The 72,089-nt window shown below is 40.4% G+C and overlaps 4 protein-coding genes across 4 annotated transcripts; 2 read left to right on the top strand and 2 right to left on the bottom strand.

Moving 5' to 3' along the window:
- Nucleotides 1–17,342: 17,342 nt before the first annotated feature.
- Nucleotides 17,343–32,578, top strand: LOC131932497 (acid-sensing ion channel 5-like). The gene is made up of 7 exons (XM_059289413.1): nt 17,343–17,634; nt 22,855–22,866; nt 23,615–23,697; nt 28,387–28,485; nt 30,127–30,312; nt 31,753–31,965; nt 32,365–32,578. Exons 1-7 carry the CDS (start codon nt 17,446–17,448, stop codon nt 32,576–32,578), a joined length of 996 nt encoding a protein of 331 aa, XP_059145396.1. The 5' UTR covers nt 17,343–17,445.
- A 57-nt stretch (nt 32,579–32,635) lies between these two features.
- On the bottom strand, nt 32,636–32,974 carry LOC131932496 (ring-infected erythrocyte surface antigen-like). Its single transcript, XM_059289412.1, has one exon. It carries the CDS (start codon nt 32,972–32,974, stop codon nt 32,636–32,638), a length of 339 nt encoding a protein of 112 aa, XP_059145395.1.
- A 40-nt stretch (nt 32,975–33,014) lies between these two features.
- Nucleotides 33,015–38,975, top strand: LOC131932495 (acid-sensing ion channel 1-like). Its single transcript, XM_059289410.1, has 7 exons — nt 33,015–33,020; nt 33,095–33,193; nt 34,902–35,085; nt 35,287–35,343; nt 35,716–35,851; nt 38,091–38,194; nt 38,802–38,975. The coding sequence occupies exons 1-7, from the start codon at nt 33,015–33,017 to the stop codon at nt 38,972–38,974; spliced, it is 759 nt and encodes a 252-aa protein (XP_059145393.1). The 3' UTR covers nt 38,975.
- Nucleotides 38,976–42,820: 3,845 nt separating this feature from the next.
- Nucleotides 42,821–63,029, bottom strand: LOC131932494 (segmentation protein even-skipped). Its single transcript, XM_059289409.1, has 3 exons — nt 62,513–63,029; nt 43,821–43,981; nt 42,821–43,501 (listed from the first exon to the last, which is right to left on the bottom strand). The coding sequence occupies exons 1-3, from the start codon at nt 63,027–63,029 to the stop codon at nt 42,821–42,823; spliced, it is 1,359 nt and encodes a 452-aa protein (XP_059145392.1).
- Nucleotides 63,030–72,089: the final 9,060 nt, after the last annotated feature.

Below are 72,089 nucleotides of genomic sequence, written 5' to 3'. Positions count from 1 at the left end.
CTGACTGGATTGGTTGAAGAAGAGACATAGACTTCAAAATGTTGTAATGATAAAACCAAAGCTAAAGCTTCTTTTTCAATAGTAGAATAATTCTTTTGGTTCTCATTTAACTTCCTGGAAAAAAAGGCAATGGGATGGTCAATTCCCATGTCTTCTTGAAATAGGACTGAGCCAATGGCTAAGTTGCTAGCATCAATGGCAAGTTTAAAGGGCTTGCTAAAATTTGGTGCAGCCATAACAGGAGCATTTGATAAAAATGACTTAATGGTTAAAAAAGCTTCTTGACATTTATCTGACCATTCAAATTCAACACCCTTTTTCAATAATGCAGTAAGAGGTTCAGCAATAGCTGAAAAGTTTTGACAGAACCTCCTATAGTAACCAGCCATCCCAAGGAACTTTTTGATCTCTTTACAATTTTTGGGAGGTGGCAACTTTACAATAGCATCTACTTTAGCTTCAATGGGCCGAACTTGGTTCGTTCCCACTTGATAACCCAAATAGGTAATTGAAGCTTTACAGAAATTACTTTTATGTAAGTTTACAGTAAAATTAACTTCAGACAATTTTCTAAAAAGGTTAGTCAATTGAACAATATGTTCTTCAAAAGTATTAGAAAATACAACTATATCATCTATGTAGGCCTCACATTGATCTACGTCAGCAATGACAGAGTTAATGACCCTCTGGAAAGTTTGACCAGCATTTCGCATACCAAAGGGCATGCGTTTGTATCTATAAAAACCATTAGGGGTTACAAAAGCAGATATTTCTTTTGCACGGTCAGATAAGGGGATTTGCCAGTATCCTGAAAGTAAATCAATTTTGGAAATTATCTTAGCCTGACCAACTTTATCAATAACGTCTTCTATCCGAGGTAAGGGATAGGAATCAGCTTTGGTGAGCGCATTCACCTTCCTAAAGTCGGTCACAAACCTGAAAGATCCACCGTCTTTCGGTACTAGGAGACACGGGGAACTCCAGTTGCTGAAACTGGGCTCAATGATATCATTCTTAAGCATATAATCAATTTCATCTTTTATCAAAGCAGCTTTTTCCGGGTTAACTCTATAGGGGTGTTGTTTAATGGGTTTTGCGTCACCAACGTCTACATCATGAGGTGGAACCTTCGCTTCTTTGGGGACATCCCCAAAAATAGAGGGAAATGTCTCAAATAACTGAGACAATCTCTGGCTTTCCTCTGTGGACAAATGCATAAGGTGGACATTCAAATTATCTAAAAAGGAAGAATTTACCAATTTTGGGGGTTTCAATTTATCATGTATCACATCATCAGAAACATTAGAACATACAGGTAAATTAATTTTAGCTGTGGATTGAAAATTGTTACAATTATCATAATATTTTTTCAGTGAGTTGACATGATACACTGTCTGTTTCTTTCTTCTGTCGGGCGTATTGACAACATAGTTCAAATCACTTAATTTTGAATGCACAGTAAAGGGTCCACAATATCTCAAGGATAACGCATTGTTCAGATTCGGCACTAACACAAGAACTTTGTCGCCTGGATTGAATGTTCGTTTACAAGAACTCTTATCATACAGTCCTTTCATTCTCACTTGGGCCTTTCTTAAGTTCTTGTGAGCCATTTCGCACACGGCTTTCAGTCGAACGTGAAAATCGTCGAAGTTTTCCACTGGATGATCACTGGTACCTGTCCAACGTTCGTGTATCAGCTTCAGGGGGCCACGGACAGAATGTCCAAACACAAGTTGAAAAGGCGAGTAGCCTAAAGAGTCCTGGACACAGTCCCTCGCGGCGAAAATAATCCAAGGAACAGACTCATCCCATTGGGTGTTACTGTTAGCGAATGTCCTTAGCATGGTTTTGAGGGTTTGGTGGAACCTCTCAAGTACGCCTTGAGTCTGAGGGTGGTAGGCTGAGCTGGTGATGTGGGTAACGCCTAGCTTGGCTAGTGCTTCCTGAAAATGGTGACTGGTGAAGTTGCTGCCTTGATCTGTTTGCACGATTCTAGGTAATCCAAAGGTAGTGAAGAACCGGGTCATGGCTCTGACTACAGTCTTCGCCTTAATGTTCCGTAAGGGAATCGCCTCGGGAAAACGGGTACTTGAACACATAAAGGTAAGTAGGTACTCGTTGCCCGCCTTGGTTTTAGGCAAGGGACCTACACAGTCCATGACGATTTTAGAAAAAGGTTCTTCTAATACAGGAATCGGACTCAAAGGGGCCTTAGGAATTGTCTGGTTTGGCTTTCCGGCCAACTGACAGTTCGTGCAACTTCTACAGTAACGCGACACATCTTTTCTCATTTTGGGCCAAAAGAACAGTTCTTTGATCTTCGCCGTCGTTTTAGTGACACCTGGGTGCGCTGACATTGGATGGTCATGTGCCAGCTTAAGTATTTCATGCCGATAAGGTGGAGGGACCCACAGCTGGATTTTACCCAACCATGGTTCGGCTGGTGAGGCATTCACTGGTATAGCGCGACGAAAGAAGAGGCCGTTCTCGGCGAAATATTCTCCATCGTCAGATGATAGAGATTTTTCGACCGTTGCTTTGAGTTCCGCGTCGACTTGTTGAGCTTTAATGATGTCCTCCTGAGATATCCTCAGGGGTAAGCCCAGACTTGTGTTTTCTGGAAGCATAGACTCCAGTTTGGGAGTCGAATTTCTTGACGATGATGGTAGATGTGGTTCAGACGTTGTGTCAGCCAATTGTTTGGTCTGGCTTCTTGTCACCGCACATGCAGGATACAGTTCATTATCATTATCTGGAACTGTTGACAAAGGGTCTGAAACCGTACAGGGGTATACTTTGCTTCCCGCAAGGTCATTCCCTAGAAGTAGGTGTACTCCTGGGACTGGAATACTATCTATCACACCTAAAATGACTTCACCTTCGACGAGATGATGTTTCAGGGCAAACTTGTGTAGAGGGACGACAGTTGATTTTGTCCCCACTCCCTGGATAATGGAAATCCTTCCGGTGTTCGTCTCTGGTGTAATGTCCATTGAACTTTTCAAAAGGAGTGATTGTGACGCTCCTGTGTCTCTTAGGACGGTGATATTCTTCTGAGACAACGGGTCACCTGGTTTGCTAATGATGGCTTCGGCAATAAAAGATGAAAAGTCAACTTTTCTCGATCCCTCGAGATCGGTAGACTCGGAAGAAACTGGATGGTGGCGAGAACAGTCAAAATGTGACTGCACATAATGTGTGGAGACTTGACTACCTTCTTGCGGACACTTAGGGTTAGAGTCCTTTTGAATTCTAGAGTTCATAGTTGAACTGGCTGCTTGAGGGGATAGAGCATAGTGCGCGGAAGTACGCACCACCTCTCTGTTATATTGACGACGTTTGTAACAGTCCTTGACAAGATGCCCAGCCCTTTTGCAGAACTGGCATACTGCTCGACGATTGAGAGTTGATCTTGGTTTCTCTCTGGACTGTGATGCCTTCAAATGTTGGCCAACAGAATGATTGCTGCCAAAAAGGGGAAGCACGGGGTTGAGGCGGTTTCCTGACACTGGTGGTTTCTTATGCACCAACATATATGTGTCAGCCGACTCAGCAGCCTTCTGGATATCAGTTATCTTGTTATCCAGTATGTGTAGTCGTATCTCTTCAGGCAGGGACGATAGGAATTCTTCCCTTAGGATAAGTGACCTGAGTTTCTCAAACTCAGAAACTTCCTCAGAGTGTAGCCACCTTGAGAATATTTTCTCCTTTTCAAAGAGAAATTCCACATATGATTGTGTGGGTAACTTGCGGAGTGTTCGGAATTTTGTCCGATAGGCCTCGGGCGTCAGTGCGTAGGCCTTTAAAATGGCAGTCTTGACCAAACTATAGTTATTTTGAACGTCGTGAGAGAGTGCCTGGTATGTTTTTGCAGCTTTCCCAGTAAGGACAGAGCTCAATAAAGCAGTAATGGAAGTTTCGGGCCATTCACATGTCTTCGCTAAACTCTCAAACGAGTTAAAGAAAACGACCAAATCTGTTTCATCAAATTTAGGAACTAATTTCCCAAATTTGGCAATCACTTGCCCTACCGACAACTTTTTTGGATCTACCAGAGAAGTGACATCACTAACTTGACCAAACTCTAATTCCAACCTCCTCCTATCTAAAGCAATTTTAGCCTCTAACTCCTGTCTCTCTAGAGCAACTTTCTCCTTCTCTAAAGCAATTCTAGCTTCTAATTCTACCTTCTCTAGAGTTTTCTCCTCGCGGAGCAACACACCAGCCAACAAACTTTCATCAAATACTCCTTCATTAATGAAATGAACAACAATTTTATCTCTCAACACCTCTGACTTCTGCGTAACAGAATAATCCAATTTCAATTCCTTAACAACACTAACCAAAACTTTTCTACTCAACTTTTCTACATCTTCAACAGTGGGATTAGCCAAAAAAGACTCCATAACACTAACTTGAAAATCACAACAAGCCTAGATCCTTTAAATTAATACACAGCGTTGGGCCGTGTACTTGACCTCTAAATGTAGGACGTGACACGTCTGCTTATTTGACCTAGATACTCTAGCCTGAGCGCGCGTTGTAAGAACACTGCGCTACTGGATATAAAAACAACTAAATCCAACTAACCTTAGTATTCAACTGATATAACCAACAACTGGAACGACAGATTAAATCCCGGACGAGCCCCCACTTTGTGACGTTAACCTATCTATCAGCCAAATAGACGGAGAACGTCCCCGGATTCTTTTTTCGGGGTCATATGCAAATGCCTTACGGCCTAAGTGGATGAACACTTAACACAACGACACACTAGGGCTCGCATTCAATGTCTAGGGAAACTAGTGATACTATTGTAATTAACATTCATCCAATCTACATACGACCTTTTAATCAGCGAACTCAGTTGTGGCAGAACACAAAGATGAACTAGATAAAATATTTAATGTATAAAATATCAAAAACCCAACTTACAAAATGCAGGAAAAAACACTATCACAGATTTCTACACTGTCTAAAGGTAGCCACAGGCCACACAACACGGCTGTAGCTTCAGGAATTACTTAACGACAAGTAATATTAAACTAGAAGACTAAATCAACTTAAGAAAGCAAGGCACACACAGGTCTTAAGTACTCTCACGTTCAAATGGTCAGAGTCTCTAGCCGGACAATATGGACGGCCGCCTGATCAAGGTAAAACTGCCCCGTAGACTGCCAGGTCAAGATAAACTGCCTCGTGTTGCGAGTGTGCAGTGCAATTAAAGACTTCTGTGACAGGGGAGGTTATCCTCAACTCATGTCGCCATTGGTTGGGATAATCATCTGATCAGAATCATTCAATCAGATTTTAAAGGAAAATTTCTATGTCTCAAACACCTTAATAAGTCAGTGGAAAAACCCCAGGTGTTACACCATCATTCCATATAAGGAATTATACAATGTCAAAATAAAAATGACTCGACCTAAGTAGGTCACAATTTTAATTTTAAAAATTTACAATTGAGTTTCATAACTAAAACCATTGCGCACCCAATGTCTATAATGGTGCGGAATAGTTGATTAAAAATTATAATTAGTAAACAGTACATTCAGTGAATAAAAAGAAATAAAAGATAGCCTTTTATCAATCAATGTGCTAATAATAATATTCCAACAATAATGTACTCTTACACGTCAGCATAATTTGCATTCACATTTTGCTAATTATATTATTCCAACAATTATTCCGTCTTGCAGATTTTGCATTCACATTTTTAGCGTGAGTTCAATTTATCTTTGAATTACCTCCATTGGCAAAATTACTAAGCAGTTTAATTAGATTTTTCAACCATACTGTTATTATGTTAATAAAATGTATCCACTTTTTCTGGGAATATTAAAGAAAACTATATTTGACATTGATCCTTTTAATATGTTTTAGCAATGTGCGTGTATTTAATATTCTCTTTACGTTATGCAAAATTGTACAAACAGTGGAAATTATAAAATAGCTCTATGCCGCTATATAAACAAACCCTACTCTAATACTTATAATAAGACACTGCGGTGCACTGAAAAGCACAGCATGGTGCGTAGTTTACTTTTATAGTCCCAAAATCTATAGCGATGACGGACGGAAGGAAGGAAGGACAGACACAGCCCGCTTATATTATAGATATATATCGTTAGTATAAAAATGAAGCACTTTTTTCATTCGCCAATTCGAGTTCTGCTAAAGCAGTTTCCAGAGTAATAAAACCCGTATATTCTCTAACCCCCCTCCCCCCTCCCCACCCTCCCCTCCCCCACTCTCCCACCCTCTGCGTTACCCTGCTACATAGACGGCGTGAGTGAGCAGTATTTGTGTGTTTTAACGTTACTCACGTAGACCGAGATAGACAAGGCGTGTTTAAGCAAGCTTAGAGCTGGGTGGTGGGGCGGGCTAATTGGATTTAATGTCGCCTGTTGATATCACGTTAAGTTGTGTTGTGTTGATGTAAGATTATTGTTAGCAGACGTAAGATTATTGTCAGCAGACGTAAGATTATTGTCGACAGACGTAAGATTATTGTTAGCAGACGTAAGATTATTGTCGTTACACGTAAGATTATTGTCAGCAGACGTAAGATTATTGTCAGCAGACCTAAGATTATTGTCAGCAGACGTAAGATTATTGTTAGCAGACGTAAGATTATTGTCGGCAGACGTAAGATTATTGTCGGCAGACGTAAGATTATTGTCAGCAGACGTAAGATTATTGTCAGCAGACGTAAGATTATTGTTAGCAGACGTAAGATTATTGTCGGCAGACGTAAGATTATTGTCGGCAGACGTAAGATTATTGTTAGCAGACGTAAGATTATTGTCGGCAGACGTAAGATTATTGTCGGCAGACGTAAGATTATTGTCGTTAGACGTAAGATTATTATCAGCAGACGTAAGATTATTGTCGGCAGACGTAAGATTATTGTCAGCAGACGTAAGATTATTGTCAGCAGACGTAAGATTATTGTCAGCAGACGTAAGATTATTGTTAGCAGACGCAGGTGCGACAACTCAGCTTACACTTTATAGCAATAAGTGAGCATTGCATCCCCTTGTCAAAAAAGGGCCTGTACATCTAGGCCGAACGTCCGACTACTATGGCGAACGTCTGTTTACTATAGTGGCGAACGCATGTAGATATTTTACTTTATCAGACGTATCCACGCCCCTTACCCCCCCCCCTTACAAGATTAAGATTTGTCACGTGGGACAGAACATGAGGAGTGAGCACGTTAGTGACGGGAGGGGTGTGGGGGGGGGGGGGGGGTCGGGTCGCGTTAAGGAAGTTATACAGGCAAATGTAGACACATTTTCACATCATTATTTATACGGAAATATGAGCATTAATCTTTAGGGAGCACAGCTATGTACATACGGAAACCAATCATATGCTAACAGACAGGGAACCTCGCTATAACCTAACATAGAACAGCTATAAACTAACAGGGAACACAGCTATAAACTAACAGGGAACACAGCTATCAACTAACAGGGAACAAAGCTATAAACTAACAGGAAACACAACTATAAGATTACAAAGAACAAAGCTATATGATATCAGGGAACACAATTATAAGCTAACAAGAACACAGCTATACGCTAACAAACAAAACAGCTATATAAATTTAAAAAAATAAACTTTTGAAAGACCCCCCCCCCCCCCCATCCCACCTTACAATTACTATTTCTCCACCCCCTTGGGTAGTTCTAGACGTCTGATATAGTTCCTCAGAGTGCTCAGTCTTGCATATTTTCTTGCCACCTGAATTAATTCACCCGTGAATTATCGCATCCAACCCGTGAGTAATCGCAGCCATACGTTCGAGAGCTCACCATTATGTGAGCGTCGGTCGTTAAAAGACAATACAAGCCATCAGCGTATGTAAACACTGCGTTTTATTTCAAAGTGATAGACCATCGTAACACTTGCTTAGTGTGATAACTAACTTCTTAATACTTGTTTAGTGTGATAAATAACGTCTTAATACTTGTTTAGTGTGATAAATAATGTCTAAATTCTTGCTTAGCGTGATAAATAACGTCTTAATACTTGTTTAGTGTGATAAATATCGTTTAAATACTATTCCTTTAAAACTTAAATCTTAATACTTGCTTAGTGTGATAAATAACGTCTAAATACTATTCCTTTAAAACTTGAAAACCAACTCCTAATATATTCACCTAAATATTATTTCATACTGGCTTTAATGTCACTTAAATGGCATCAAAATGCTGATATTTGTTTCAATTTCAATGTTATATGAATGCTCGCTTTATTTCAACTTTATATCGAAATATCATCTAAATACTGCCATTTATTGAGACTTTTCATCATCTAAATATTGCGTTTTGTTGAGACTTTTCATCATCTAAAAACTGCGTTTTAGACTTAAATATCTTCTAAATTCTGAGTTTTATCGAGTTAAATATAATCTAAATACTGCGCTTTGTTTTAACTAGTGGTGTTTGCTGTGGTTGTCCATTTAGCTATAATTAACTTAATGATCGTAATTAGCCCAACGTTTTGTAATTCCGCATTTACTCAGCTGGTTTCATGTTTGGGCGGGTTGTGACAGAGGGTGTTGGGTGTGAGGGAGGGGGGTGTGAGGGAGGGGGGTTATAAGGAGCACACAAACTGGCTACGGATGGAGAACTGAGGGTCGGGGGGGGGGGGGGGGTGTTATAATGTTAAATACGTAATACAGTTATAGAGGCCTGGTGAGGAATACATGACATACTTTATATGGGGTTGTCATTAGGATACCATATGTTCGGCAATGTCTCGTTATAACAATACATGACATTATGTTGTGGATTCCGGATTTTTGGGTATAGTTTCATATGACATATAACGTCATAGTACAGTTACATACAGGTACAGATAGGTATAGACAAGTAAAAACAGGTACAAACAGGTATAGACAGGTACAGGCAGGTACAAACCTACACTTCTCATTTTCTTCTAACTGATACACACACACACGCATACAAAACCCACCCGCATAAACATATCTACCCATACACAAATACTCATACACATACGTACACATATACACACTATTTTACTCATGTACACATTCACAGTTTCATATACATACACACTTATACACATACATATACATATAAGTTATACATATAAACACTCAAATACACATACTCTCATAGACGTACACACACGCATACACTCATGCACACTAAATTATAAACGTACACATAATACACATACACACCCGCTATATTCACATACACGCAGACACCAGCTTGTTGTGGTAATGATTAAAATAATTAAGCTGATAAGTAAATGTTAATTATTCTAAAGCGACTGTGGAGATGCACAGTGAGGGGGTGGGGTGGAGTGGGTGAAATTAGGTGGGCGACAGCTGATCTTTACATAAAAATTAGCAATTAGAAACTACTATTGACGTCATTTGTCTACATCCTCGAAACCTCACACATTTACATTTACAACACTCACACAACATAATCACACAACATAATCACACAAAATAATCACACACTCACATAACATAATCACATACTCAAATAGCATAATCATACACTCACACAACATAATCACACAGTCACACAACATAATCATACACTCACACAACATAATCACATAATAACACAACATAATCATACACTCACACAACATAATCATACACTCACACAACAAAATCATACACTCACATAACATAACCACACACTCAAATAACATAATCAAACATTCACATAACATAATCACATACTCAAATAACATAATCAAACACTCACATAACATAATCACACACTCACTTATCATAATCACACACTTACATAACATAAACACACGCAAATAGCATACACACACAACGTAAACACTCACTGATACAACATACACACAACATACACTCTCACACACTAAAACAACACACGCACACAACATACACACTTGCAAACTCATACTCACACGAAATACACACAGAAAATACACACACTCACACACACAAAATACACACTCACACAACACACTAACACAACACAAACTCATACTCACACAAAATACACACTGCCACAAAATACACACACAACACACTCACGTAACACACACTCACACAAAATACACACTCACACAACATATGCTCTGACAAACTCACACAAAATATTCATGTTCACACTACAAAACACTCGCACAACACACACATTCACACAATATACACACTCAATTTTCTGGGGAGGGGGGACACTTCATTCCAATCCCCCCTCCCTCCCTTTACCCATAGAAGTGATTTAATCCCTGGAACCAACACCAGTTGTTGGAACTGGGTCAGCTGTCGGCTGTGTTGGCTGGAATTGTTTCCTGTGGTTGTGTTCTACAAGAATTACCGTCACCAGTGACCGAATTGTCCAGCGTTTAGCGCCCTAAAACAGCGAGAACTGACCGCGGCTGATGACCGCGGCACGCAACAGCGCCATTACGAGGCTACAAGTTCCCGCACTTTTCGGCACTGTCCGCACCACGCGGCTACGGGGATTTCCTATTGTGTATCACGGGGTAGACAGGGAATTCATTTGATTTATACACCATTGGCCGACATGTAAATAGTAGCCTTGCAAATAGTGCAAACAGGCTTTCATCAACAGTAAAGTGGGTTTCACCTTTTGATTGTAGCTGATCTGGGTATTATGTGACTAATGGATATTGATATGAGTTAGAAGGTGTTGTAGGACAGAGCTGATCATTCCGCTTCTCACTGTTCATGAAGTATATGTCAGCCTAAGATCTCTTAAACCGTCTTCAACAACTTCGTTTGATGATATTTCTAATAATGTATTGAAGATTTCAGCTCCAATAATTTCCGAAGTTTTAACCTATATCTATAACCTCTGTATTGCCAAGCATTATTACCCGACACATTTTAAGCATGCTAAGGTTATACCACTACACAAAAAAGGTAACATCCAAGATGCTAATAACTACAGGCCAATTTCTATACTTTCTTCCCTCTCCAAGCCACTAGAAATACATATAAACAAATGCATTTCAAATTACCTAGAAAAGCTCAAGCTTTTCCATAGTAATCAGTCTGGGTTTAGAAAGTTTCATTCTTGTCACACTGCTCTGATTAAGATGAATGAAAACTGGCTTATAAATATTAACAAAAACCTACTCTGTGGCTCGCTGTTTGTCGATTTCAGAAAAGCCTTTGATTCTATTGATCACACCATACTTCTTAAAAAACTAATTCCATACAAATTCCACGACTTTACAGTTAGGTTACTTCACTCCTTTTTATCTAACCGATCTCAACGCGTGTTTCACCTTAATACCATCTCTTCACAGAAATATGTTAATATAGGGGTTCCACAGGGCTCAATCTTAGGTCCTTTACTTTTTTCTTTATACATTAATGATCTTCCATTACATATTGACGCTGGTCAGTGCGAGATGTTCGCTGATGATACTTCTTTGCATGTCTTTGCAGACAGTGCTGAGTCACTCAGTTACAAACTTCAAACATGTGCCAATCAGCTTGCTACTTGGACAAAATTTAACAAAATGAAACTTCACCCCGATAAAACCAAGTCAATGTTTATTACAACTCATCAGAAACGCCTTCGTCTTCCATCCACCGCATTAAACATTACTATAGACAATTCAAACATTGAACAGGTAGACAGTTACAAATGCCTAGGATTGTTTATAGATCACAACCTCACTTGGTCTGACCATATACATTTTCTAAGAATGTCCTTATTAAAGACAACCTTTCAATTAGCTAGGATAAGGAACTTTCTCAACTATAGGAGCAGGCTGGTTTTTTATGAGGCTTTTATTCAATCCAGGTTGGATTATGCTTCTGTAGTGTGGAGCGGCAGCTTTATATCTAAGCAGCGTCCTCTTCTTTCTTTACAAAAAAGGGCTATAAAACTGGTTACTGTCTTGTCTAGTAGTCTGGATTCTTTTCTTACAACTAAAATACTTCCATTAAATAAAAAGATAATATATACTAAATCAATTTTCTTATATAAAATATTCCACGAAACAGCCCCCTCTTACTTATCAGATCTGTTTTCTTTTAACATAAAATTAAATCGTCGTCTTAATTTACCATTCCCTTATTCAACCTTTTTCCAAAAACATAGCTTCGCCTACTCTGGTTCTAATTTGTGGAACAATCTTCCTAATAAAATAAAGCTATCTAGATCTGAAAATATATTCAAATCTAAACTAAAACTAAAATTATTTAATGACCTAACTGACTCATTGTAACATTTCTCATTCATCTATTATATTCTCTTTTTTATCTCATTATGTATGATAGCTATGTACCATTGTTTCTTTATTCCACATTTTCAGTGCTATGTGTTACTGCTATGTGTTATTGAATTGCTTTATTTGTTTAAACGGCCAATGTGAAAAAAAGGCCTTTGTGCCTACAATTGTAACCGTTGTTTGAATAAATTTGAATAAATAAATTTGTGATCTGTCACCTGATATTGACATAGGAAGGGTGAGTGATGCATTTAGAACATGTTGCTTAAACTATAACAATTTTTTATTCCGTTATCAAATGACGTTACTGTTGAAACAATAACGGCTAATGCCATGTTACTGTAGCTGGTCAATAATACATTAAGATTCACGCCATTTTGTTTAGACCTTGCCCAACCTACATCAGGCAGAGTTGACCAATGTTGACCAAAAGATGGCAACTCACTCGACGTTCAACCGTTTTTAGTTTTATGCTTGTTGGTCTCGTCGGGAGTGAAATAAATGTGTTTTTACAATCATCCAGCACTTGAGTGACTTGTGATGTTTGGTGATGGTTAGTAATCGTTGGTGATGTTTAAATAATGTTTGACATGTTTTGTGATGTTTAGGTAATGTTAGATGATGTTTGGGTGATGTTTGTGTGATGTTTGGGTGATGTTTGGGTGATGTTTGGGTGATGTTTGGGTGGTGTTTGTGTGATGTTTGGGTGATGTTTGGGTGGTGTTTGGGTGATGTTTGGATGATGTTTGGGTGATGTTTGGGTGATGTTTGGGTGATGTTTGGGTGGTGTTTGTGTGATGTTTGGGTGATGTTTGGGTGATGTTTGGGTGATGTTTGTGTGATGTTTGGGTGATGTTTGGGTGATGTTTGGGTGATGTTTGGGTGATGTTTGGGTGATGTTTGGGTGGTGTTTGGGTGATGTTTGGGTGATGTTTGGGTGATGTTTGGGTGGTGTTTGTGTGATGTTTGGGTGATGTTTGGGTGGTGTTTGGATGATGAACTGAGTCTGCCTTAGCGTGATCACCACTCATTTTCCCGTGAATTTTAACGTGTGTAACACTGCTGGGATTTTGTCCTTACTTGCCACAAGTATGAGACCATCACACCTCATTTATTTACTTATAGAATGGCCAACTCGACTTAATTATAGAATGGCTAAGTTAAAAAGATTATTTACTTATAGCATTGCCAACTCAACTTAATTAGTTATAGAATGGCTAAGTCAAAAAGTTAAAAACTTGATTGCAATTGTTGCAACATATTTTGATATTCTAGTTTGAGCCTCAAGAGTTATCTGCCCTTGTTTGTTTAAATCAGTTACGTCCCCTTGTTGAGCCGCTTTAATCCTATTGTTGTAAGATCTCAGTGACGTGCCCACAATCTTCCAGTCTACAGCTTCTCTACGGGCTTAGGTTTCCCCACACCTACAGACTAGAGTGTATAGAACACAGCTATCAGACGATCACAGGTACAGCTACATCTGGGTGGGGGGGGGCACCATACAGTTGATAACGTATGACGTCATAGGAAGTTCATGTTACTTCCGAGAAACTTGGCTTACACAATATAGCCCCCCCCCACCCCCGAATACATTCACCACACAACATAGCACCCCACACCCTCCCCTCTATGGTGTACCCACCCACTCAAATTCTCTCTCTCCCTCACACACATACACACACATACCCACATACGCATATACCCATATCAGACGTAACAAACGACGCTAACGAGGTTCGTGCTTTGAAAACCATCAGACGAGACTACCGGATGCCGCAATGGCAGAAACGTCTAAACAGTCTCCGTCAGAGTTGTGCCGGCTTATCGCCTGATGAGAGCAGCGGGGTTGTGCTGGCATCAAGTGGCGTGACGCCGGCTGCTGTCACAACATCAAGGTGTGGGTTCGGAACCTGTCTATTCCGCTCGGTGATGATGACTTGACCTAATTAGTTCCGCTAATTGAAAAGATCATATGTTAAAGCGTGTATCACCGCAACACGTTCAACACAAAAAATTAGGTCAGCTTTATTCTGCACAGTGCCAGATTTTTTAACACATCAACTGTGTACATAAGTGTGTACACTAGGTTTTGTACATAGCTTTAAAAACAACTCCAGTTTGTGTACACGATTTCTTCAACAACAGCAGCAAAATGTAGCCTTAGGTGGGAGTGGGTGGGGGAGTAAACACATGCCGTCAGAGTTGTATTTACTCACCAACAATCTAACTGTCACAGTTCGTTGGACAAACGCCGCTGGTGTGTTAGAGTGACCGTCATTCTCTGACCGTTCCGCTTGGTCGGTCACACCAGACAGGTGAGTTGCAGGTAACACGGCAACAGTACACGTGCACAGAGGTAGCTCTTGGTACCGTCTTGCTGATGGTGTGAGGGTTAACTGGTGTGTGACAGTTTGACAGTCACTTTGTGACAGTCTAGCTGATGTATGACAGCATGTGAACCCTAACCTCAACAAAAACCCTAACCTCAACACAAACCCTAACCTCAACACAAACCTTAACATCGACACTTGTCAGATTTTCAACACTTATACCAGGCCGAGCAGAGTTTCTTCCAGGCATCTCTTCGGGGGGGGGGGGGGGGGGGAACTTAGCCCCGAAATTTTTTTCCCGCCCCCCCCCCCCCCCCCGAACGAAATGAAATTTATATCATTTATATAGAAAATATATACTTTTAACAGTGTCCGCCCCCCGAAGAAAGTCTACCGCCCCCCCCCCCCCCCCCGAAAATTTCAAGTGCCCCCCCCCCCCCCCCCCGGAGAAAAAAGTCTGGAAGAAACACTGAGGCCGAGTTGTCCAGTGTTAGGCCAGGTGTTAACACAAAAAGATGGCAACTCGTCTAATAGAAGTTTTTAGGTTTCGTTTCTTGTGTTTGGTTCTGAGTTTAATTAATGAGGTTTTTTAAAAATATTTTTTTACTTGAAATATGACGGAACAAAAAGTTGAAATAACAGGAGTATTTTGCATCGATATGAAGGCCGGCTTATTTTTTTTTTTATTGCGTATTGTTGGCCAAAATCAAAAAATACAGACTTGCCATGCTGGCACATTCAGGAAATGTTGGCACCAGTGGCACGCTATGGACATATTTCCCGCGCTTTCGATCTAAGAGCCCATATTTAACGACCCGGTTGTCACGTGGTGTAGTCAGTTGTAGTTTTATGTCAACGTTCCGCGAATTTTTCTAGATCTGTGGTATAAAACTGCTTTCCAGATCGGCGTTGCGAAACTATTTTCTTTCTAGGTCTATGTTGTGAAACTGTTTTCTTTCTAGGTCTATGTTGTGAAACTGTTTTCTTTCTAGACCTATGTTGTAAAACTGTTTTCTATGTTGTCGACGTTGTAGGAAAATAAACCGGGAGTGATCTCCCCTAAACTTTCTCGAATATTCTAATATAACACTACGTGGGATGTCAACTCGGAATATAGACATGCTTTTTGTTTACTTAAACTTTTAAAAATAGAATAAAATCTAGTAGAAAAAAAATTGCGCATCAAGCGAGCACCAAAACCAAATGTGCGTAATAGTGCGCAATATTATTAGTACTTTATAAATTTACTTGCGTTTTTTGAGAAATCCGAAATAGCGTAAATTAGTACTTCCGGTCAACGGAAATTACTCAAAATTTGATAGAAGGTAGAGAATTAGATCTTTTACTTACATGTGAAATTTCATTTATCTATCTGAATTAGTACTCAAGTTATAGGCTTTTGAAAAATTCAAAGTAGAAAAAGTACCACTTCCGGTTGTCGGAAATCGCTCAAAAGTTGATACGGATCTACGATTTTGATATAATACTTATATATGAAATTTCATCAACCTAGCTGTAACGGTACTCACGTTATCGTGTTTACACACGGACAGACAGACACACAGACACACACACACACACAGACATACGGACAAGATTGCAAAATTATGTTTTTCCGTATCAGTGAGGTGTAAAACGTCGAGATTTGTAAAAATCTCGATTTTTTTTTTTGCACGATTACAATACTTTCTCTATACTTCGTATATACGAGAAAGTAAAAAACACTTTTTGTCAGATGTAGATTCCAGATAGGTCAGCACCACTCAACCACTCCGCTAGACGGCGCGGCGAACACGTGGCCTTTTTAGCGCAGACCCTTTTCACAGGGCTGATAAGCAGACGATTGGGAATGCTGTTGAAAAAAGCTATTTATATCCAATTAGCTCCTCTGGAGATTCCCGTTATTTCAGTTTATTTATGGCTGCATCTTCCAGACGACACGTAGATAACAGGCTGTTTACAGACGGCTGTCATTGCTGGTAACTTAGTGACTAACGGCTGTGGGATGTTGGGACCAGTCGAGGGGTCATTAAGGGTGGGACCAGTCGAGGGGTCATTTGGGGTGGGGCCAGTCGAGGGGTCATTGGGGGTGGATCAGTAGAGTGGTCATTTGGGGTGGGGCCAGTCGAGGGGTCATTGGGGGTGGGATCAGTAGAGGGGTCATTGGGGACTAATGTGGGACCATTATTGAGTCACTATTGATCCAGTGGGGGTTGATATACGATTGGGGGTGACGTTCAAATGAAGGTGTAAATAGTTTCAGATTAATAAAGGGTAGATATGGGGTCAGCGGGTATGAATTGAGAACCATCGTTTTGTGTTCTGGTCATTTCATCTAGGGTTTGGTAAGGGTTTGGTAGGGTTTGGTAAGGGTTAGGCAAGGGTTTGGTAAGGGTTTGGTAAGGTTTTGGTAAGGGTTTGGTAAGGGTTTGGTAAGGTGCGTTGGGAGGGGTTATAGTTCAACTTTTAGGAAGTTTCTAGAAAAGCCCTGTGTATGCTGCTGGGAATAGTAAAGTACCCAAGTTAGCACCTATTCAAAGTACCTAAACTATAAGCAATGCTTTCTGACAACATACCATTTCTGGATGATTTATCACTTCTGTAATGCATTGAGTGTACGTTTTTAAGTAGACAGCAGCTGTGATTACAATTACATTTTTTTTTTTGCTTTACGCATGCGCGGGTCAAGATGGAGGCACCTATTGTACAACGTTTGTCATTTTTTTATTTTATTCTAGAAGCTCCTAGACCACATCGGATCAATCCAGTGAAACCAATGTGACGTAATTATGACGTCATGTGAACTGCTGACGTAAGAAGGGTGACGTCAAATTCGCCTAAAACAATTGTCTTTGAACTTCCTACTACCATGACCCGGAAGCAGATTAAACCGGAAAACAACTACCCGCTGAGCACAATGGACGAGCGGGAGGCCCTCAATCCGGACTCCCAGGAAGCCGGAAGTCGACCGGCGTCGGTGGTTGTGGCCAACAACAGTCCGGCTCACGAGAAGAAGAAAATATACGAGGCTGATAACGATGACGAGGAGCCGGTAAAGGTAGGTCATCTGGTCATTTAGGTCAATATGGGGGGGGGGGGGGGGAAGGTAGGTCATCTGGTCATTTAGGTCAATATGGGGGGGGGGGAAGGTAGGTCATCTAGACATTTAGGTCAATATGGGGGTGGGGAAGGTAGGTCATCTAGACATTTAGGTCAATATGGGGGTCAAAGGTAGGTCATCTGGTCATTTAGGTCAATATGGGGGTTAAAGGTAGGTCATCTGGTCATTTAGGTCAATATGGGGGTTAAATGTAGGTCATCTGGTCATTTAGGTCAATATGGGGGTTAAAGGTAGGTCATCTGGTCATTTAGGTCAATATGGGGTGGGGGTAAAGGTAGGTCATCTGGTCATTTAGGTCAATATGGGGGGCGGTGAAGGTAGGTCATCTGGTAATTTAGGTCAATATGGGGTGGGGGGTAAAGGTAGGTCATCTGGTCATTTAGGTCAATATGGGGGGGGGGGGTAGGTGAAGGTAGGTCATCTGGTCATTTAGGTCAATATGGGGTGGGGGTAAAGGTAGGTCATCTAGACATTTAGGTCAATATGGGGGTTAAAGGTAGGTCATCTGGTCATTTAGGTCAATATGGGGGGCGGTGAAGGTAGGTCATCTGGTAATTTAGGTCAATATGGGGTGGGGGGTAAAGGTAGGTCATCTGGTCATTTAGGTCAATATGGGGGGACGGTGAAGGTAGGTCATTTAGGTCAATATGGGGGTTTAAAAGTAGTTAATTTGGACGTTTGGTGTGTGTGAGTGTGTGTGTGTGTGTGTGTGTGTTTCATAAATTCTAGCCGTGTAAAACTGAACTGGTTGGTTTGACGCCGGTGACACACAACACGCTGTGTTTATTTACTTGATGCGTGTCTTGTGTGCTCTTTTGAAGGAGCAGTTGAGTTCACTAGCGTCGGGGGTGGGGGGGGGGGGTTGATCAACGTTAGGTAGAGAACAGACCAAAGTTGGGGGGGGGATGAGGCGTTGACAAAAAAATGGGGTGGCAACGTCATTACAGTTGAGCAAACTTAAAAACTTAAGGGGGTGGGGGTGGGGGGGTCGACCATATGTTATACTGCCTGTTGCGGGGTGGGGGGGGGGAGGGTGGTCGACCATATGTTATACTGCCTGTTGCCCCACTTATCAACTGGTTGGGAAAACGTTATGTTAGCTTCTGTGACATGTACAAAAATGGCGATAATAGACTGCCTCAACCAACCAATCACAGACACGTTTTGTTGATTGCGTCATCATCTACCGACGGGGGGGAGGGGGGTGGGGTAACTGTGAGAAGAGTGAAAAATACAACTTCCGTTTCAATTATTCCTCACTGTGCAGACTATCATAAATTTTAGCTCCTATCTAGAGCTTAGAGACCAAAGTCCAGATTAGCTTGAGCTTAATAAAAAAGACAAACACTTTTACTCTAATGAGGAGTTTAGGGAAAAGACTAGTGCAGCTAAGCTGGAGCTTTGTGAGGAGACCGTCAAAGTTTAGCTCAGTTCCCCGGGGGTCCCAAGCTGCCGCCCCTGCGTGGTTAATCAATCATGGCGGCCCGTCCCTCGGGAGGTTACCCCCCCCCCCCCCCCTCGTCCCAATAGGGCCGGGATGAAAAAACATTTACATTTAGAACTGGTTTTTATTCCCAACTATTAAGGACAAGAGTGGAGAAATGGTAACCACCGCATCACGTGGTACACATACCTCATCACGTGATGGACATAAAAAAAAGCACGTGCTGCACAAAGAGTATCACGTGGTACACAAACAATGCCACGCGGTACACACTAACATCGCCACAATGTACACACATAATCACGTGGCACAAACATCACCACGTGACGAGCATCATCACGTGGTACACACACAGTATCACATGGTACACACAAACAATAAATCACGTTGTAAACAGACCTACATCACCACGTGACAATCAAGAAGTATCACGTGGTACACAGACCCTATCACATGACCGGCACTTCTAACAACAGACCCGCGGGCCACTATGTTCAAGAATCCCAAAGCCTGCCCCCCCCCCTCCCACCCCCACTCCATCCATCTCCATTAGACCACAAGGCCCACGTCAGACGATATATTACCCACGGTGGTCCAGGGCCGGTTACCTCCCTTATGGGAAGTGTACCACAACATTGGAGTTGTTCCCCTTTGATGTATGTCCAAATCTACGGGGTCCATATGAACTAATATGGACTATTGTCATAGAAAGGGAAGATCACGTGGGTCCCTGCTGACCTTGGTTACCGCCAACGACCTTGACTTGACGTGTTGCTGTGTCTGGTTAACTCGATAAAGAAAAGCTGTCCATTTTCATTCATAGCCGCTGATAATTAGATATGGCGGGATCGGTTTTTCTCATATAAATAAACCAAGTTCAAGGACAAATTTTTATAGCCGACCAATCAGACACGCGATATCCCCCAGCAGCCAGTCACGTGATCTCATCATTTACATATTAATGAAATGACTGTTATCCGGGGTCCCACTCTTGTCCCCCCCCCCTCCCCCACCCGGTCAAATTAACACCTAGTTAATTTTAAAAAAAAACGACCAGTAGAAAATGACATCACTCTCTAATTTCGTGACAACAAAGGTCATTCCTGTCACATCCGTGATTAACTGTCACGTAAGATGGGTAGACCTTTGACCTTAGAAAGAGGGTCGGCAACCTTCTATTGGTAGACGGAGAGAAGGGGTCTACAACCTTATGGTAAAGGGGTCGGTAACTTTATGGTAAAGGGGTCGGTAACTTTCCTTTTGGTCGAACAAGAGAAAGGGGTCACCTCTCTTCTACTGGGAGGAGAGAAAGGTAGACGGAGCGACGTACACAAATGTTGCCGATAGTAGTTCACGGCCGATAGTAGTTCACGGCCGATAGTAGTTCACGGCCGATAGTAGTTCACGGCCGATAGTAGTTCACGGCCGATGGTAGTCCACGGCCGATAGTAGTTCACGGCCGATAGTAGTTCACGGCCGATAGTAGTTCACGGCCGATAGTAGTTCACGGCCGATAGTAGTTCACGGCCGATAGTAGTTCACGGCCGATAGTAGTTCACGGCCGATAGTAGTTCACGGCCGATAGTAGTTCACGGCCGATAGGCCTGGCAATCGTTTGGCGTGAGAGGGGGGGGGGGGGGGTTGCCGGAAGTCGTAGGTGCCGCTTGGTGGAGCGGAAGTTGTCGGCGGGTCATAGGGGTCGTGTGGGTCATAGGGGTCGTGTGGGTCATAGGGGTCGTGTGGGTCATAGGGGTCGTGTGGGTCATAGGGGTCGTGTGGGTCATAGGGGTCGTGTGGGTCATAGGGGTCGTGTGGGTCATAGAGGTCGTGTGGGTCATATTACTTTTGATATTCCGAATCTTAAAATAGTACAATTTACATTAAGATATTTTTATTTACATAATTAGTATCTGAAACTTAAGTAATTAACAGCTAGATCAGCTGGTTGTAGACACGGCCTGAGGTATAGACAGCTGACACTCAGTGTTTCTTCCAGACTTTTTTCTCCGGGGGGTGGGGGGGGGGCACTTGAAATTTTCGGGGGGGGGGGGGGACTAAAATTTCCGGGGATGGCGGACGACACTGTTAAAAGTAAATATATTTCCTATATAAATTCCATTTCGTTGGGGGGGGGGGGGGGGGGGTGGGTAGACTTTCTTATAGATTTCAATATGGCTAACTTATATATTTTAATATGTCTAACTTATAGATTTCAACAAGGCTAACTTATAGATTTTAACTTGACTTGGCTAACTTATAGATTTCTACATGGCTAACTTATTTCAATACGGCTAACATAAAGATTTCAATATGGCTAACTTACATACGTTTTTTCTCTTTATGTAATTTCAATATTTCAATGGCTTGTATTTGTATTGATGAAACTTTGCTCAATGATTCAATGTTCAAACACTACTTTCTTTTCTTATTTGGTATTTCATGCATCATCTGTCTGTATGTCAAGGCTTAAAGCAAACAATGGATTAGAAACAGTTAAAGTTTTAAAAAATTGATGAATCATTAACAATCTATTTGATGTATATTTAAACTGACATAGTAGAATATATATATATATATATATATATATATATATATATATATATATATATATATATATATATATATATATATATATATATATATATATATTTATATTTTTATATATATACATATATATAATCGGTGATTAACTAGTGTGGCAGAATCCTTATTTTAAAAAAAATATTTGTTTCGCGATTATGTCTGAGTTGAGTTGAAGTTTTTAAACACGCCATATTCGTTTTCTGCTCCCTCGGGTTTACCCTCAAGGTGGGACACGTTTGACAGTTGTAGCTATTAATAGATTGCATTTTAAAGCTCATTTCTTCGCTTCCATTTTTCTTGTTTTTTGCACGCCATTTTTTTCTTATTTTAATTCAAATGATGGTTTGGAGTTAATTTTATTTTTAGACGCATGAGTTTAATTAATTAAACAATCGGAAAATTCACTAATTGTTTCCACACTTCTCTATTCTGCACATTTTTTGGCAGTATTATAAGTGCTTGAATCACTTTAATCTCCGCAACCCCTAAACGTACGATGTGACTATTCTACAACATTGTACATTAAGCCAAGCAAATTACTTCCCTTTTTTTAAATTATAATTTTTTAAAAGGTAATTTTTAATTAATTATATGCATGATAATTGTAAGCATGGTATGAAAATAGATAGGTAATCAAGGATAGTTACCTCTTCACCTTAAAGAAAAACGACACCCATAAAGAATGTTGCTTTAGGCTGTAGCCCACATATAACTGAATGCGTTTGTTTGATACATTATTTTGCCCTCTGTCCGAGACTAAATATACTGTAGGGCCACATATTGTAGGGCCATATAATGTAGGGCCACATATTGTAGGGTCGCATATTGTAGGGTCGCATATAGCATGGCCACATATTGTATGGCCGCATATGGACACCCAAGCTTTAAGCTATGGCCTTTAACTTTCTCACACAGTCGCATGTTGTGTTTCTTAAGCTCATTCTATACTGCTAGCACTACACGCCAACCAAAGTGTCACATTTATTGCTTTTTTTAAACCTTTTTTTTATGTAATTTAGCCATTTAGTACCTTTTTAGTGATTAATTTGAGAGACAGACAAAAATAAGAATTTTCCAAAAGCTTGAAAAAAAAAAGATTTTATTTTAATTTTATTTTTGACCGTCCACAGTTAACGAACCGAGTAAGAACGCATGCATTTTTCTATTTATTTTTTTCCTACTTCTTATACTTTTTAAATTTAAAAGCATGATCTTAACAGTCGAGGCGCATATATATATATATATATATATATATATATATATATATATATATATATATATATATATATATATATATATATATATAATTTTATATGTATTATATACATATCTTTTTAGAATAGAATACTATAAATATTACATTTTTATAATGTAATAAATTATAAATAAATAATATTAAATTTAAACTTAAAAGTATTAAATAGTTACCTTTTAATGAACATCGCACTTTGAGTCCTTTTCAATAAAGTTTGTAACACAAATGGCAATACAATTTGATCATTTGCAAGGAAAGGGCAAGATATAATTTAAATAAAGTCCATTGTTTTATAACTACATGTCAATTCGCCATCAATTTCTACGGCTCTCACAAACATCTTGTATTGTTAAATTGGTTGCTATTGACATCGTGATGTTCCTGTTGTGTATGTACTGACATCATGATGTTTTACCATGTATGTTCTGACATCACGATGATCCTACCATGTATCTCTTGACATCACGATGTTTTACCATGTATGTTTTGACATCATGATGTTTTACCATGTATGTTCTGACATCACGATGATCCTACCATGTATCTCTTGACATCACGATGTTTTACCATGTATGTTTTGACATCACGATGTTTCACCATGTATGTTCTGACATCATGATGTTCTCTACCCCCAGGATCTGCTAGTCTACTATGCCCAGAACTCAACCATGCATGGCGTCCCGTCCATCGTGGGGTCGGAGCTGTACCGAGGACGACAGTAGGTGTTTAATCAAATAACACAAGTTATTTCCCATCTCACACAGAATATAACGCTAGGGTAGACAATCGACACTTTACTGACCTGTAGAGACTCACTAAACAATCTATACCATTAAATATAGCTGAAATAGACATTTTTGTTCACATTAATATTAAGGTTTCATATCAATTAATTTTTTTATTAAAAAAAAATTCTTGCTGTTTAAAAAAATATCCTTCCTAACATAACTAGCTGTATGACTTACTATATTTGTGTTATTTTCACCATTTATATTTAATGGCGCCCCTTACCACTGTCGTTGTTAGTGGCTACACATAGCACTGTGGTTTTTAGTTGGCGCCCCTTAGCACTGCCATTGTTAGTGGCGCCCTTAGCACTGCCATTGTTAATGGCGCCCCATAGTACTGTGGTATTTAGTGGCGCCCCTTAGCACTGCCATTGTTAGTGGCGCCCCATAGTACTGTGGTATTTAGTGGCGCCCCTTAGCACTGCCATTGTCAGTGGCGCCCCATAGTACTGTGGTATTTAGTGGCGCCCCATAGCACTGTGGTATTTAGTAGCGCCCCATAGCACTGTGGTATTTAGTGGCGCCCCTTAGCATTGCCATTATTAGTGGCGCCCCTTAGCACTGCCATTGTTAGTGGCGCCCCTTAGCACTGCCATTATTAGTGGCGCCCCTTAGCACTGCCATTATTAGTGGCGCCCCTTAGCACTGCCATTATTAGTGGCGCCCCTTAGCACTGCCATTATTAGTGGCGCCCCATAGCACTGCCATTATTAATGTCGCCCCTTAGCACTGCCATTGTTAGTGGCGCCCCTTAGCACTGCCATTGTCAGTGGCGCCCCGTACCACTGTGGTAAATTGTTTCTTCCAGCCCCACCTAAACATTTGTTACCACGCCAAAGTATTCCTCAAGGGGCCGTCACTCACTGTTATGTAGAAGAATAGATGGGGCCGAGATTATCTCCCCTGCGCTAGGACCGACGTTTACACTTAGGTACAGACAACTGCAGGTCACAAAACGGGTTTTGTTACCTCCCCTGGGTAGACAAATCTGATGGGTAGAACAAAGTTGTCTCAAAATCTTGCTAGCCACTTGCTCTGAACATATCACATATTGATTTTTGAGCGGTCAATGTTTTGTGTGGTGTGGTATAATGGGTTACCTTCCATGTCTTTGGGGGTGGGGGTAACACGAACAGCAGCACACAGGTTCCAGAGCTTCATAGACAAGTCTTTAAGACACTCAACACAACTGCCAAACCAAAGTATTTAACTACGTTGGATATGTATGCAGAACGTCTTTAAGACACTTCACACAAGTACATCGACCGAACCAAATTGTAAAACTGCGTGGGATGTACATACACAGACACGTACACTGGAAGTAAGAAATATGAGATGGTAACACGATGGATGGGGCCCAACCCCATAGGGACAATTAAATGACACCACCAGACAGGCGCTGGGACGGGACCCACGGGGGGGGGGGGGAGGAAAGAGGGTGGTGCAAGTCAAATAGAAAATCTTTTTTAATGAAAAAAAAGGTGGAGGGGGCGGTTAGATTCGCATGGCATGTAATAAAAACAAAGTAGTCGAAGATCGTGATCTTTGGTTCCTCCAGGGAGAGAAATGGAATAGGAAGTAGGAATGGTTAATTACATTTAGGAAAGTTTGTTGGTCAGTGTTGGTCAGTTGAGGTCAGTAGACTGTCTGACACTGAATTATGTCCGGTCTATGTTTAACCTTCGTGTTGTTGGTTGTCCTTGTCTCTAAACAAATCTTCTCGTCTTTGAGGCCAGGCTTAGTTGTAGGCTACCAGGTGGTGGCTACCTCTGGCTACATGTCTCTGGCTACATGTCTCCGGCTACATGTCTGTTGCTACATGTCTCTTGCTACCACTGGCTACATGTCTGTGGCTACATGTCTGGCTACATGTCTGTGGCTACATGTCTCTTGCTACCACTGGTTACATGTCTGTGGCTACATGTCTGGCTACATGTCTGTGGCTACATGTCTCTTGCTACCACTGGCTACATGTCTGTGGCTACATGTCTGTGGCTACATGTCTGTGGCTACATGTCTCCGGCTACATGTCTCCGGCTATATGTCTGTTGTTACATGTCTCTTGCTACCACTGGCTACATGTCTGTGGCTACATGTCTCTTGCTACCACTGGCTACATGTCTGTGGCTACATGTCTCTTGCTACCACTGGCTACATGTCTGTGGCTACATGTCTGTGGCTACATGTCTCCGGCTATATGTCTGTTGTTACATGTCTCTTGCTACCACTGGCTACATGTCAATGGCTACATGTCTCTGGCTACATGTCTCTGGCTACATGTCTGTGACTACATGTCTGTGGCTTCATGTCTGTGGCTACATGTCAATGGCTACATGTCAATGGCTACATGTCAATGGCTACATGTCTGTGGCTACATATCAATGGCTACATGTCTGTGGCTACATGTATGTGGCTACATGTCTCTGGCTACATGTCTGTGGCTACAGGTCTGTGGCTACATGTCAATGGCTACATGTCAATGGCTACATGTTTGTGTCTATATGTCTGTTGCTACATGTCTGTGGCTACAGGTCTGTGGCTACATGTCAATGGCTACATGTCAATGGCTACATGTTTGTGTCTATATGTCTGTTGCTACATGTCTGTGGCTACAGGTCTGTGGCTACATGTCAATGGCTACATGTCAATGGCTACATGTTTGTGTCTATATGTCTGTTGCTACATGTCTGTGGCTACATGTCTGTGGCTACATGTATGTGGCTACATGTCTCTGGCTACATGTCTGTGGCTACAGGTCTGTGGCTACATGTCAATGGCTACATGTCAATGGCTACATGTTTGTGTCTATATGTCTGTTGCTACATGTCTGTGGCTACAGGTCTGTGGCTACATGTCAATGGCTACATGTCAATGGCTACATGTTTGTGTCTATATGTCTGTTGCTACATGTCTGTGGCTACAGGTCTGTGGCTACATGTCAATGGCTACATGTCAATGGCTACATGTTTGTGTCTATATGTCTGTTGCTACATGTCTGTGGCTACATGTCTGTGGCTACATGTCTGTGGCTACATGTCTGTGGCTACATGTCTGTGGCTACATGTCTGTGGCTACATGTCTCTTGCTACATGTCTCTTGCTACATGTCTGTGGCTACATGTCTGTGGCTACATGTCTCCGGCTATATGTCTGTGGCTACATGTCTGTGGCTACATGTCTCTTGCTACCACTGGCTACATGTCTGTGGCTACATGTCTCTGGCTACCTCAGCTGGTGTCTGTCTGACGTCTAACTGCTAGTGTGTCCTACTGATATCTGAACCTTACACTGGAGCACCAAACTGCAAGCAACAGCAAGATTCACAGCAGACGACTCATTTGCGTAATACCTAGTCATTACTGGCGGCTGTTCTTGAAATAGGACATCACGTGACAACCTTTTATTCCCCCCCCCCCCCTCCATCTCCCTCCCCCTGCGTCCCAATCGTCAACAGTTTAGTTTAGCTCCAGGTTTTATTCTACAAGAACTAAGTACATGAAACCAAATGTAAATTGAGGGCCCCATTAAATTCTATCTTTAATGAATGAGCTAGGCAACGTTTCAAATCAAAATCGGCAGGAAATAAAAACCGACGCGCGTGACCTGACGTCACATCCGGGAACACAGCGGGAAGCGAGCCGTAATGGATTGTATTTGATTGCGTCGATTAAATTGCTTTTCAGTTTTAGGAGATTAAACTCTTCTCATTCACAGATGGGCTGGGTTTTTTTGGGCGTGGTCAACCAAGCTGGTAGAGTTTAATCTGCAAATGTGGTTTTAATCACGTGATACATGACACACATAAACACACAGACGCACACACAAACACACACACATATAGATATATATGTATGTGTGTGACGTCATCCATAAACAGTGTCACGTTTCTTTAACGTCCCCCCCCTCTTCACCCCCCCCCCCCCCAAAAAAAAATCACACGTCGTTTTGTCAAATATTTACAGAGCCTGGTTAACCTTGGGTAGTCGATCCTTTTTTATTATCATCAATTTTTATTATTGTTAATTTTTATTATCATCAGTTTTTTTTATTATTAACAGTTTTTTTATTATCATCATTTTACCATCATCAATTTTTATCATCATCAAGTTTTTTGTTTCAATTAGTACTATCAATTTTAATTATTATCAATTTTTTTATTACAATTTGTAACCATCATAACCTTTTAACTTTCATCCTCCTCTCAACGTCAACACGCCACCCCCCCCCCCCCCCCACCCCCAACTGTGTATGTTATTTAATCGCGTTACTAGGTGTTCTTTTTTCTATGTTAATGAATTAAAACCAAATTGCCGATCAGAAAAAAGTCTTGACATTTGACCTCATCTGTCAGCATGCAAGAAATTTGATGGTGACAAAATGTTTATTTATTTTAGTCTCTGAGAGCAAACATCTGAGCAAATTTATTTCGTTTTTATATGCTTGTTAGGGCTTCTATATTTGAAGCCCTTTGATTTTTAAAATTATTGCAAGGGAAATAATTGTGTAAAATAAATATTACCATTAAGTTTGTGTCGATTGTGTCCCCTTCCATTTGAGCATCACAGACCATTAATTATTCAAGTGAATTGTTTTCATGAGCTAAGTTGTTTTAACTTTCAGTATATTCTGGATGTTTGTTGTATGTGTGATGGCCTTGTTCCTGGGTACAGTCATCTACTGGCAGATGTCAGACTACTACAACTATCCCACTGTCACCAGGTGCGTTCATTGCACGATGTCATCCGTCATGTCCGCTGTCATGTCGTCCGTCACGTCGTCCGGCATGACGTCCGTCATGTCGTCCGTCACGTCGTCCGTCATGTCGTCCGGCATGTGGTCCGGCATGTCGTCCGGCATGTCGTCCGGCATGTCGTCCGTCATGTTATCCGTCATGCCGTCCGTCATGCCGTCCGTCACGTCGTCTGTCATGTCGTCCGGCATGTCGTCCGTCATGTCGTCCGTCATGTCGTCCGTCATGTCGTCCGTCATGTCGTCCGGCATGTCGTCCGTCATGTTGTCCGGCATGTCATCCGGCATGTCGTCCGTCATGTCGTCCGGCATGTCGTCCGTCACGTCGTCCGGCATGTCGTCCGTCATGTTGTCCGGCATGTCATCCGGCATGTCGTCTGTCATGTCGTCCGGCATGTCGTCCGTCATGTCGTCCGTCATGTCGTCCGGCATGTCGTCCGTCACGTCGTCCGTCATGTCGTCCGGCATGTCGTCCGTCACGTCGTCCGGCATATCGTCCGTCACGTCGTCCGGCATGTCGATACTAACCCACCTTTCACTTCAAATAACTACATTCAAAACATGGTTACTTACTACCTTTTAAAAATGTAGGGATTACGTGCGGTAAAAATAGCCGGACCAGTAGGTCTACACATTTTCTCTATTACGTTTAGATCAAAGCGCCATTTGTAAGCCATTAGACGTATCACTCATACAGCTACATGTTGAAGTAAAACATATTTTCCTAGTTGTTTTGTTAAGATTCAGTGTTTGTTAATTAAATAATCAACCGAATTGTATACCAGAAATAAACTGTATAATGTTTTAGGGAGCGTCGTCGCTTTTTGTAAACAGTTTCAAAGCAGAAAGCTACGACAGCTGGTGTTAAAATTAGAAGGGCGGGGAGTTTTGAATTTTTTCACGAGGAACAACTCATAATTTTTGCCTTTGGTAAAAGAAATGTTTTGTCATTTTAACACAATTTAAATACGGTCAGGAATGTGCTCATTGATCGCTAGTATAAGCCAGTGATGCACGTTGTCTGAATGCTTGCGAGTGAGAACTAGTTCACGGTGTTGATCCTGTATTATTTTTACATTTTTGTTACCAGCGCGTTACGCGATCTGATGCAATCTGACGCGATCTGACGCGATCTGATGCGATCTGACGAAAAAAACACCAAATTGCTCGGTTTTTTTTAACGATGGGTTAATCATTTGTCACAATTCGGCTGCTGTTTGTGCTGTTTAACGCTAAAATCAAGTTATTATATTGCCATTAGCGAACGCTGGTCATGGGAGCTTCGGTTTTATTTAAACAATGTCTGGGTAGGTGGTGATGAGAGGTGGTATTTATACTCAAGCGTGTCCACGTGTTTGATATTTTGAAAAAAAATTGATTTAAGTTTGTGATTTTAACATTCAAACATGTAGGGGGGGGGGCCCTAAAGATCGGGGCCCCTGACTGCAGCCCTCTCAGCCCCCCCCCCTCCCCTTAATCCACTACTGGTTTAAACTGCTGTTTAAAGATGTGTTTAAAGTGTGCATTGTGGATTTGGTTCAAGTGTATTTAAGCTACCCGTTAAAGCATGAAATAAAGCATAAAATAAAGCATGTATACTTTGATTGACAGCGTGGACATCAGTTACGTCACAGAGAATGACTTCCCGTCGGTGACCTTCTGTGACCAGAACATCATGAACCGAAATGAGGTCAAAGGTCTAAAAGATGACCTGACGGCATTCTATCTGGCTGAGCTGACAGAGATAACAGGCATCTACATGAACCAGGTCCGACCGATCAAGAAAAAAATGCAAAAGTAAGGGCCGACATATAGATTAGATCCTGTATTGTTACGAAAGTGAAAGGGGGAAAGTGGAGGAGTTGGGAGTGGGACTTTATTCGTAATGTGACACACACTTATATATATATATATATATATATATATATATATATATATATATATATATATATATATATATATATATATATATATATATATATATATATATATATATATATAACGTTTTAATATTATATATATATATATATATATATATATATATATCAGAGGCGTAGCGAGGGGGGGGGGGGGGCGGGGGGGGGGGGCGGACCGCACCGGGTGACACCATTTAGGGGGTGACACCAAGGCCTTTGGGGGGGGGGTGACACCATTAAGTGCCGCACCGGGTGACACCCGACCTCGCTACGCCACTGATATATATATATATATATATATATATATATATATATATATATATATATATATATATATATATATATATATATATATATATATGATCTTTCTCGAATATTCTTACATAAAACAAGAGGGGATGGCAACTCGGGATATAGACAATATTTATAATCCATTTAAAATTACTTGAACTTTTAAAAATAGAATAGAACCTCGTAGAAAAAAGAATTGCACACCAAGTGAACGCAAAACAAAATGTGTATAATAGTGCGGAATGTGTTTAGTACTTTATAAATTTATGTGCGTTTTTTTTTTAGAAAAAAAATTTCTTTTAACGGAAATTACTCAAAATTCGACAGAAAGCAGAGAATTAGATATTTTACTTACATGTGAAATTTCATTTATCTGAAATAGTACTCAAGTTATAAGCTTTTGAAAAATTCAAAGCATTTTTGTTAATATTTCGTTTGTGTTTTTTGTGTGTTTGTATTTGTGTTTGCGTTTTTGTTTGAGTTTGTGTTTTGCGTGTGTTTGCGTTTGAGTTTATGTTTCGTTTGTGTTTTCGTGATGCGTTTGCTTAAGCGTTTGATATTATATTTTTTGTGAATTTGTGTTTTGTGTGTGTTTGAGTTTGTGTTTTTTTTTGTGTTTTTTTCTTTTCAGTTTGCGTATTGCGTTAGCGTTTTCCTTTGAGTTTTTGTTTGTGTTTTTGTGTGTGTTTGTGTTTTCGTTTGTGTTTTTGTTTATTTGCGTCTGCATCTGCGTTGCTTTTGCGTTTGCATTTGTGTTTGCGTTTTCTTTTGTCTTTGTATTTGTGTTTGGCTTTGTTATTTCCAAGTTGGTACTTTAAAAAAGATTCACCGTGGCGGAGCCCGGGTATGCAGCTAGTATATATATATATATATATATATATATATATATATATATATATATATATATATATATATATATATATATATATATATATATATATATATATATATATATGTATGTATGTATGTATATATATATATATATGTATGTATATGTATATATATATACACACATCTATTTTGTCCCCAGACCAGCAGCGACCAACCGAAGCAGCAGCGAGCTGGTGGGTAACTACCTGCGTGACTCGTTGATTCGATTTAAGATAGCGATGTCTAAACCAGAAAACCAACCCGTCTGCTCCTGGGGTGACTACTACTGGACGCCGTGTCCATTTGTGTCTTTCAGGGTCACACAGATGGGCTTATGCGGCACCTTGAACGTCCGTGACCTACCTAGAAACAGGTGAGGATAGGGGCAGGTGTGGTTTGGCGAAAGATGAGGCTATAAAGAGAAGGGAGGGTAGACGATAGGAGATGAAAAGGGAGGGGATGGGAGGTGGGTGGGGGGGGGGGGTAGAGGAGATCAAAGATGACTGATTGAATTATTGGCTCCTATTAAGTGATTAGCCCCCCCCCCCTAAATAAATAGACCAATTCAATGATTCTCTCCGATATTAAATAGTTAAATTAGTTGGTCAATTATTGCAAAATGAAAGGTCTGTTGTTAATGTATGATTTAACATTCACCAACAGTTGTTCCATGTTTGTCGTGTATCGCATTTTTGACGAGTTTATTAATTTATATAATTAACTATTCTAATCACTTCCTACCCCCCCCCCCCCAACGTGCACGTGACCACAGGTCAGACAACAGCACCGAGGACACCGCCGTGAGTAACGCCATGAGAGGCTTGACCATCCTGCTCGACGTCCCCTCGTTGGAAATCCCTTTCCGTTTTAATCACATTGAGGATGGAGGTGAAGGGGGGTTTACTGACACATTCCATACACATGCGCAGACACAGGCTGTCATACACATGCTCAGTCACATGCTCAGACACATGCTCACAGTCTAGACACATGCTCATAACACTGGCTCATACACAGGCTCATACACATGCTCATACACATACTCATACACAGTACTCCATACACAGTCTCATGACATTCTCATACACATTCTCATACACATTCTCATACACATGCTCATACACATGCTCATACACATGCTCATACACATTCTCATACACATTCTCATACACATACTCATACACATTCTCATACACATTTTCATACACATTCTCATACACATGCTCATACACATGCTCATACACATGCTCATACACATTCTCATACACATTCTCATACACATTCTCATACACATTCTCATACACATTCTCATACACATTCTCATACACATTCTCATACACATTCTCATACACATTCTCATACACATTCTCATACACATACATATTCTCATTAAGGACCACGCAAATAGACATACACATTCTTATGCAGGTACACACGATTCAAACTATTAATAATTGTTTCGATACCACCCACTCCCCCTCCCCCCCCCTACCCTCCCACAGATTGTCCTACATGAGCCAGACGAGGAGCCCCTCCCACTGTCCAGCGGGTTTTTAGTACCCGGCAATACGACATTAGAGGTGGAGATCTCAAAAAGTCTGGTAAGTTTCCCACATTTCCCACATTTCCCACATTTCCCACATTTCCCACATTTCTCACATTTCCCACATTTCCCACATTTCCCACATTTCTCACATTTCCCAACGCCTTTCTGTCACAGGCTTTTTCTCCTACCTATTTCATGGCACACACTCAAAACAAAAATCAACCCTTGTTCCTGGAATTTCCATAATTTTATTGGTTCATAAGAACATTGCCTTCACTCCCAAATATCGCCATGTTGTTTTTTCGCTATCTACCTCTCGCTTCATTTCCTTCGCGCATGCGCACACCCACCTTTCATTTTAGATCCATATCGCCTTTTTACTTTCTCGTATATACGAAGTATAGAGAAAGTCTTGTAATCGTGCAAAAAAAAATCGAAAAATCGAGATTTTTGCAAATCTCGACGTTTTGCATCTCACTGATACGGAAAAACATAATTTTGCAATCTTGTCCGTATGTCTGTGTGTCTGTGTGTGTGTGTGTGTGTGTGTGTGTGTCCGTGTGTAAACACGATAACTTGAGTACCGTTACTGCTAGGTTGATGAAATTTCATATATAAGTATTTTATCAAAATCGTAGATCCGTATCAACTTTTGAGCGATTTCCGATAACCGGAATTGGTACTTTTTCTACTTTGAATTTTTCAAAAGCCTATAACTTGAGTACTATTTCAGATAGATAAATGAAATTTCACATGTAAGTAAAAGATCTAATTCTCTACCTTCTGTTAAATTTTGAGTAATTTCCGTTGACCGGAAGTAGTAATTTACGCTACTTCCGATTTCTCAAAAAACTAATGTAAATTTTTAAAGTACTAATAATATTGCGCACTATTATGCGCTTTTTTATTTGGCGTTCACTTGGTGTGCAATTAATTTGTCTACGAGATTTTATTCTATTTTTAAAACTTTAAGTATTTAAAATGGATTAAAAATCATGTCTATAGCCCGAGTTCCCATCCCCTGTTATTTTATATAAAAATATTCGAGAAAGTTTAGGGGAGATCACTCCCGGTTTATTTTAAGATACACATTCAAAACATACATTCATCTACATTTAACTGTTACACTTTCCCACAAAACTTTTTGCATCCTCGTTCTCTCCGAACTCATCATTTTCCACATGAAGAATTCTGTGGTTGTTTTTCAGCGTTATTCGTGAATTACCTCTAAGAAACATCTACCTTAAGGGTTGTAAGGGGTTCTTAGGGGTTGTAAGGGGTCTTTAAGGGTCACGGATTGTTAACAAGATGTATCTGTTTGTTAACAAGATGTATCTGTTTGTTAACAAGATGTATCTGTCTAAGTGAGTCTCACCGTTGCCAAGGTTAAAAAGCAAATCACTCTACTCCACCATCTTGAATCTTTTATTTACAAAGGATGTCTTACGTCGAACAACAGCAGGACACGTCAGTCAACACAGGACCTGTCACACAACACAGGACCTGTCACACAACACAGGACCTGTCACACAACACATGACCTGTCAGACAACACAGGATGTTTGACCAGCACTAGTAAATCATAATGAGCTGTTTGATTGTTTATATTGATTGCCTCCCCTTTTTAACAATTTCCCTTATATTCTACAGAAACATGAGTTGCCTCCACCTTACAAAGCTGTTGATTATTTCCCTTATATTTCACAGTATCCTGTGTTGCCTACCCTTACCAAACTGTTGATTATATCCCCTTTCCTCTACAGAAACACGGGTTGCCTCCCCCTTACAAAGCTTTTGGCGGGAGCACGTGTGTTGACACGGGGGGCGGGTCCTTCAAGAACCCACTGACCAGGTTCAACAGGTACACCAAGGAGGCTTGCGAGACGGAATGTTTCATGAGCTTCGTGGTGGAGGTGTGCGGTGGATGTCGTCACTTCTTACATCCAGGTGGGTGGTGGATGTTTCTGGTGGATGTTTTGCGGTGGATGTCGGTACTTGTTACATCCAGGTTTTTGGAACTTTGTATATGTGTGTGCATGCGTGCGTGCGTGCGTGTGTGTGTGTGTTTGTGTGTGTGTGTGTGCGTGTGTGTGCGTATGTGTTTGTGTGTAAATATATTATATCCACATCTTAACCTCTCTATTCCAGGTAACGAGAGCATCTGTGAGATGGAGCACCTGACGGACTGCTACGAAATAGCCCAGAGTGAGTACTTGCCTCCTTTATTGCTGCAGCATTTTGCAAACCGAGTCAAACAACAGTTGTGTCTGCATCCGTTAGTCTGTTTCACATCAACCATCTTCTTTCTATAAATATGTCGTACCTAATTCAATCGGAATGAAATTAATTATAAAAACTTTCAACTGTGTGATTGGTAGTGCTCTACAAAGCGCCAGAAATTAATATAGGATGAGGTAAGCTACAACAACTAAAACTAGCTACAAAAATCGTTATTTTATTAAAAATAAATTGTTACACTTTTTGACCACCAATATATATTGACCGATATATATTTACACCTGTCCACATTTTTACATCTGTGATGACCTCTACCTGTTATTTCTGGCACCGTATCAGGGCAGTACTACGGTGGTGCCGACAAGAAGAAGTGCCCCTGCCCTCTGCCCTGTGTACAGGCACACTATAAGAGCTCGGTGACAACCTCGTCATTTCGACAGACTCAACATTTCATCGAATTAAAACAAAAACATAAGTATGTGTTTAAACACTTTGTCTTTAGACTCAACATTTCATCGAATTAAAGAAAAAACATAAGTATGTGTTTAAACACTTTGTCTTTAGACTCAACATTTCATCGAATTAAAGTAAAAACATAAGTATGTGTTTAAAAACTTTGTCTTTAGACTCAACATTTCATCGCATTAAAGCAAAAACATAAGTATGTGTTTAAAAACTTTGTCTTTAGACTCAAAATTTCATCGAATTAAAACAAAACATACGTATGTGTTTAAACACTTTGTCTTTAGACTCAACATTTCATCGTATTAAAGCAAAAACATAAGTATGTGTTTTGTGTTTAAACACTTTGTCTTTAGACTCAACATTTCATCGAATTAAAGCAAAAACATAAGTATGTGTTTAAACACTTTGTCTTTACACTCAATATTTCATCGAATTAAAACAAAAACATAAGTATGTGTTTTGTGTTTAAACACTTTGTCTTTAGACTCAACACTTCATCGAATTAAAACAAAAGCATAAGTATGTGTTTTGTATTTAAACACTTTGTCTTTAGACTCAACACTTCATCGAATTAAAACAAAAACATAAGTATGTGTTTTGTGTTTAAACACTTTGTCTTTAGACTCAACACTTCATCGAATTAAAACAAAAACATAAGTATGTGTTTTGTGTTTAAACACTTTGTCTTTACACTCAACACTTCATCGAATTAAAACAAAAGCATAAGTATGTGTTTAAACACTTTGTCTTTAGACTCAACACTTCATCGAATTAAAGCAAAAACATAAGTATGTGTTTAAACACTTTGTCTTTAGACTCAACATTTCATCGAATTAAAGCAAAAACATAAGTATGTGTTTAAACACTTTGTCTTAACACTCAACACTTCATCGAATTAAAGCAAAAACATAAGTATGTGTATAAACACTTTGTCTTTAGACTCAACATTTCATCGAATTAAAGCAAAAACATAAGTATGTGTTTTGTGTTTAAACACTTTGTCTTTAGACTCAACACTTCATCGAATTAAAACAAAAGCATAAGTATGTGTTTTGTATTTAAACACTTTGTCTTTAGACTCAACACTTCATCGAATTAAAACAAAAACATAAGTATGTGTTTTGTGTTTAAACACTTTGTCTTTAGACTCAACACTTCATCGAATTAAAACAAAAACATAAGTATGTGTTTTGTGTTTAAACACTTTGTCTTTACACTCAACACTTCATCGAATTAAAACAAAAGCATAAGTATGTGTTTAAACACTTTGTCTTTACACTCAACACTTCATCGAATTAAAGCAAAAACATAAGTATGTGTTTAAACACTTTGTCTTTAGACTCAACATTTCATCGAATTAAAGCAAAAACATAAGTATGTGTTTAAACACTTTGTCTTAACACTCAACACTTCATCGAATTAAAGCAAAAACATAAGTATGTGTATAAACACTTTGTCTTTAGACTCAACATTTCATCGAATTAAAGCAAAAACATAAGTATGTGTTTTGTGTTTAAACACTTTGTCTTTAGACTCAACACTTCATCGAATTAAAACAAAAGCATAAGTATGTGTTTTGTGTTTAAACACTTTGTCTTTAGACTCAACACTTCATCGAATTAAAACAAAAGCATAAGTATGTGTTTGAACATTTTGTCTTTAGACTCAACACTTCATCGAATTAAAGAAAAACATAAGTATGTGTTTAAACAGTTTGTCTTTAGACTCAACACTTCATCGAATTAAAGAAAAAACATAAGTATGTGTTTAAACTCTTTGTCTTTAGACTCAACACTTCATCGAATTAAAACAAAAACATAAGTATGTGTTTTGTGTTTAAACACTTTGTCTTTACACTCAACACTTCATCGAATTAAAGCAAAAACATAAGTATGTGTTTGAACATTTTGTCTTTACACTCAACACTTCATCGAATTAAAGCAAAAACATAAGTATGTGTTTAAACACTTTGTCTTTAGACTCAACACTTCATCGAATTAAAGCAAAAACATAAGTATGTGTTTAAACACTTTGTCTTTAGACTCAACACTTCATCGAATTAAAGAAAAAACATAAGTATGTGTTTAAACTCTTTGTCCTTAGAACATTGTGTATTCCATAGACTACTTATTGAACAAAACAAGGCCTACATCCACATTGTGTTTTCACTAGACCTACAGCCACATTGTGTCTTCTCTAGACCACGTATTGACCAAAACAAGGCCTACATCCACATTTTGTTTCCCTAGCGTGAAGGTTGACCAAAACTTGGCCTACATCCACATTTTCTTCGCGGATCCTGTCGTGACGACCATGAGACAAGTCGCCATTTACTCCGCGGAGGGATTGCTGGGTAAGGTCAAACTAGTTAAGTGAGGTGAAGGTCACCACTAGATAAGTGACATGAAGGTCAAACTAGATAAGTGACATGAAGGGCATCACTAGATAAGTAATATAAAGGTTACCATTAGATAATATAAATGGGATGAAGGTCAAACTAGATTATGTAAGTGACATCAAGGTCAAACTAGATTATGTAAGTGACATGAAGGTCAAACTATATTATGTAAGTAACATGAAGGTCAAACTAGATTATGTAAGTGACATGAAGGTCATACTAGATTATGTAAGGACATGAAGATGCTAAAATAAGGTCCAGTGATGTCCGGCTGGTCGATTATCTGTAGAACCATCAGGTCACAGGTCACGCTGACTAATTTTCTGAAGAATTCTTCGGTCAAACAGGCAATTAGTTTTTATTTAAAGTAAAGTTGTTTTATTCATCAAATGTAGCCAGATTTTTTCATCAAATGTAGCAAATTTGTTTCATCAAATGTAGCCAGATTTTTTTTCATCAAATGTAGCCAGATTTTTTTCATCAAATGTAGCCAGATTTTTTCATCAAGTGTAGCCAATTTTTTTTTATCAAATGTAACCAGATTTTTTTTCTCTCGTGCCAGGGAGCATCGGTGGCCAGATTGGCCTGTTCATGGGTTTCAGTCTAGTGACGGTGGCCGAGATGTTGGAGCTCATCTTTCTCCTGGCCACCCGCGGCCGGAAGTTGGACGAGCACGTCAAGCGGCACAGGGAGACGGAGGCCGCGGTACAGGCGGCCATCCAGGCCAACGCCTGAGGGGGGGATCGACGCCAGGCCAGATCAAAGCAATCACGTGACCAACATTTGGGCAGCATTGAACGAAAGGCCTCACGCAGCCATACATTTCAAGCATAAAACATGAATTTAATCTAACTTTAAACGTGAAGAGTTCACTGAGGTCATTTTACGCGTGTGTTCTGATACTGAGGATTGAGGTTTATGAATTTTTTTTACCGGAAGTCCTACAAGTCCTACATGTCCTACAAGTCCCAGAAGTCCTGGCTGATGTCCCCTAGTTATTAACGTCCTTCAAGTCATGACGTCATATCATGTGTTTTAGTATGTAGCAGTGATTGGTTTTTTTGTTGTTGTTGACGTGAGTTAATGTCATGTGGCTAATTAGTGATTTTATATTTCCTTCACTGATTAGCCTCAAATCATTAGCCCCATGTTGTGTTACAAGGTTTCCTTTACAAAATTTATTTTTCTGCTACTTTGCCTGTGGGTCAACTCAAAATATTTTTTCAAAGCATAGAAATTTATATATATATATATATATATATATATATATATATATATATATATATATATATATATATATATATATATATATATATATGAGTGTGTGTGTGTGTATGTATGTGTTTGTGTGTGTGTGTGTATTTGAACGAGTGGCGGTGTATGAAGCCAAGGTTTTACAAACATACGTACCGGAAGTCGTTTGATTGGTGTAAACAATCTCAATGTCTTTTCCATAAAAGGTCAGGTGTTATTTCACCTGACTGATGTGATATCACGTGACTGATGTACTATCACGTGACTGATATGATTGCACGTGACTGACGTTATTTATGTAACATTAGAAATTGTCATTTGAGAGATTTGTTACACTCTTTTTCCCTCTCCCCTTCTCTTGCCTTCCTTACCTCCCATCTCTAACTTTACAACCTGACATTTCTAACTTTACAACCTGACATTTCTAACTTTACAACCTGACATTTCTCAAAGCTGACATACTACATGTAGCAGGGGGAATCACTACCGTTAAGGTCGATGACCCCGACCCACAAATCAATTCCCTTAAAGGCCGATACCCGGGCCCACAAAGATCGACCCAATGTTCCAGAACAAGGGCACTAAATGCTAACGTCCTAAAGGCCGGCTAGGTTTTTTACAGTTGTCGCCCTTTGGGTTACTTCGTAAAACAAATTTATCGTGCAATATTTCCTCTCATTGAACTGTCATTACATCATACATGCACTCATTGAACTGTCATCATACATGTACTCATTGAACTGTCATTATACATGTACTCATTGAACTGTCATTATACATGTACTCATTGAACTGTCATGTACTCATTGAACTGTCATTATACATGGACTCATTGAACTGTCATTATACATGTACTCATTGAACTGTCATTATACATGGACTCATTGAACTGTCATTATACATGTACTCATTGTACTGTCATCATACATGTACTCATTGTACTGTCAACATACATGTACTCATTGAACCCATTCCGTTTCCTTCTGATCACAATGTCCTATGTAAATCTTGCTGATATTTTGTCCATATATTGCTTTCAATATGTTATGTACATCAGTATATCAAATCTATGTGATAAATACACCTTTACGTTCACAAAGTAACGAACGATTAACGGCTGAATATATATAAACAAATAAAACTTGCCAGTTATAAATTAAACTTACCAATAACAAAATAAAACTTGTAAAAAAAATTATTGATTTTTTATGTTATTCAAATAATTTTTAGTGTATGATATTGCGTGTGTGTGTGTGATTTTGTTTGAGGTCAACAACTGATAAAGCGACAATGTCACATCAAGATTGACATCATGATGTGACATCTAGATTTGACAACAGAGCACGTGGCCCTTCAAAAACTATTTACCAATTAAATTATTAATTTAAACCGCAAAAAAAGGGGGGGGGGGGGTGTTTTTTGACAGGTAAGCAGCCAGGCAGTGTGTGTGTGTAAGTGCGTGTGTGCGTGTGTTTCTGTGTTGAGGTAAACAGAGGCGTAGCGAGGGGGGGGGGGGCGGCGGGTGCGGACCGCACCGGGTGACACCATTTAGGAGGGTGACACCAAGGCAAAAAATAACAAAATATATAGAGAAAAATTTAAGGGGGGTGGTGCAAATTGAAAGTTTGAGGGGGGGGGGGGTGCAAATCGAAAGTTTGAGGGGGGGGTGCAAATCGAAAGTTTGAAGGGGAGGGGTGCAAATCGAAAATTGAAAGTTTGTCCCCGGGAAGGGTCGCTACGCCTCTGGGGGCGACACCATTAAGTGCCGCACCGGGTGACACCCGACCTCGCTACGCCACTGGAGGTAAATACATTCAAAACGACACCTTGTTATTTGAAAACAATTTATTTCAAGATCCATTTTAACTTTCAAATAATTTAAGTAGGTCAGTGCCAAAACTGTGCTTACAGTGGTGGAATTATTCAAAGTTTTAAATTTAAGTCATACATTAAAAGTTACACGTTTGAAGTCACACGTTTGAAGTCACACATTTGAAGTCATACATTTGAAGTCATACATTTCAAGTCATACATTTCAAGTCATACATTGCAAGTCATACATTGCAAGTCATACATTGCAAGTCATACATTGCAAGTCATACATTGCAAGTCATACATTGCAAGTCATACCATTTCAAGTCATACATTTCAAGTCATACATTGCAAGTCATACATTGCAAGTCATACCATTTCAAGTCATACCATTTCAAGTCACACATTTGATGTCATACATTTCAAGTCATACATTGCAAGTCACACATCTCAAGTCACACATTTAAAGTCAGACAAACTTTTAAAAATCTGACCAATCAAAAGAAGCACACAGTGAACTGTTCTCAAATGGTCACGTGATTACAAATGTTACAAGTCCACATTATAATTGACGCCAAGTTCAAGGTCAATCCTAGGCTGTGTTCGCTACCTTGACCTGAGTCCACTTGAACCGGAAAATGTGAGGATTGTGTTCTGTTGTAATGATTGTTAAACCGTCTAGACGGCCAGCACTGTATTATTATGGTACCAACTAGACGGCCAGGATTGCGGACCGTATAGACGGCTAGGATGTATACCGTCTGGACGGCCAGAGTGACAATGTGAACCCCTTCATTGAAACACTGGAACAACCAGCACAAGATCCAACCGTCCATTCAAATAGACGGCCAACGGTACAGCAGAATTTCCGGGGAGGTAAGACATACGTGCTATAATTATATCTTCCACCATCAACCACCCACCCTCACACAACCTCTCACCATACCCACTCATCTTCCCACCACACCCACATCCACACTATTACCCCCACTTCCCATTAACACATCGACCAATTATTCCCCCCCCCCCCCCCACAACCCTTCTTACCGTCACAGGGAGAGCACCCAGCATGATATATTCAAGTCAAATCTTACAACCCAAGTTTTCACGTGAAAAAAAAAAATTCTAACAAATCTTATAGTCATTCGGAGTTACCTCCCTGCAACAATAGAACAATTCTGGATAATTTTTTGTGAGAGAAGAATTTGATGTTTTTAAGGTGGATTTTAAAAAATCATATTTTGATCAATAATATGTTTATGACCCGGAAGGCGTGACATATGATCACGTAGGTTTTGTTTATGACGTATGTTAGAGACGTATGTTGTTTACATTTATCGATGACGTATGTTGGCGACCTATATCGATGAAGGTCGATGAACTATGTCGGTGACCTATGTTGGTGACCTATGTCGATGACGTATGTTGGTGACTTATATCGATGACGTATGTTGGTGACCTATGTTAATGACGTAAGTTGGTGACGTATGAGTAGGCGTATGTGATGACCTATCATCAACTTCTGTCGTCTGTCTGGAAGGGCCGGAACAGTCCTTTTGTTATGGCAGACGATGACGATGTTCCCGCCTTTTTGGCTATTGGTGCCAGCACTGGGTGAGTGGTGTGGGGCGTCTGGTGTGGGGGCTGGTGTGGGGGCGTGAGGGGCTGGTGTGAGGGCGCCACTGTACTAGTGTGGGAGAATGCGAGGGTTGGGTTCGATGCTGCAGACACGGCCGCCGCTAGTCGGGCAGAGTCCAGTGACGTCATGAAATGCGATGACGTCAGATGGTGAGGCGATGACGTCAGAAGTGACATGGCCGTGGGGTCAAGGAGCGGACCGGAAGGGAACGATGGGTGTGTCCCGGGCACGGGCTGACCCCCGGGGTGCCCGCCGGTCTGTCTGAGATAGCTGCTCGTGAAGTTTCCCAGGAAGTCTGATGACGTCATGGATGCCGGCCTGACCCCCGGGGACATCTGGAGGTGGGGCGGTGACTGGAAGCCGGAGGGCGATCTGGCGAGAGGCACGGCAGCCGGAGAGTAGCAGCCGAGAGCCGGGTGAGCAGGAGGCATCCCGTAGGGGTAGGAGGCGGCGGCGGCAGCGAGGTAGGCGTAGAGGTGGGGGTCGGCTATCCCATAGGGCCAGGCCAACGCCATCCGCTGACGTTTGTCTTTCATGCGTCTGTTCTGGAACCAGACCTGCCGAGAGAAATATGTGTCAATATATTGTTCATATCAACGTCAGTCTATTGTTCACATCAACGTCAGTCATTAGTTCATATCAATGTAAGTCTATTGTTCATATCAATATCAGTATATTCAATATATTTTAATGACAGATAATTTGGTCAGATAATAATAGCAGATAATAGCAGATAACAACTGATACAAGAGCCGGGTTTGTCTGCTTTCATCTATAACCACCTTGGCGTAAAAAAAACGAAAATTTTGATCATAAAATAAAATTGTTAGAAGTAGACAATGTATTGAATCAATGTTGTTTTATCAAATTATTTACCTTTATAGTTGCTTCAGGTAAATTTAAGGAGGCTGCCAGTTCGCACCGTTTAGGCCTGGACACGTAATTCTCTTTTAAGAATTCTTTCTCCAGACGACCTATCTGCTCTCGCGTGAAAGCTGTCCTGTACCGCCTAACTTGACTGTCGTCTAGTAATGAATCTGTGAAAGGGATATAACAATGATATACTTATTTTTAAAATGTATTTTTTACGGTTATTTCCCTTTGATCAACGGTTTAAAGTAAAGAACAGGGGAGGTGACAATGGAAATACTGAAGCAATATGTATTTTTAACGGTTGTTTCCCTTTGACCGTCAATTGCAAGCCGATAAAAGGGGAGGTTACAAAAACTAAACTATAGTGATAATTTAATTTAGTTGTTGTTTCCCTTTGACCGTAAATTGAAGCCCCCAGAACCAAGGGAGGTGACATTAAATAACGAATTTAATAAATGAATTTAACGGTTGTTTCCCTTTAACTATCAATTTAAACAAACGTAACAATGAAAAAAACTAAAAGTAATAAATATATTTTAAATTTTGACCAAATAAGGTACAGAAGAGGACAAACAATAGAATAAATTACCTATGGAATAAATAAAATGGCTGTTTTCCTTCTACTGACAATTAGATATCATGTGACGGTGAATTAAATAAAAAAATTTTAAGGCCGTTTCTCTTCGGTAACCAACACAACACAATGAACAATGTTCAATTGCTATAGTAATTCCATTGTCACTTCCCCTGTTCTTTTCTTTGATTATCAAAAAAACAGTATTAAAAACGGAAAATTTATACGAGCCCATGGCGTAAAATTGTCGTGTTTCCAATTACACTAAAGAAGTAACAATTTAAATTTTTAAAAATTAAAGTATTTCCAAAATTCAATAAAGAAGTTCAACAATTTACACCAAAGAAAGACAAATTTTAACAGCATTAATTAACGCGTCTAATTGCTGTTTTATACTTTAAAATACACGATTTTTAAATGCATAATTTTCGCCTTGCAAGATGAAGAAATGGCTGCTGTCTTTTAGTTTGACAAGACAAGCGGTGTGTCAAACAGCGGAGGGGGAAGGGGGGGGGGGTAAATTCCTAGATTTTTTTTATTTTTTTTTCTGTCATAAATTGATTGGCACCGCTGAGTCTAATGAAAGGCCCCTAACATTATTGTTGACCTACATTTTTTTTTAAAAAAAGGTCTGTCAATTTTCGTCTTTGTACTGGCCGTAACATGAAAAAAAAACTTAAAGCTGAAAAAAATCGAAATATAATATTTTAAGAATTAATCTTATAGTAGCTACAAATGTAAATAATTTGAAAAATTTGTTTTGCGTTTAAGACTACGTTTAGATCTCTTTTTTTGTAACAAATACCCGACATTTTAACCTACAAACAAACTTGTGATTAGTTGTATAAAAACATCCCGATCATATTTCTGTAAATCCCACTTTGTCCTAAAAACCTTTCCGGTTAAATATTTTAAATAAACTTTTTGAACAGCACATGACCTAGTCTGCCGTGTTTGTTTACATTTTCAACGAGGAAATAAAAAAAAACATGAAGCAGACAAGTCCAACAAAAGCCACACATTTTAAATCCCATCTGATTTAAAAATTCGGCACGCGATATTGTAATGAATGACAGGTCACCTTTAGACAGGTCACCTTTAGACAGGTCACCTTTAGACAGGTCACCTTTAGACAGGTCACCTTTAGACAGGTCACCTTTAGACAGGTCACCTTTAGACAGGTCACCTTTAGACAGGTCACCTTTAGACAGGTCACCTTTAGACAGGTCACCTTTAGACAGGTCACCTTTAGATGCCAGCACGCGCGTCTTTTTACACGTGCAGCTAACACGTGATGTGTGAGTGAGCAACAGCTAGTCAAGGTCATTCAAAGAGCGTCATCATGACCTCTAAATTTAGAATGTCAATTTAAAGAGTGCCATCAGACGCATCAGCATGTGTGACGTCACGGCGTCCACTTGATGCCAGCCCCTATCCTGGCACTGATCAGACAACCCTTACCCCCCCCCCTCTTCAACTTTTAGAAGCCGCTTGCGTTGATTGGCTGTCTTAATTAAGACAGATTCGTGTGACGTCACTCACGTATGGCCACGTGACCAGAATAAAATCGTGAAGGTCAAGTACCAGCAGACGTCAGGTCAAGGTCGTCTGGGGTTGGCATCAGGGGTTGGCGGTACCACACATCCACGCAACCACAAGGACATTGCTAACATACATTAGAGTAGACAAACGAAATATTATTCTGGTACCAGTATGTGATCTAATGGGCTCTGTCTACGAGATCAACATACACATATCAATTATCCGAAGTTCACATAGTCCCCATCGGTAGGTTCACCTTTCTCCCCATACACCTCGTCCCTACACTCAGCTATCCTCATCCAGGGGCGGATTAAGCTTGGGCGGGGCCCCGGGCTGAAACTTTTAGGTCTGTAGCAGTTTCCGACATCTAAATCATAACATATAGGCTAGTTATTCGACGGTCATTCAAGTATTTATATTGGGCGTGTGAAAGCAGGAAATGCAGACTAACAATTAACAGACATAAATATCCATGAGAATGTTATAATGTCGTTATAAAGCAGACGATAAAGACAGTTGGCACTTGTTTGATTCCAGACGCAAATAGAAAAAAAAATAGAATATCAAACCACTCTATGTAGGAAATTATTAATAACATACAGAGGTTAAATTAGGCCTAACTAAAAACAGTAAACACACCTCCCTGCTCTTAGTGTTTAGTTTCAAATCATAGAGTGTCCACACCAGATTCATTTCATATATTTCTCTCTAGGCCTAATTTAGGCCTAAATTTCGGTTTATTTTACAGGGCCTAAATAGTTCTGCCGCGACATAATTGCCCATTGATTTGGGTTAAAATAACATGGACACTGCCGTATTTGCTTTTAGGCCTACATTGTTTATGCAGCTTTGTTTTTCTTATAAACAATATAGAGCAGCCTATTATTCTTTGATTGTGATGTCTACAGAGACCCTCCCCACCTCCCCACCTCCCCGCCTCCACCCATACACCGTCCGCACGTATCCACAATTGTCTAAATTTTTAGTTCCATAAGTTGATGATTTCTTATATTCTTAAGATGAATATAACTTAGTCGCCAAAGAAATTACAAGCTAATTAATTCGACTTTACAATAGATGGTAGAACGCACGACTGCTGACCCAAAAGTCCTGAGCTCTGATCACAGGCTCAAAATAACAACTAAATATGTGAACTATATCTAATATTCTTTATGCTCAATTAATGACCAAATGAGCAACTAAGAAATTAATCTAGGGAAATTTAATCCAAATAAATAGATCTAGAAATCATATGCCTAAAATAAAAAGTAACTAGATCTATATCTAAATGAATATTCGAAGCCTCACTTCTAATAACAAAAATGTGAAACATTTTCATAACTTTCTTAGTGGTGCAGCGGGTAAGCAAAGACAGTCAGGCAGTTTTAATGCTAAGGCTGGTCAATAATGTTGCTTGTCTGGATGCTTGCGAGTGAGAACTAATGCAGAATGTAGACCCTCGGCCTAATACTTGTATTATTTTTATTTTGGTTACCACCTCGCTACACGATTTGTCTGACGCTGTCTGACTAAATAACTTTCAACTGCTGAGTATTTTTCAAAAGGCGTCAATCATAGACCGCTATTTGTGTTTTTAAGACTATCAATCAACCCATTTTATCGTCATAAGCGAACGCTGTACGTGCTATTTATTTTAGCGAGGTCGGCTTTATGTAAACAATGTATGGCGATGACAACTGGTAGTTATGCTAAAGTGTGTGCTCGCGTTGGATATTTTGAACACAAGTTGAAATAAGCTTGTGATTCAAGTAGTAAAACATTGGTTTTTATAGTAAAAAAAAAAAGACCCCAACAATTTCGCTTTAAAAGAAAATTTACTATGGTTGGAAAAGGAATATTGGGGGCCCCTAAAAATCGGGGGCCCTGGCTGCAGCCTTCTCAGCTCCCCCCCCCCCCCCCCCTTAATCCACCACTGCCTTTATCCCTACACTCCCACCCTCTCTCTACCACCTCCCACCCACCCCACGACCTCCAAACTTCCTTTACTGCGCCCCTGATGATTCGGATATAAAACAATCATAAATATCTCTTTATAATAGCAGCTCCCCTCCACCCCCCCTCCCCTGCCCGCATCCATCTGTGGATGTCGTCTGCTTGTCTTATCTTACAGCGCTTAACTCCCCTTGTGGGCTAATCGCTGGCCACTTGATGGCCCGCTGAGTGGCCCATCTCGCATGGCCGCTAATTGAGCAATGAGCGCGTGGAGGATGACCAGTGGTCAGCGGAGGTCCGTGGGCCGGGGGACGAGTGGCCTTTCAAGTGGCCATCACGCGCCGCTGGGGCCGGGGTTAGCCAGGAACACGTGACCTTGTCATGTATGCCTCCAGTGGTCCTTTGGGTGGGGTGGGGAAGGGGGGGGGGGGCGGGGGCACAATAAACAGTATGGCGATTGTAAGTGGCTTGTAAATTAAGGTAAAAATACTTTTCGTTAAACTGAGTGTTAAATAATAATTGTAGACCTATTCTAATTTTAGAAATCATGTGACTATGCTCCCTCCTATCTGAAACCTCGGCAATGACAAGCGAATATTTTGTATTGAGCTGTAGTAACTAACGTGGAACTCTGTATGTGTGCTTGTTTTGTTTTTTTTAACATTAAAGACTTTTTTTTAAAACTCCATCTCCATCCCTACACACACTCCCCCCCCCCCCCACATACGAACATAACTACAAAAAGGACCAACCACCCCGCCCCTCCCCTCGGCTTCTGACAAGCAGCACTGATGCTCATCTTTGAAGGTCATCTGGGGAAGGGGGGGTGAGGGTTGATATTGGTCACGTGATGACCAATTAAGATGTGAATTGGGTGATCACATCAGTGGCCCTTTAAGATAGCGATAAAACCCTCGGTTTGGTCGCTAATTACCGGCCTTAATTACCGGCATAGGTTAATGAGCCGAGAATTGGCGGGTTGGTCAGTTTTGAATAGTGTGTGGTATGTGAAGAAGGGGGGGGGGGAGGTGGAGGATGAGGTAATTTGAGGGTGAAACATTTTCGTAACAAACACTTGAACTGTCGGCGGCGGTTTCATAAATAATTGGACTTGATTAATTAGACTAATAATTAGAGCTGGTTAATTAAACTTGAATACAAAACGTAAAATAGTTTTAGATGACAATACCTAACGAAATGTTAATAAATAAACCCATCCAGGTAGAATTAGAGAATATACCGTTTAGCACGGAAATGTTGCCGGGTAATTTTCAAAGCTTGGTAAAAGAATTGACTCATAACAACACAAAACGATTAGAGGGAAGCCACTATGGCAGGTACAAAGGCGGAGCGGGCAGATAACTCGAGATAACTTATTTGTCTGTTGATGACGTCACGTAATGACGGTAGATTACCGTGTTACCGGGAAGATAACTCCACACCCATTAAGTTATTTCAGTAATTGCAGATGTTCCCCGACCCCACCAATAAAGTTTGTCGGCTCCCCATTAGAGCAGGGCGAGACGTGTGAACGCTGAAAGGTGTTGTACGCCCCTGGTCGGCCCCGCCGCACTACGCCCCTGGATCAGCCCACCGAGGGGTTTATGGCTTAGGGTCGGGACGGTAAGGTTGTATAAAGTGGGGGATCAAAGGGGGCGGCGAGATCAAAGTGACCCGGGTTTGATGGAGCTATTTATAGACGTCCGCTGGTGTGTTGGGCTACATCTATTTATAGGTGTGTTCAATGTATAAGTTCCACTGTGTTTATGTTATATCCTCTAGTGTGTGTACACAATATATATGTGTTTATTTTGACGGAAGTTGTTGGTATAGTGCATGTGGCTAAAACTGTGCGCATATAAACTTAGCCTAATTGTTATAGTTAAACGACAGTTATGGCAGTATTAAGCAGCTGTGTAATTAAATTACTTTATGTTTTGCTGGAAGAAAATAGTTTGGTGCCTGCTAGTGATTTGTCGGTCAGATTTAGACATTCGCTAACATGATCACAAGTATAAGTCGCAGGAAAATAAACTAAACATTTCTGCTTTTTCAAATAATTGTAGAATTTTCTTTGTCATTTTTTAATCGTCTACTTTACCCATTTACTATTCTCATTACTACAAACAATAATTACTCATTAATCCTTACAGAAATTACTCATTAGTCCACGCAATAATTTCTCATTACTCCACACAGTAATTACTCATTAATCCATACAGTAATTACTCATTAATCCACACAAATAATTACTCATTAATCCCCGTATATTTCTAATTATTTTCACCATGTGTTCCTAATACACCCAAGTAACAAGTTAAAATAAATTGTGGACATTTTTACACATTATACAATAATGTCAAGCCACTGTTTTTAGTCCAAAAAATACATAAACAATTATAAAGCGTCATTAGATCGCGTGCAATATGGCAACTGATTTGTTTACATGTGAACAGTATGTGAAAGATGATGACGTGTCTTAGTTGACACAACTTCTGTTGTGTTCGGGTTGTACACAAATAAAACCTTGAGGAAGGAATTGTTCTAGAGAAATAAAGAGCAGCACGCAGAGTTAGTTACTACAAAATTTAAAATCGGCGTTTGTGCACCTGTGCAGATATATATATACAGCAGATAACATCTGTGCAGATTTACATACAGCAGATAACATCTGTGCAGATATACATACAGCAGATAACATCTGTGCAGATATACATACAGCAGATAACATCTGTGCAGATTTACATACAGCAGATAACATCTGTGCAGATATACATACAGCAGATAACTATGGGCAGATATACATACAGCAGATAACTATGGGCAGATATGCTTAAGGCAGATAACATCTGTGCAGATATACATAAGGCAGATAACTATGGGCAGACGGAAGACAAAGGGCTGCAACTCACACAAGGCACAGAGTGAAATAAAAAAAAATATGCACGGCAGGAGACAGCAAGAAAGTTGGCGATGGTTAAGATTTTAAATAGCTCATAAGCGACGGTCAAGATTTTAAATTGCTCACATGGGATGGTCAAGATTTTAAATTGCTCATAAGCTACGGTCAAGATTTTAAATTGCTCATAAGCGACGGTCAAGATTTTAAATTGCTCACGAGCTAACATATCTGTTTTCAACTACAAATGTAAACGTGCAGTTAATAAATTGTCTCTGATAGCGCTAAAAATATTTTGTTTTATTCGGCTCAATGGGGTGGTTTAGTCAGAGATTGGCACGTCATTTTTTTCCAACTAAAACAGTTATAAACAGCATTATTTTATCGTCAGATTCATGCGGTCAGATTCATGAAAGAATACAACGATGTCCTCTGCTGTACTTAGTTTTTGACAGGACAGGGCCGTGTTTGTCAAATAGAGCAAAGATTTCACGAACCACGGTACAGCTGCATGTCAGACGTTGATACATGCATACAGTCAGAGTTGGGACATTTTCAATCCAAAGGTCACAGAGGAATTTTTTCACCCCAACTTGTGATTTAACTTTAACTAAACATGATTGTAGCAGGCTGTTTTATTTAAAGTCGTCGTCTTTAAAATCTGCACACTTTAGGAAGTTGGAGACAAATCGCAGAACTTGATGTAGATTTTTTTCAATGTCAAGAGCCGTGCCAACATTTTATTTGTGAAAACTTTCACATCTGTTGGTATCTCAGTATGTTCCGCTATTGCTAATGTCCCATTTGACAGACGCGTGATTGGGCGAAATCCAATAATTCCAATAGTGCTGTTTTTATATAATGTGTGTGTCCAATTCAAACCAGACTTATAATATTAATGTTCACACATTAGGAATTTTAATACAAATAGGCATTTTATAATGTTTGCATTCCAGTACCTTTGTTATGAATCACAATGTAAGAGACAGAATACATTCCAGTATTTTTGTTATAAATCACAATGTAAGAGACAGAATACATTCCAGTATTTTTGTTATAAATCACAATGTAAGAGACAGAATACATTCCAGTATTTTTGTTATGAATCACAATGTAAGAGACAGAATACATTCCAGTATGTTTGTTATGAATCACAATGTAAGAGACAGAATACATTCCAGTATGTTTGTTATGAATCACAATGTAAGAGACAGAATACATTCCAGTATGTTTGTTATGAATCACAATGTAAGAGACAGAATACATTCCAGTATTTTTGTTATGAATCATAATGTAAGAGACAGAATACATTCCAGTATGTTTGTTATGAATCACAATGTAAGAGACAGAATACATTCCAGTATTTTTGTTATGAATCATAATGTAAGAGACAGAATACATTCCAGTATTTTTGTTATGAATCACAATGTAAGAGACAGAATACATTCCATCAACGAACATGTAACTTAGTTACCATGCAATAAGTTTGGTCTATCTATCGCTGACAGTAAAAAATTTTCAAGACCGCGAAACAGCAAAAACCTTCGTTTGGGAAACTTAAAAACACGGAGTTAAAAAAAGTCTGGTTCAAAAGATGTGAATTATATAGGGCATATATATATATATATATATATATATATATATATATATATATATATATATATATATATATATATATATATATATATATATATATATATATATATATATATATCAGTCAGTTCGTTTATCAGTCTAATTGATTATTTGATTTTTATTAATGTATTTTTTCTGCAACTTTTGTAACAAATTTTGTAACAACCCAAACCCCATCTCTTTCTCACCCCCACCCCCACCCCCTACCACTATTCTCATTGTGAACCGTGCCGACTAAATACCAGAAACTAGGAGACTCGCAGACAAAGTCACAAGAAACATTATGTTGACCAATATGTTTTTAATGTGTTTTTTTTATTTGTTATAATCTGCTTATATTTGTGGTTTTATAAAAGCAACCGTTCAAATTAAATGTCTAAATAACGGTTTTTGCTTACTAATACGACTTCCGTCTTTAAACGTCAAATGTATTTTTCATGACACATACACACATACACATATTCAAGTTGTGCCACTTGGTTCCTGTAATTTGATAAGTTAGTTCCCTCCCCCCTCACGGACCCTCACATCAAGTTTGTTACAGAATGGCATCTGTGTGTGTGTGGGGGGGGGGGGGGGGGTAAAGATCATTATTGATGACGTATAAAAAAACGCATTTTTTTTTGTCAATATCTCTTTCTGCTGAATCTTACAGCTAATCCTTACAAAATTTATTTAAGCAGAAAATGTGTAGTGGACTAATCAAATGTACACATGCATTGATCGTGAGAAGAATTGTTTGTTTGTTCTTCAGCTATTGGTACATGTACACATCCGACAAGTTACCTCGTCGTTCATATCCAAATCAAATTTGTCAGATAAAAAACTTCGACCGGCTTTTTAAACAGCCCCTTCATTATTTTTGTGCTAAACTCAGCCTGAAAATGTTTTGATTCGTGGCATTTGAAAGTGTTTGTTTTAAAACGTATGCGATTATGAAGAGTAATTAAAAATTCATAAAAAAAAAAACTTTTAATAACAAGCTTTTATGTATTAATGCACTAAAAAGTAGAAAATAAATAAGTTTCTTTAAATATATAGTAATATAATACACTACTATTTATATAACTATAAAGAAAAGCGTGAGTCGCTTCCTAAATATTAGTATAAGTATCCAATAGATAATATAGTGACCCACGCTTTTCTTTATAGTTGTATAAATAGTAGAGTATTATATTACTATATGGGCCTATTCAAAGAAATTCATTTATTTTCTACTTTTTAATGCATTAGTACATAAAAGCTTGTTATTAAAACGTTTTTTATGAAAAAAATTTCCGTACTTTAAATTTGTTAATGCAATAGAGTTGCATGACTAAAAAACATTGAGCACCTAATGAACGTAATGACGCCGTCTAATAGTGCGGAATAGTTTGATGAGACAGCCTACTAATTTGGACAAAAATTAAATAATTCATAAAAAATTAATTAGACAACCAATTAAGTCAATTTAATGTCATGTTGCATTGTCTTCATGTCTTGACCCACGTACCAACTACGAACCGTATCTGTCAGTTAGAAGTGCCTGCAATTTCGCTCGGGCGTTTCGATCTAGACAGACTGACGACTGATGACAGATTGACGACTGACGGCAGAGGGAGTGAGTTAAATTAAAGCTTGTAAAAATGCATTTAAAAATCAATATGGTGAGTGTAATCGGTAATTCCCATCAATTTATTTATTTTTCTCCTACAAAAATGACTTAGGTAACTTCCAACACCAAATCAAGTGAACGTGTTTGATACTTACACTTACAATTGAGCTTCTGTAATCAAATATAGTTTAATAGCGCTGAAAAAAATATTTTTTTGATATATCCAACTCCCCCAAAGCAGATCTACCGTTGATTTTTTAAAATTCAGTTTTAAATGAGCACGAAATGTTTCCGAAATATCCAGCTCCCTAAGATATATCTACACTTTTTTCCTTTGGGGGGGGGGGGGGGCAGACATAATAAGGTGCCGCACCGGGCGACACCCGACCTAGTGACGCCACTGAAAACGTACTAATGTGTAAATTCTAGGAGAGCTAATCTATGTACGAACTTTCAAATTCTAGAAGAGATAATCAATGTGCTAATGTGCAAATTATTGTTTTCTTAGAAAGTTATCTACCCTTGTCTCACTACAATGGTCTACTTCGTTGTTTAGGTCACAGTCGTCAAGTTACACGGTAACACACACACATACATTCTGTCCCATACCTACACACTGCGTCACTCACATACATACAAGCAGGACCCCCCCCCCCCAACACACAAACACTCAAGGGTTGATTTCACAACCACAAAAGAAGATCCAGCTCCTATTGATGAAATTATCTCCTCGTAAAAATCCCACGTGACGTCATAATGGTCAAAAACCATTCAACTGGCTTGTCATAACATGAACCCCCCACCTCACCCCACCCCTCACAAATCGTCCCTTTATCCTGGCGGCTGTGAGCGGTGGAATACCTGCTGACGGAGGACCTTTGTCCGCAACACTGGTCAGACTCGTCATTGTGTCAAACAGGCGGGTCAAGCTGTCAGGACAATCTGAGTGACCCACGACTGGCCAGTGTCAGGACAATCTGAGTGACCACGACCGGTCAACCTTCACACCTACCCGGGGTAAGCACGTCTCGTAGGACCAGAGATCAGACCTGATACAATCTGTCCCTCCCCCCCCCCACCACACACACTTCACATCCCCCACACACGGCGCCTCCCCCCCCCTGTGTAATGGTCAATGTGATAGCACGTCCGGCTGAACGGGGTGAGGGGTTCTTACAGTGGACATGGGTTAGATCACTGGAGCCTTTCCCGGGGGACAGGTCAACGGGATCTGTACAGGGTTTGGTCCTGTTGGTCTTGTAGGTCCTGTTGGTCCATCTGTTGGTCAACCTTTTGGTCCTGTTGGTCAACCTTTTGGTCCTGTTAGTCAACCTTTTGGTCCTGTTGGTCAACCTTTTGGTCTGTTGGTCAACCTTTTGGTCCTGTTAGTCAACCTTTTGGTCCTGTTGGTCCATCTTTTGGTCCTGGGTTTTGGGTCCTGGTCAGTAGTACGAGGTAGAGCAGTAGTTGCTGTCAGCACCAGTCAGCAATGTTGGGGAGACCAATGGCTCAAATCTGCACCAGACAACACACACCATCGCTACACCACTGTGGTCAGCCCAGCATTTAGTCAGCTAGTGTGTGGTTGTATGTGTGTGTATGTCAGCTAGTATGTGGTTGTATGTATGTGTAGGTCAGCTAGTATGTGTTTGTATGTATGTGTAGGTCCCAGGTATCCAGTAGCGGCCCCCATGTGTCTTGGACCACAAAAAAGGAAAAGATGATGCTGATGATGAAGTATAAAGTATAGGCCTACGTGTTTCTATGTGTCTTTACACCGGCTGTGCGATATGGGTATAGAACTGTTGATGTAACTTTATCCATGTTTGTCAGAAAAGTATTAGCGTGTGTTTTGTATGTTACCTAGCATGGGTATGTGTATGTGTACCTTGTCTTTACTACCGTATGTATGTGTCTGTATGTGTGTGTCTATGTGTGTATTACAGCCAAGACTTGAATAAATTGACCAAGAAAAAACCTGACCCCCCTTCCCCCCCCCCCCCCCCTCCCCCACGTTCATCAGAACAATCGACAGAAAAAAAATTGATTTAAAAAATTGCACCGCTCCGTGTGGTCGGGTACAAATCACTTCCGGTTTTATGAGGCGTGTAAACACACATGTAGCCCATAAACCTGCGGTAATTGATCCATCCATTGAGCCGTGACCGGGGGGTATTCGCTCATGTAATCGATGAAAAGATAAACTTCCGATAAAGTGGGATTACTTTATTGATTGAATTCTTTACTTAATTAATATTGTCTTTTTTTTCTTTCAATTTCGACGTTTTCAATTTTCCCTCAGGCAGAAAGGTGTGTGTATGTGTGATATTTATGTGTGTGTGTGTGATACTAATGTAACAGGCAGATGTATGCAGGTACTAAAGAGAAGTACAGAGAGGTCATGACCTTGAACCCTTAAAGCTAGACAAACGGTACAAATGTATACGACACTGAACTTGAACACACTGACCTATATAATACATTATATATACATGATGTATACATGTTATATACTGTGGTATACACGCTGTATACATATTCAAAAACCTTCTGTGGGAAACTTAAAAACACTTTTTAAAAAGTCTCGTGTATGTATACACATTGTATACACATTATATCCGTGTGTTTGTAAGTAATTTATACTGGAAGAAGTGTTATAAGAACAGTAACAAAAAATTAAAATCAAGTGAAAGTGATAATTTTACTTCCCATAAAATAAAAGATCTTTGTCACTAGATTGCAATATCCAACGATCAAATCAAACGTCCATTCCAAATACCTGCTTGAATTTATTGTGTTATACACAAAAGGGCAAAAAAAAGTCATGTAAAACCTGTCAAGTAATAAATTTCAAGCAATTTTTTTCAGGTAAAAATTGCCATGTAAAAAAAATTGGCAGGCGAATAGTCATCGATGGAACATGGAATTTGACCTTTGACTTTTTTATTGTAATTGACCCTCTAGGGGTCACATAACCCCACTGGTCTAAATCTCCGCCATATTTGTTCTGTATCGTGGTTGTCTATCTGCTCAGGTCGGGTTTAACCATGTAGTTAGTTGAGGACATGAGAAGGTCTGGTTCGAATCCCGTGACTGACTGACAAGTTTGTTTTGTGGGGGCACGGAAGGTGGGGTGGGGGAGGAGTTGAGGGGGTGGGGAAGGGGAAGGGGGTGACCGAACGGCGCGGTAGGTGGGCTGTGGGAGTGGAGGATGGGGTTGGGGGAGGGAGCGCGATATATGGTGTGGGGAGGGGCGTGGTAGGTGGTGGGGGGAGGGGGCGGTAGGTGGTGTAGGGAGGGGGCGGAAGGCGGTGTGGGGAGGGGGAGGTAGGTGGGGTGTGGGGAGGGGGTGGTAGGTGGTGTGGGGAGGGGGCGGTAGGTGGGGTGTGGGGAGGAGGTGGTAGGTGGTGTGGGGAGGGGGAGGGTAGGTGGGGTGTGGGGAGGGGGCGGTAGGTGGTGTGGGGAGGGGGCGGTATGTGGGATTATATTTTGACCTGGTCGTCAAAGACAATCAGAGCGGTTAATCACACGGGAACACGTGACCAGGTGGGCGTGGCACCCCCGGCAGGTCTGGACGTGAGTGATGTCATGATGTCACCCATGTCATACATGTCAGTGACGCTGTCAAGGCTCGTCCTTTGATGTCCCGGGGCCTGACTCCCCTGACGAGCGGGGGTGACGTGACTGTCCCCACCCACAGATAGATGCTGTCGGGGCTGATTGTTTGAATTGGCTGCTCCATTTGGTACTCGTCATGTTTTAACTAGACCAGATCACGTGATATGATCAGCCGGTTTGTGAGACGACACACGTCACGTGACAGGGTATGGGTGGCTCCAACAGATGAGTAGCATTAAAGTGGGGGTGGGGGTGGTATTGGTCAGGGATAGCCCATTGGGGGGGGGGGGGGCAGTGATAGCCCATTGAACTAAAAGATTTGAAATGTCATAAACTGAAAGTGTCAGCTTCTTGTGTCTGTTTTTGTAATGTCATATTTAGTGATGTCAGTTATGTGACGTCAGCTTTTGTGATGTCATTTTTTTTGACGTCTTTTTTTACTTTCTCGTATACGAAGTATAGAGGAAGTATTCTAATCGTGCAAACAATTGAAATCAAGTTATTCACAAATCTCGACGTTTCACACCTCCCTGAGTCGGAAAAAAACATAGTTTTGCATTTTTGTCGGTATGTCTGTGTGTGTTGTGTGTATGTCTGTGAACACGATAACTTGAGTACAGATAAAGCTAGGTTGATGAAATTTCATATATAAGGTTTTCCAAAATCCTAAAACTTGAGTAGTTTCACAGAGATACACGAAATTTCCAATATAAGTTATATATTTCCGATTTCTCAAAAAACGCATATGAATTTATAACATACTAGTATTCCGCACTATTATACACAGATTGTTTGTCATTCACTTGATGCGCAATTCTTTTTTTCTACGAGATTTTATTCTATTTTGAAAAGTTTAAGTATGTAAAAACTGATTAAAAATCATGTCTCTATCCCGAGTTGCCATCCCTCGTAGTGTTATATAAGAATATTCGAGAACGTTTAGGGGAGATTACTCCAGTTTTATTGACATAGAACAACCTATCTGTCTATCACATACACCAGTAAGTAGTTCAGCCCCACCCTCCACACCTCCTCCCCCCCCCCAGCTTGTAGATCCTGCACTATATATTGTATACCATTCTCACACACCAGCAACCTTAAATAACATCTCCAGCATCAACCCAATTCCCCAGCCACCAGCAACACATTTTTACTTTCTCGTATATACGAAGTATAGAGAAAGTCTTGTAATCATGCAAAAAAAAAAAAATCGAGATTTTTACAAATCTCGACGTTTTATACCTCACTGATACGGGAAAACATAATTTTGCAATCTTGTCCGTATGTCTGTCTGTCTGTGTGTAAACACGATAACTTGAGTACCGTTACAGCTAGGTTGATCAAATTTCATTTATAAGTATTTTATCAAAATCGTAGATCCTGATCAACTTTTGAGCGATTTCCGATAACCGGAAGTGGTACTTTTTCTACTTTGAATTTTTCAAAAGCCTATAACTTGAGTACTATTTCAGATAGATAAATGAAATTTCACATGTAAGTAAAATATCTAATTCTCTCCCTTCTGTCAAATTCTGAGTAATTTCCGTTGACCGTATTTTTAAAAGTTTAAGTAATTAAAAATCATGTCTATATTCCAAGTTAACAACCACACGTCTAACCACCACACGTCTAACAACCACACGTCTAACAACCACACGTCTAACAATAACACGTCTAACAACCACACGTCTAACTACCACACGTCCAACAACCACACGTCTAACTACCACACGTCCAACAACCACACGTCTAACAACCACACGTCCAACAACCACACGTCTAACAACCACACGTCCAACAACCACACGTCTAACAACCACACGTCTAACAACCACACGTCTAACAACCACACGTCTAACAACCACACGTCTAACAACCACACGTCTAACAACCACACGTCTAACAACCACACGTCTAACAACCACACGTCTAACAACCACACGTCTAACAACCACACGTCTAACAACCACACGTCCAACAACCACACGTCTAACAACCACACGTCTAACAACCACACGTCTAACAACCACACGTCTAACAACCACACGTCTAACAACCACACGTCTAACAACCACACGTCTAACAACCACACGTCCAATAACAACCTATAACATCCTCCTTTCCAACTCATTTATATGGATGTCAGTTGGGTAATGGTGAATTTGGGGTGGGTGGGGGGGGGGGGGGGTAGAATGTGGGTGGGAACACGAGCGACATCAGAAAAATATCCAGGATTAGTTTGTACCGTGAGACTTAATTAATTCTGCCTGCTTAAGTCACACATTTGCTAAAAGTTCAAGTTTGGTGTACAATGATGATTCAAACACTATAGTCACTGCCTTATGTTAACCCTTAATGTACTGGTGTATGGATGACATTAACCCTCCACCACATGAACTGGCCCAATGGTTATATATAATACCGTCATTATTCGCTCAATTAAATTTGGTACATAATTTTTAATGATCAAATATCATCATGATACGAGACAGGTGTTAGAGCATTTGTGAGAAACAAATCATTCAAACCCTACCCGCACACCTCTCAGAATATACTTATATATACATAGACACACATTTTATATATATATATATATATATATATATATATATATATATATATATATATATATATATATATATAAAGTAGAGAAAGACTTGTTGAATGGTGTTAAGGAGTAAATTAGAAAATTAATAAACAATTAATTAATTAAGATCTTCAATCCTTTAAAATTTATTGATTACGGTTATTTTCGAAGAAATTTCCCTAAAAAGAATGTGACAATCTGTAGCTAATAAAAACGTTGTAAAGATTATTTTAATTCTGCTCGTGACAAAGATATTTCCATGTCTCGAACTGATTTGGTGTCACGTGATAATCCCCAGCAACCGTGATTCAAGTGACAGTTTCACACAATTATAATCAGACTATCCAACTTGTGTGAGGGTGGGGGTTGGGGGTGGGGGATTTGATGAAGGTAGTCATGGTAACAAACTACTTTATGTATGTGTTAACGCATCAAACATCAGATGTTGTTGAAATACCATCAAACATTAGATTTTGTTGAAATACCATCAAACATCAGGTTTTGTTGAAATACCATCAAACATCAGGTTTTGTTAAAATACCATCAAACATCAGGTTTTGTTAAAATACCATCAAACATCAGGTTTTGTTGATATACCAGAACGAAATGGGTTTTAAGATGGCCATGTTAAATTAGCACGAGACTTAATTAATTGTTAATCCGGTCAGTGCAAGTCGGGAAGGGGGGGGGGGGGAGGGGGGCTAAGTCTCATTAGCATGCAGGTGGATGTTATATAATTTAATATTTTAATGTATTATAATTATTCACATTTTTTAAAAAGTGTCTTCTAGCCCTAGAACATCACAGTTACTGGTGTTTGGTGTCTGTTGAATTAACTGGTGTTTGGTGTCTGTTGAATTAACTGGTGTTTGGTGTCTGTGGAATTAACTGGTGTTTGGTGGCAGTGCACGTTTTTCAACTAGTGGTGTCTAGATCTAGGTGGTGTCTAGATTTATAATTAGGTGGTGTCTAGATTTATAATTAGGTGGTGTCTAGATTTATAAGTAGGTGGTGTCTAGATTTATAATTAGGTGGTGTCTAGATTTATAACTAGGTAGTGTCTAGATTTATAACTAGTGGTGTCTAGATTTATAATTAGTGGTGTCTAAGATTTATAACTAGGTAGTGTCTAGATTTATAATTAGGTGGTGTCTAGATTTATAATTAGGTGGTGTCTAGATTTATAATTAGGTAGTGTCTAGATTTATAATTAGGTGGTGTCTAGATTTATAATTAGTGGTGTCTAAGATTTATAATTAGGTAGTGTCTAGATTTTAGGTGGTGTCTAGATTTTTAGGTGGTGTCTAGATTTTTAGGTGGTGTCTAGATTTTTAGGTGGAGTCTAGATTTTTAGGTGGTGTCTAGATTTTTATAAATAGGTGGTGTCTAAATTTTTATAACTAGGTGATGTCTAGATTTTTAGTTGGTGTTTAGATTTTTATAATTAGGGGTGTGTAGATTTTTATAAATAGATGGTGTCTAGATTTATAAACATATGTATGTCTAGATATTTTTAAAATATGTGATGTCTTGATTTTAAACTAGATGGTGTCTAGATTTTTAAAAGTAGGTGGTGTGTAGATTTTAAACTAAATTGTGTCTATTTTTTTTAACAATGTGGTTTCTAGATTTTTTTTTAAATAGGTTGTTCTAGATTTTAAACTAGATGGTGTTTAGATTTTTTAACAATGTGGTGTCTAGATTTTGTAACTTGGTGGTTATATTTGTATTATTAATCAGAAGTAAGCGACGTTTGTCAACTTCATATTCTACCGCCCCTTGCACCCTGTTGATATCATTAGTTTTTTTACTTCTAACACGTTGAATGTTTGTACTGACTTACATGTTTAGTTTTTGTTTAGGTGAAGTAGGTGTTTTAAAAACAACCTGCTTTGATGTGCATAATTTATTCACACTAGCACATTAGCATTTAGAACAATCTAATGTCCGAATTTTAACAAGTTGATGTTTGTATTTTTACAAGTTGATGTCCCCGTTTTTACCAAGGATGGATAATGTAGGCCTTGCTAGACAAGTATGTGAACGTTTTATGATATTATTGGTTGAGTTATGGAAACTAAAGCATGAACTTTAGGTGCTAGCAAGCTGGGATGGCTTTAACATTGCATCAGGTCTAGGGGAGTGGGGGCAGGGGGGGAAGGGATAAAATGGATTTTTGGAGGGGGTGGGGTAAATTGATTTTTTGTTCTCATAAGCAAAAAAAAAACCTAACAGACAGGATGTGAGTTGATGACAAGCAAACAAGCATTTCCTGTATAAAACTAGAACTCACCTCGACAGTCCCCGCCCCCATGGTGTGCTGGGTGGGATTTCCTCCCCGAATCCTCGCTGTCACTGACGTCATAGTGTTTCAGGCCGTCGTCATCGTCGTTTGACGAGATCCGTATGTCGTCGTCATCGTAATGTTTCGTGACGTCATCGTCTGACGTCGTTGCGGCGCCCTCTGACGTATCCAAGCTGTTGGCGCTGTCGTTGAGGCCGCTGTCGGCACTGTGGTTGGGGTCCGAACCCTGTTTCTCAGGGGTTCTCATGCTGGGGTTCGGGGGGTTCCTGTGGTTGAGCCCGGGGTTGCAGGCCAGACGGTTCTGTGGGGGTGGCATCATGAGGAAGCTTCTGGCATCCCTCTCCTGCTGGCCGGACGGCTCCACGCGCTGGAGGGGGGAGCGGTGTTGGTAGTGCTGGCGGAGGCTGGCGTCAACGTCCATGGGTGGGGAGGATGGGGCGCCACCAAATATCAAATGGAAGGGGCGCTCGGGCGTTCTGGTCTGTGAAAGCACGTGATCACGCATTCACGATGACGTCACGACTACCCAGAGTCGACCACTTATGGCATAATGTGCGAGTTATTACTCAGTGATTGATATCAGCAGTCGATACAAAAATTACTTTAGAAACTCAAGCTGTGTAATACTGACAGTTTAAATAGTTAAATGATTAATCTTTTTTTTTTAAATACCTCTAATCGGGCTATTTATCCAAACAACATGCATCAGCCTAAATTGTCGACTTGACGTCTGCAAGTAGATTTTTTTTCTAGGTAAGTAAAGAAGAATCCAATACTATCGTCACTAGAGATCTAGTATCTCGATCTAGAGAACACAGGCTATTGAGCTGGCTGTCTGAAGCTCTTGATTCAATGACACGGTGTGGTGATGGGGCCAGGGCCACACAGGATGGCCTTTGAGTGGGCTCCGTGAGGCGAACAGGGAGAGATGGCAGCCGCAAGTCGGAGCTAACAGCTTACAAGAGCTGGCCCAGCGCTGATCAATCGGGGAAAAATCAGCCGCGGCCTCGCAGTCACAACACTCGCTCAGTCTCGCGCCTGTGATTAAAAGGCGGGGTTAACTACGTCATAAGGCGTGGCTGAACGCGTCGATTTGAGACGCGGTCGTTGATTGGAGGAAAACAGCGCCAGTGTTGTTGTAGGCGAGACGCGGCTGAAACGTTCCATAACTTTTCTTAATGTTGTTGTTTCCCTTTGTTTATTGTATCAGGAAATCGGGGAGGGGAAATTGACGTCTGCTAATCAGAAACGGGGCGAGTTCTGCAGCCAAGTTCCGGTCAGTGTGAGGGGCGAGTTGATGGCTGGCTAACAGAGGAAAACCGTTTACTCCGGCGGGATGAAATTGTCAGGAGCGTCGGTTATCTGGCAGTTGGGGGTTATTGCTCCCCAGGGGCCCCTCTCGGCCTTAGAAGAGCCCAAATGCGGTCGGAATGATGGCTATTTTCTGGTCGTTCAAGGCGGAAGTCGGTTTGAAGCCGGGGTTGGGAAACAATTATGATTTATGAGAGGTTAATTAACATAGAATTAAGTCATGGGGCGGGGGGCAATTAATTAATGGCCCAGTCTCAGGTTCAAACACCGCGCTTGATCTCGCGAGGGACGAGGTGGCTGAGGCTGACGGTCTGTAAAACATTTCCCGGCGAGACACCTGGGACAGAAAAAAGGGGGGACATTTTGGGATAAGTTCTCCTTAGACCAACTCAACTCTTGTACATCATCTCTAGATCATGGCGTGTTGCGGACATCACACCTAGAGACAAAATATATTCATAAGTTCGTAGTTCTAAAACTGTATCTTTTGCTTTGGCTTTCTGTGTGAAGATATACGCCATAATATATAGGCCCATATGCATAGATGTCTAACCACCACATACATACACAAATACACACATGCACACACACACACACACACACAATCTTAGTGGTTAGAGCTGCCTGATGGGTCGGCGTGTTCGAGTCGGTAAAGCTCATGGTTGTTAAACCGAAAGGTCCTGCGTTTGAATCCCCCGGTCATTAAGGCTCAATAGCTGGGGACAGCAATCCGTCTACGAGAGGAAACAACTGACTGCTACCTTGTCGTTTGTTCTTTCTAAGATAAAGGCTATGGATGATGTAGAAGCGTATCCAGAAAAGTGGTATGAAATTGGAGACACAGACATGTATGGCGCACAACAGGTTAACGCGTAATGTATTCCAACACTACAATCAAGAACTGATGCTGTTGTTAAGGGGGGGGGGGGGGAAGGACAAAACATTTTAAAAACATTCATGTTCGTCATCACGAAAAACATTTTTAAAATACATGAATTTCAAATTATTTGAATTTGAAATGTGTTACGAAGATAAGCGTTTACAAATACAGTGGGGAAAAATGTGTAACGCCAATTTAGATTTAGAAAAAGGTGTTTTAAGGTAAAGCCCCCCCTCCCCTACTTCTTAGTTTACTTTCATCTAGTAGACACATCAAAGCGTTTGTCATGTGATGGTGACCATGTGGTGGTGGTGGTGACCATGTGGTGGTGGTGGTGACCATGTGGTGGTGGTGACCATGTGGTGGTGGTGACCGTGTGGTGGTGACCATGTGGTGGTGGTGGTGACCATGTGGTGGTGGTGGTGACCATGTGGTGGTGGTGGTGACCATGTGGTGGTGGTGACCATGTGGTGGTGGTGACCGTGTGGTGGTGACCATGTGGTGGTGGTGGTGACCATGTGGTGGTGACCATGTGGTGGTGACCATGTGGTGGTGACCATGTGGTGGTGGTGACCATGTGGTGGTGGTGACCATGTGGTGGTGGTGGTGACCATGTGGTGGTGGTGACCATGTGGTGGTGGTGACCATGTGGTGGTGACCATGTGGTGGTGGTGACCGTGTGGTGGTGACCATGTGGTGGTGGTGACCGTGTGGTGGTGACCGTGTGGTGGTGACCGTGTGGTGGTGACCGTGTGGTGGTGACCGTGTGGTGGTTGTGACCGTGTGGTGGTGACCGTGTGGTGGTGGTGACCGTGTGGGGGTGACCATGTGGTGGTGGTGACCGTGTGGTGGTGGTGACCGTGTAGTGGTGACCATGTGGTGGTGACCATGTGGTGGTGGTGACCGTGTGGTGGTGACCGTGTGGTGGTGACCGTGTGGTGGTGGTGACCGTGTGGTGGTGACCATGTGGTGGTGGTGACCGTGTGGTGGTGACCGTGTGGTGGTGACCGTGTGGTGGTGACCATGTGGTGGTGGTAACCGTGTGGTGGTGACCATGTGGTGGTGGTGACCGTGTGGTGGTGACCACGTGGTGGTGGTGACCGTGTGGTGGTGACCGTGTGGTGGTGACCGTGTGGTGGTGACCGTGTGGTGGTGGTGACCGTGTGGTGGTGACCATGTGGTGGTGACCATGTGGTGGTGGTGACCGTGTGGTGGTGACCATGTGGTGGTGACCATGTGGTGGTGGTGACCGTCTGGTGGTGACCATGTGGTGGTGACCGTGTGGTGGTGACCGTGTGGTGGTGACCGTGTGGTGGTGGTGACCGTGTGGTGGTGACCATGTGGTGGTGACCATGTGGTGGTGGTGACCGTGTGGTGGTGGTGACCGTGTGGTGGTGACCATGTGGTGGTGACCATGTGGTTGGCTTATTTTGTCCTGTTTAGAGGTTGGGTTGGGTTAGGGTTTTATTCAAGTATTTGGACTATGAAAGCGATACGATAAAAAACGTTACTATACCCCCCCCCCCCCCACGTGGAACACACCTAACCAACCTCACCTATACGTAGCGTCAACATGCACCGAATAACCCGGCCCTAATTGATACACTCGATTAGATCAGTACTATAGACATTTGTCTCAGACCCCCCCCCCCCCACCCAGCTCTGCGACACCTGTGTAATAGTTCTACTCGGGATCACTCGGTACATACCTACGACGTCCCCTACCCGGACCCCCTTGGAACTAAACCTCACCCCCTTCCCTCCCATACCGGCAAATTTTATGACTCAATAAATGTTCCAGGCCGACCAACCAGTCCTTTCATTGCTCCCCCAGACTTTAGCTCGGAGCTTCCACGTGAAGGGGTGGCTTGAATCAGTGCCCTAATGTCACATGATTCCCGTCTTTAGACCGCCGCTCAACCCCTACGTATGCCATGACAAGGGAGATTAACTTGAAAACATTCACAAAGGGAGGCTAGTGGCGCATGACCATAACAGAGATGAGTTATGCAGCTTTTTGGTAGATTATGGTATCAAATGTATACCGGTATAAGCTGACTGATGGGTTGGTGGATGTACATAATGGTACAGGTATGTGCTACTGGGGAGGTGCTTTAGAATAAATTAATACATGAGCTTCAAGAGGTGGGGCTGGGGAGGGGAGTCTTGACCTGACCGGTGAGCTATGTTTTGACTTCATTATGACTGCAACAACTCCAGTCACCAATGACTTCACTCACTCATTTCTGACTTAAGTCATCCTCGCGGTGACAGAGTTGACAAAGTCACGCCAGGTTAAGCTGGTACACACGACGGCCAACTGAACTTTTTTTTTTTTATTTTTTTTTTATTTTAATATCCCCCAAATTCCCACCGTCCTGTGGGTTTACGAGCCGAACGGGCCCGCACATCAAAGGAGAGCCGCATTAAAGCGATTACTATTCATTTGGAAACGTCTTTATACCGAGAGTTGCCCCCTTTTTTTAGATGATAAAACTGCAAGCAAGGGAGGACAACTCATACAGTTCAACTCGTTCGCCGTTTCTTTAACTCCAAGAATTCGGATTTTATTCGCGACAATCGCAGAAGTCAAAAACTGGCGGAGGAGTGTGATCATGATAGACAAAGAAGGGTTAAAGTAGGCTTGAGGGGGTGTGAATGGGCTACAAGCCCAGTCAACGGCATATCACAGCGCGGGCCAGCGGAGGTGTTCGAAGAAAGGAATCGAATTATGCGACCATACACCACCCGCTCGCCGCACTAAGTGGTTTCCGCTAACCGATCACTCGGCGCTGGCGGCCTTCTTCAAAGGGGTTTCTTTTCAGCTACGCTGTTTACCTAAACGCAGTCATTAGGGGCAGAAAATGCCCTCCCCCTCCCCCGCTGGAGCAATGTGTGCGTGCGATAGTTAGTTCCACTATAGCGGCTTCAATGGCCGCTCCGACGCCGGGGTTTCACACTGGTACTTTCGATTGTATCCAATCAAATCGATTGTTTGTTTGTTTGTTTGTTCGTTTGTATTCGAGGTTTAGGGAGCGGGGCGCATGGTATAGAAGGTGCTTGTGAGTTTTAGGAGCGGTGGTCGAAAGGTTTAACTTACCGATTGTCACACCACCGGCTTTTACAGAACCGGCTATGATAAGCCGGTTGTCAGTAAACTGCTACATCAGAACCGGCTAGTATTATTCTTGATAGGGAAAGATAAAAGAAAACAAATGAAAGAGAAATTTTTATTCCGAGAAAACAAAACAATACCAGACTTAAGCAGCATGTTAGATCAAATTAATAGGACAAATATTAGCACGGATAAAATGTGTCCCCCCCCCCCACCCCCATCCCTTACCAGTTTTCAGTATTGAAGTAAGAATTTGAAAAAGAAGGAATACGTGATAAAAAGACCACATCTCTATAAGCATTACAACAGTGCAATGTTAAAATAGGTTGACTAATCGCCGCTGCTTCTTTAATGAACGGTACGACAGGAAACGCTACTGCGCATGACCCGGAAGTGAGATAAAACCCAATCAAAACGTGTTGCCGTGGTTTATTGATTACCTGAGAGGGCAGGGGGCGATTAGGTTGGCTGGGCACAGGTGTTCATTGTTGACGGAAAACTTTATCGGTAAACTTTTATATGCAATCATACATGTTTTTTTTTAATGTATGATTGTGACATGCTACATTAAACATTTAGAAAATAAATGAGGCACTGCAAAGAGGGGTAATTTAGGAGCCGCAAATGTGGCGTGTGTGTGGAAGGGGTGGGGGGGGGGGGGGGAAGGGGGACTGCACTCCTTACATAATCTAAATCATTACCTAGGTTTAGACCTAGTGCTAAATTAACCCTTTACATGTCGCTTTTAAGCGAAATGCAAATTAATTTTCATTAGCTGAAGTAATATCGAACAATAACATTCTAAAGTAAAAAAACAGCCTGAACTCAACAGTAAAATCATACAGCAGAAAGTCACCACAGAAGTAACAAATACCCTTTTTATATATCACACAAATATGCATAATTTCTTTTTTGAGTCAGTGGGGGGGGGGGGGGGTAAAGGGGAGGGGAGGTCAGGTGGGGGAGGTCAAGTAGCGAATGCCAGGTTGAGGTCGGTGCAACTCAAGTCACGCCCCCCCCCCCCCCAAATTTTGCACCTCTCTATAAATAGCCTAGAGTAGTCTGGCGCCGCGGACGGCCATCGATACAGCACTCGTTCACCCGGCACTGAACCCGATCACCTATCGATTCTCAATAGCTCCCGTGAATACGTCATTCACCCCGCCAGAGTCGAGACTTGAGAGAGACCCCCTTGGACCCTTTGCCCCGAGTCGAGTGCCCGATGAAAGGCCGGTATGTGCCAAGTGTGCAGGTATCAAAACACCAGAGTTTGTAGTGCCAGATTTCGGGCTTTGTTGGGATGTAATGAATCGCATTGCCGCTAATCTTTGCCTGCATTCACAGTAAGGGGCAGGGGGGACGGAGGCGTGTCATAAAAAATTTAGAGCTTCAAAAGATTATTTACAGTAAAAAAGGGATTAGGTATTAATGATCTTTAATTGCGTGAAACGGTATCTGATGTTTTGGCGCTGGTCGGAGGGGGGTTGGTGTGAAGGCATTTGTGGCCATTCAGATTTTCAATGGCTGCTCGCTTGATGTAAGCTCGACCTCATGACTTGCGGTTAAAACTTGTATCATTACGACAGCTGTTTCACTAGATTAAACGTCAAAACTTGTATCATTACGACAGCTGTTTCACTAGATTAAACGTCAAAACTTGTATCATTACGACAGCTGTTTCACTAGATTAAACGTCAAAACTTGTATCATTACGACAGCTGTTTCACTAGATTAAAGTCAAAACTTGTATCATTACGACAGCTGTTTCACTAGATTAAACGTCAAAACTTGTATCATTACGACAGCTGTTTCACTAGATTAAACGTCAAAACTTGTATCATTACGATAGCTGTTTCACTAGAATAAACTTAAAATTTGTATCATTACTATAGCTGTTTCACTAGTTTAAACGTCAAAACTTGTATCATTACGACAGCTGTTTCACTAGTTTAAACGTCAAAACTTGTATCATTACGATAGCTGTTTCACTAGATTAAACGTCAAAACTTGTATCATTACGATAGCTGTTTCACTAGATTAAACGTCAAAACTTGTATCATTACGACAGCTGTTTCACTAGATTAAACGTCAAAACTTGTATCATTACGACAGCTGTTTCACTAGGTTAAACGTCAAAACTTGTATCATTACGATAGCTGTTTCACTAGATTAAACGTCAAAATTTGTATCATTACGATAGCTGTTTCACTAGATTAAACGTCAAAACTTGTATCATTACAATAGCTGTTTCACTAGATTAAACGTCAAATTAAAACTTGTATCATTGCGACAGCTGTTTCACTAGATTAAACGTCAACTTTTGTATCATTACCACAGCTGTTTCACTAGATTAAACGTCAACACTTGTATCATTACGATAGCTGTTTCACTAGATTAAACGTCAACTTAAAACATGTATCATTACGACAGCTGTTTCACTAGATTAAACGTCAACTTAAAACTAGTGTCATTACGACAGCTGTTTCACTAGATTAAACGTCAAATTAAAACCTGTATCATTACGATAGCTGTTTCACTAGATTAAACGTCAAAACTTGTATCATTACGACAGCTGTTTCACTAGATTAAACGTCAAAACTTGTATCATTACGATAGCTGTTTCACTAGATTAAACGTCAAAACTTGTATCATTACGATAGCTGTTTCACTAGATTAAACGTCAAAACTTGTATCATTACGATAGCTGTTTCACTAGATTAAACGTCAAAACTTGTATCATTACGACAGCTGTTTCACTAGATTAAACGTCAAAACTTGTATCATTACGACAGCTGTTTCACTAGGTTAAACGTCAAAACTTGTATCATTACGATAGCTGTTTCACTAGATTAAACGTCAAAATTTGTATCATTACGATAGCTGTTTCACTAGATTAAACGTCAAAACTTGTATCATTACAATAGCTGTTTCACTAGATTAAACGTCAAATTAAAACTTGTATCATTGCGACAGCTGTTTCACTAGATTAAACGTCAACTTTTGTATCATTACCACAGCTGTTTCACTAGATTAAACGTCAACACTTGTATCATTACGATAGCTGTTTCACTAGATTAAACGTCAACTTAAAACTTGTATCATTACGACAGCTGTTTCACTAGATTAAACGTCAACTTAAAACTTGTGTCATTACGACAGCTGTTTCACTAGATTAAACGTCAAATTAAAACCTGTATCATTACGATAGCTGTTTCACTAGATTAAACGTCAAAACTTGTATCATTACGACAGCTGTTTCACTAGATTAAACGTCAAAACTTGTATCATTACGATAGCTGTTTCACTAGATTAAACGTCAAAACTTGCATCATTACGATAGCTGTTTCACTAGATTAAACTTAAAATTTGTATCATTACTATAGCTGTTTCACTAGTTTAAACGTCAAAACTTGTATCATTACGACAGCTGTTTCACTAGTTTAAACGTCAAAACTTGTATCATTACGATAGCTGTTTCACTAGATTAAACTGAAAACTTGTATCATTACGATAGCTGTTTCACTAGATTAAACGTCAAAACTTGTATCATTACGACAGCTGTTTCACTAGATTAAACGTCAACTTAAAACTTGTATCATTACGACAGCTGTTTCACTAGATTTAACTTAAAACTTGTATCATAAGGATAGCTGTTTCACTAGATTAAACCTCAACTTGTGTATCATTACGACAGCTGTTTTACTAGATTAAACGTCAAAACGTGTATCATTACAACAGCTGTTTCACTAGATTAAACGTCAAAACTTGTATCATTACGACAGCTGTTTCACTAGATTAAACGTCAACTTAAAACTTGTATCATTACGACAGCTGTTTCACTAGATTTAACTTAAAACTTGTATCATAAGGATAGCTGTTTCACTAGATTAAACCTCAACTTGTGTATCATTACGACAGCTGTTTTACTAGATTAAACGTCAAAACTTGTATCAATACGACAGCTGTTTCACTAGTTTAAACGTCAAAACTTGTATCATTACGAGAGTTGTTTCACTAGGTTAAACGTCATAACTTGTATCATTACGATTGCTGTTTCACTAGATTAAACGTCAAAACTTGTATCATTACGACAGCTTTTTCACTAGATTAAACGTCAACTTTTGTATCATTACCACAGCTGTTTCACTAGATTAAACGTCAACACTTGTATCATTACGATAGCTGTTTCACTAGATTAAACGTCAACTTAAAACTTGTATCATTACGACAGCTGTTTCACTAGATTAAACGTCAACTTA

The sequence above is a fragment of the Physella acuta genome, unplaced genomic scaffold (assembly GCF_028476545.2).
Source record: "Physella acuta isolate Inbredline_101_S28 unplaced genomic scaffold, ASM2847654v3 ptg002188l, whole genome shotgun sequence".
Classification (NCBI taxonomy): domain Eukaryota; kingdom Metazoa; phylum Mollusca; class Gastropoda; family Physidae; genus Physella; species Physella acuta.
This window is presented reverse-complemented; position numbering and strand designations above follow the sequence as displayed.

Coding starts and splice junctions, on each gene's coding strand:
- LOC131932497 (XM_059289413.1), top strand. CDS start 17,446: ATGACCCGGAAGCAGATTAAACCGGAAAACAACTACCCGCTGAGCACA. Junction 28,486..30,126: donor AACTATCCCACTGTCACCAG/GTGCGTTCATTG, acceptor TTTGATTGACAG/CGTGGACATCAGTTACGTCA. Junction 30,313..31,752: donor ATCAAGAAAAAAATGCAAAA/GTAAGGGCCGAC, acceptor TTTTGTCCCCAG/ACCAGCAGCGACCAACCGAA.
- LOC131932496 (XM_059289412.1), bottom strand. CDS start 32,974: ATGTATGTGTATGAGAATGTGTATGAGAATGTGTATGAGAATGTGTAT.
- LOC131932495 (XM_059289410.1), top strand. Junction 33,194..34,901: donor TGGAGATCTCAAAAAGTCTG/GTAAGTTTCCCA, acceptor TTTCCTCTACAG/AAACACGGGTTGCCTCCCCC. Junction 35,344..35,715: donor CTGCTACGAAATAGCCCAGA/GTGAGTACTTGC, acceptor GCACCGTATCAG/GGCAGTACTACGGTGGTGCC.
- LOC131932494 (XM_059289409.1), bottom strand. CDS start 63,029: ATGCGTGATCACGTGCTTTCACAGACCAGAACGCCCGAGCGCCCCTTC. Junction 43,982..62,512: donor TGGGGGCGGGGACTGTCGAG/GTGAGTTCTAGT, acceptor TCCCTTTCACAG/ATTCATTACTAGACGACAGT. Junction 43,502..43,820: donor TACCTGAAGCAACTATAAAG/GTAAATAATTTG, acceptor TTCTCTCGGCAG/GTCTGGTTCCAGAACAGACG.